Consider the following 72,089-nt stretch of genomic DNA (forward strand, 5'->3'; position numbering starts at 1 on the left):
GAGGACAGGAAGATGAGGGAAACTTTGGAACTTCTTAGAGACTAGTTAAATGACTGTGACCAAAATGCTGATGGTGACAGAGTCAGGGAAGTCCAGGCTGATGAGGTCTCAGATGAAAATGAGAAACTTATTGGGAACTGGAGCAAAGGTCACCCATGTGATACCTTAGCAAAGAACTTGACTGCATTGTATTCATGCCCTGGGGATGTGTGGAAGTTTAAGCTTAACTGTGATGACTTAAGGTATCCTAGTGGAAGAAATTTCTAAGCAGCAAAGCATTCAGGGAGTGCCCTGGCTGCTTCTAACCGCCTATGGTTAGATGGGAGAGCAAAGAAATGACTTAAAGTTGAAACCTAAATTTTTTTTTTTTTTTGAGACAGAGTCTTGCTTTGTTGCCCAAGGCTGTAGTGCAGTGGCTTGATCTTGGCTCACTGCAACTTCCACCTCCTGGGTTCAAGCAATTCTCCTGCCTTAGCCTCCTGAGTAGCTGGGACTACAGGTGCCAACCAATATGCCTGGCTAATTATTTTTTGTATTTTAGTAGAGACTGGGTCTCATCATGTTGCCCATGCTGGTCTTGAACTCCTGAGCTCAGGCAATCTGCTCGCCTCAGCCTCCCAAAGTGCTAGGATCACAGGCATGAGCCACTGTGCCTGGCCAAAACTTATGTTTAAGAGGGATGCAGAGCATATAAGTTTGGAAAATTTGCAGCCTAGCCATTTGGTAGAAAAGAGAAGCCCATTTTCAGGGGAGGAATTCAAGCAGGCTGTGAAGCATCCACTTGCTAGAGAAATTTGCATAACTAAAAAAGAGCCAAGTGCTAATAGCCAAGACAATGGGAAAAAGGCCTGGAAGACATTTCAAAGATCTCTGAGGCAGCCCCTCCCATCACAGGCCCAGGGGTCCAAAAGAACTGAATGGTTTCAGAGGACAGACCAGGGATGCCACTGCCCTGTGCTACTCCAGGAGGCTGTTGCTCACATCATGGCTGCTCTGGCTGGAGCCATGGCTCAAAGGCACCCAGGTACACCTTGGGCTACCACTACAAAGAGTGCAAACCATAATCCTTCACAGCTTCCATGTGGTTTTAAGCCTGTAGGTGCACAGAATGCAAGAGTGAAGGAAGCTTGGAGGCTTCCACCTAGATTTCAAAGGATGTATGAGAAAGCCTGGGTGCTCAGCCAGAAATCTGCTGCATAAGCCTGAGAGACATTTTCTATGACCTGTCATTTTCTATGAGAGGTCATAGGAAATTTTCTGTGACACTTTTCTCTGAGAGGTCCTCACAGTGAAGCTATACTAGGGCAGTGCAGAGGGGAAATGTGGGGTTGAAGGCTCCACATAGTGTCCCCACTCTGTAACTGCCCAGTGAGTTCACCTTGCCTGCTGCCTAGACAGAGCAAATTCATCAAGGCAAGTGAACTGCAATAGAGAAAGTGTAATTCAAGCAGAACTGGCTGTGCAGGAGTCTGGAGTTTTATTATTACTCAAATCAGTCTCCTCAAGCATTTGGGGAGCAGATTTTTTTAGGACAACTTGGTGGGTGGGTGAAAGCCAGTGAACCAGCAATGCTGATTGGTTACAGATGAAATCATATGGAGTTTAAGCTATCTTCTTGCACTGAATCAGTTCCTGGGTGGGGTCCACAAGATCAGATGAACCAGTATCAATCTGGGTGGTGCCAGCTGATCCATCAAATGCAGGGTCTGCAAAATACCTCAAGCGCGTGATCTCAGGAGCTGTTTAGCAAGGGTCAGAGTATTGTATCCTCCAGCTGCATGACTACTAAACTGTAATTTCTAATCTTGTGGCTAATGTTGGTCCTACAAAGGCAATCTAGTCCCCAGGCAGGATGGAGGTCTGCTTTGTGAAAGGACTGTTATTGTGTTTGTTTTAACCTATAAACTGTAAACTAATTTTCTCCCAAAGTTAGTTCGGGCTACACCCAAGAATGAACAAGAACAGCTTGGAGGTAGAAGCAAGATGGAGTTGATTAACTTAGATCTCTTTGACTGTCTCAGTCATAATTTTGCAAAGGCAGTTTCAATCAAAGCATTGCCTAGTAGAGCTGTGGAAAGGGGGCAACTGCACTGTAGACCCTAGAAATGTAGAGCCACCAGCAACTTACATCCTGAGCCTTGAAAAGCCACAAAACAGAGCTGCCCAAAGCCTTGGTAGCCCACCTCTACCAGCAGTGTGTCTTGCAATATGGGGCATGGAGTCAAAGGAGATTATTTCGGAACTTTAAGATTTAATGACTGCCCTGCTGGGTTTCACACTTGTGTGAGGTCTGTAGCCCCTTTTGTTTGGCCAGTTAGTCCCTTTAGGAACAGGAATGTTTCTCCAATACTTGTATCGCCGTTGTATCATGGAAGTAAATAACTTGTTTTGATTTTAAAGGCCCATAGGTGGAAGGAACTCATTTCCAGATGAGACTTTGGACTTGGACTTGTGACTTTTGAGTTAATTCTGGGATGAATTAGGACTTTGGGGGACTATTGGAAAAGCATGATTGTATTTTGCAATTTGAGAAGGACATGAGGTTTGGGGAGACAGGAGTGAAATGATGTAGTTTGGATATATGTCCCTGCCAAATCTCATGTTGAAATGTAATCCCCAGAGTTGGAGGTGGAGCCTGGTGGGAGCTGATTCGGTCATGGGGGCAGATCCTGCATGGCTTGGTGCTGTCCTCACGGTAGTGAGTGAGTTCTCATGAGATCCGGTGAAAGTGTGTGGCACTTCCCTGCCTTCTTGCTCCCACTCCTGCCATGTGATATGCCTACTCCCCATTGCCTTCTATCATGATTGTAAGCTACCTGAGTTTTCCCTAGAAGTAGATGTTGGTGTTATGCTTCCTGAACAGCCTGCAGAACTGTAAGCCAATTAAACTTCTTTTCTTATAAATTACCCAGTCCCAGGTATCTCTTTATAGCAATGCAAGAATGGCCTAACACATTATCATTTCCTTTTTATTGGGTTACATTCTATTTGCCATGAATGCAACCTTATACGTGAACTATAGTAATTAACCATTTACCATTCAGACTTTGGAAATGTGAATATTGCTATAGTAAAATAGTCATCAACAGACCTTCACCTGTTTCTGAAAGCCATAAGGATAAAAACCATATATGAACAATAGAACACAAATGATGGGTGGGGCTGAGGCAGGATTAGAATGTCACTGAGATGTGTAAATGGGCCAATTTCCCAAAGCAAATTAAAGCAAATACACCTAACTTTTGCATTCCCAGTATCTAGCAGTGCATTGACAGAGTTAAAAGTCAGCTGAATTCACAGTGAAGGCTTCTTCCTTCCTCTTACAATCAATTGTAATTAATTAATTAATTAATCTTTCTTCCCCTCAAGCCAAGATTATACATTCTTTGAGGGCAGGAATCACATTTGCCTCATGTACCCTCATGGCTCAGGACCTAGTGCACATAGCAGATGCTCAGCAAATATTGTTGATATGGAAATTAAATGATAGAAAGTCAGGAAAGAATGAAGGAATGATTGAACTCTTACTATTGAGCTGCCAGGCATTTTGATAGGTGCTTGTACATTACAGTAGCTACTTCACATTATTCTGCATGGCAACTCTGAAAAAAAGGTATTATCATAATTTTACAGTTAGGAAGACTGGGAAGGATAACTTATGTTTTTATTTACTATTTGCTCAGTCCTATGCTAGGAAATTATATATGTTATCTATATGTTGATCCTCGAAATACCATGAAATGAGTGTTTTTTTCCTTACTTTACAAATTTAAATAAAAAGCTGGCATAGAGGTAATAAGCATTGCTTCTAAGATTTAAATACATGCTTTCTGATTACATGCTGAATGCAAATAGTGAAATTTTCACTGAATGAATTCATGGATCAATGATTATTAATTCATTTATTGATACATATTTATTTTTCTATAAAACTATTACAAAAAACAACTTTGCCAGTAGCACTTATCCAAACAACTTTAACATCTTCACCTGAAAAATTAAAATTTATACTTGAAAAATGAAAAACACCCTCATTGTAGCCTCCACTTATAACTTGAATCACTTTTAAATCATCTCAGATTTAATTTTTCTTCTTCTTCTTCTTTTTTTTTTTTTTGAGACAGAATCTTGCTCCATCGCCCAGGCTGGAGTATAGCGGCGTGATCTTGGCTCACTGCAAGCTCCATCTCCTGGGGTCATGCCATTCTTCTGCCTCAACCTCCTGAGTAGCTGGGACTACAGGCACCCGCCACCACACCTGGCTAATTGTTTTTGTAGTTTTTGTAGAAACAGGGTTTAACCGTGTTAGCCAGGATGGTCTTGATCTCCTGACCTCATGATCCACCCGCCTTGGCCTTCCAAAGTGCTGGGATTACAGGCATGAGCCACTGCATCCAGCAGATTTAATTTTTCAATCACAACCTCAGAAAATTTTTCACATGATCTCTAAGTAATACATTCCAGTATTTAAGAGGCTTCATTTTCATACATATATCCTAATTAAAACCCATTTTCTCTCTTGAGAATAAATGCAATGATAATATATTTTAAAAATCTTATTCTTTATTTTGCAGAATAGAATCTTGCCTCTATGTTCAATGCCATTTTGTAAATAAAACTGGGCTTTAAAAAGCTTATTTTAATAGCAACAATACTATTTGTAAATTTTTTTTGTTTGTTTCATGTTCTAGGAAAACATTCTAATAATTCCACATTCTCATTTCCTGGTCTCAAGCTCCAAAGCCTTCTTCATTTTTTATTTGTCCTACCAGTCTGTCTCCTTCACTGACATTTCCTGACACCTCGTTCCTTTTCCTACCTCTATTAGAGGTCTTTTTTTTTTCACAGTTCTCTGTTAGAAGGTCTTCCTTTTCACGGTGTTAGAAAGTGTGGGCACAAAAATGCTTGCATGGTCCTTTGGATGAGCTAAATGAAAAGGGCAAAGTGACACATTTGAGTCAGATTGCTCTCTAATCCGTACTTTATTTTCTAAGTGAAAGAAAATGAATAATAACGTTTTTGATCACAGAATGTATTCTGTATATATGTAAACACTTGAAGCTTTTCTAATAATTATGTGTACAAGATCTAATTTAATCACAAGAATTAACGTCAGATTCAGAACAGAATTTTAAAATGTTGCTAATCCATTTTAAAGTCTGAATGAATTAGTCATTAGCAGAATGCAAATTAGAATCACAAGATGCCGCTACACATTCATTAAGAAACTTCAGTAAAATGGACAGTTCTCTAGGCAAATACAAATTATCAAAATGGAACCAGTCATTGGAAACCTGAATACATCAAAGATTAACTTTTGCTCAACCAATCAATAAAAAAGGTGAATACTCCACTTAAAAGATGAATCAGACGTAAATGGTCATTCATAAAATAAACAAAGACAGCCAATAAACATATGGAAGACCACACATTCATTAGTAAGTAAAGAAGTTAAAATAAAAAGAGCAATGAAATATCATATTTTAAATTATCAAGTGACACAAATTTTAAAAAGACAGTAATATCCACATTTGCTGAAGAAATTTAGGAGGCAAATACTGGCACATACAGTTGATAAAAAAATGAATTGTTAATACTTTCATGTTAATAAGCTGTCAAGATGAATTTAAAAACTTGAAAAAAAGTTTTTTGCTATAAGAATGTTCATCATAGAGAACATTATTTTAAGAGTAAAGAATTGAAGTGAATCTAAATTTCCTTATATAAATTTTGTTATATATATGAGTATTAAAAATGAATTTATGTTTTAATATGTTAATGAGTGTTGAACTTTAAAAGTTGTACACTACTGTAATGAGAATCAACAAAATGCCACTACACACAGCAATGTGGATGAATCTCACATACATATTTGAGTAAACAAAGCCAATCACCAATGAATATGTACTATATGATTCCACCTCTCTAAAGTGTGTAAACAGGTAAAAACAATCTCTGCCGTTAGAAGCCAAGATAACTTGACTTTAACTTGCGATTATCTCTTATAGGAGGTGATAACTGGAAGAGAGCAGAAAGGGAGCGTCTGGGATACTGGTAATGTTCTTTTCTTGAAATCAACTTTGGTTACATGGTTGTGTTTGGTTTGTGAAAATTCATCTAGCAAATGACAGAAGCCAAGGTTTGCATGTATGAAGCTCTAGGGAAAAGGTAGAAAATGATATAAACAAACTAGTATATAACAAATAATTTAAATAACTCTCCTTGGCCTGATTCTATGCCTCCATATAAGACAGCATGAATAAAATATTTCGTTCATTCTTCCATTATCTTTTCATTCATTCAACAGTTATTAACTGCACATTTATTATAGCCTGGCCTAGTTCTAGTTCATGAAGTGAGCAAAACTAACAGGTCACTGCTCTTATGGAACCCATATTCCAGTGGGAAAGATAAACAATAAACATTCTAACGTTTCATTAAAACTTAAAATATCAGTTAGCGTTAAATGCTGTACAGAGAATTTGATTTTTAAAAATATGGTGGTGACTGAGTTGTTGCTTAAGATTAGGTTGACAGAGAAGGTCTCTCTGAAGAGATAAATGAATATCTGAAAAAAGAGAGTCAGTAATTAATAATTAAGTGGAGGGAACATCAATTTCAAAGAAAAAATGACTTCTGGGTTTGAATGCAGGCACCTGGTGGATCAGTGCTGATGTTTAGGTAGGAGTATAGGAAGAGTGACTGGCTGATATAGCCGGATAGGAAAAGGCTGCATTTCTCAAGTGTGAAGTAAGTTTTTAGGTGCATTTGGATGAGTCTGACCTTGATATCTTTGAAACTGATTTGAAAGACTAATGTCCTTGACAGATATAATCGGGGTCATTGGAGGAATTGGTGCTGAAGGAACCTATTAGGCAGAAGAAAATTCATGTAAAATTTGAATTGACCTAAATAGAGGCTAAAGGCTGATTGGGAGATTAAGAGGAAATGTGAAACCAAGGTTAGTTATTGCAGTAACAATGAGGATATAGTTCAAGATACTTTTGCCTTAATTTAAGTGGAATGACCCAGCAATCCTGTCTATAGGTATAATGTTTTCTGCTTAAGCTCATACAGTAAAGTTGTTAGTGGTTCCTTTTTGTGGTTCTTTTGTCAGCTCTGTGATTGATTCATTAAAACTGATGCTTGGGAAAACAAGATTCCATTTTTTAATTTAATAAGCATTTATTGAGCTTGGTGATGGGCATTGGGGAGATGATGATGAGTAAGAGCTTGTCTCCTGTCCTCAAGCATCTCACCTTCTGGAGGGAAAAAAGGACAAGTAAATGGGCAGTTACGCGGCACAGAGAGTTAATGTGAAACTCAGGGGTGAGAATTAGGGAAAGTAAGAGGAGCTTAACCTTCTGGGGCAGGAGGTTGGAGGAATTAGGGGATGCTTCCCAGAAGGAGTGACTCCAAAGACCTGAGAATGAGCCTGAGTTATTCAGTGACTGCAGGATGTGGAAGTGGAGGGATAGTGAAGAGGGCATTTACAGAGAATGAAAAGCACCTCACAGCCTTGGAATGACAGATCCTGTAATGTATTCAAAGAAATAGAAGTGGTCCATGGTGGATGGAGCCCAGTATGTAATGTGAGACGTTGTGAGACATGAAACTGGAGAAATAAGCTGGATGTGGAAGACGAAAAGCATCATTAATCATACCACAGCGTTTGGACCTCACTGGAATCAAGCAATGGTTTCGTTGCCTGATGCTCATAGAAGCTAATGCTGTGGCACTGGCTTTTGAGAAAAGTAAAGAAAAAAGCCTTATTGATAATCAACAGGTAAGGAGACAGGAGGCAAGTTCAAATCCATCTCCCTAAGTGGGGGTCTGGGGGCAGGTTTTGTAGCCTGAGACTAACAATGGGAAGGGTAGGAAAATGGTATTTGGGTTCCACCTGTGGTTGGCTTTTTTATTCTGCTGGCTCTGGGATCTCGAATCAGACATACTTGGTTCATCTGGACCTGTTCACGTTACATGATATGCAACCTGGGGGTCCGTTGCACTGCAAAGCAAATTGTCCTTTTGTTAAACCAAAGTTTAAACCACAAAGTTTAACAAAGTTAAACCACACTGAATTTGATCTGTGGTTACATCACCTTGAGTGCAAAGGAAAGTCATTAGAAGGTTTTAAATAGGAGTGCGACAAGATCATATTTGTACTTTAGAAAGACTTCGGCTGCAAAGTGAATAGTGGTTGGAAACAGGCTTGCATTACTAGTATATATGTCTTGTGTGAATTAGAAAAACAACTTGTAAATTAGAAAAATGTGCCACCTCTGGGCAGACTAATGATCCAGTAGTGTCCCTGCAGCCCTGATTCTGGGAGCTGAGTTTGGACTATATTTCAGGCCTCACTCGCTCCTGCCCTCCATGGCTGAGTGTCTTCAGGCAAGGCTCAACCTTCACAATTGTTCACAATGGCTGTTTGGAAAAGGGTTTTGTAGGGAATATAGGTAAGAGATGCTGGGGGCATGAACTAGGGATAGAGACAGGTGGAAGGTTTTTTGAGATATTAAGAATTGACAAGACTTGGTGACTGACTGGATATAGAGAGTAAAGAAGCAAGAATAGGGATATCTCTGTATTTGTATGTGTATGTGTGTATTAGAATATTCAGCACTCCATCCTTCCTCTTCCCTCTTTTTTACTCTGTCTCCCCAGAATGTAGTCCCATTTTCCAAAGTGTTCACTGTATAATTGAGAGGGATTAGTAGTTAGGGTTCGTGTCAGATAGTAAACAAATAACTGCATTTGGGTGTCAGAATTCTGTATGAAGAATGGGACACAAATGGGGGAGTTTTCTATTCTGTCTGAGTGTGAGGGAGGGAACTAGGAGGCAGTAGAAATGGGATTTTGAGAAAGGGGAATGTGGTTAGGGGGCAGAAAGGGAGGCTGAAGAAGGTGCAAAGAATTAAAGAAGGAATGGTAAAGTATGGCATTTCTGACAAAGGCCCAGAAATATAAAACTGTGTGCACTTCTGGGGAAACTCAAAGTCTTTGACTGATTACAGCTGGGAGATCAGTGGGGATGGTGTAATAAGAGATGTGGAAGTGGAAGCTAGGGCCAAATGATCATGAGCCTTACAGTCATTCATTTGACAAATATTTGCCATCATGCAAGGTGCCTGGCAAGAAGTGCTGAATAAAGCAGGCAAAGTATCTGCCTTTGTGGCATTTATACCTTATCTTGAAAGCAGTGTGGGAACTATTGTGGTTTTGTTCAAATTAATCTGTGGGGAACATGGGTTGGGAAGGATTGACGGAAAAGAGAGACCTATTAGGGACCATCTTTTTCAGAAGAAGATGATGGAGGCTGACTGAGGCAGTCACTGAACAGGAGTGGGGAAGAGATAAGAGTTAAGCAGATTTCACAAACAAGACTCATTCACTGATTTGACATAAACGGTGAAGAAATTGGAGAGCAAGAGATGGCCTCCTGGTCTCTGGTTTGAATAACCGGATGGTGAGATACTTTTCTTTCACTGAGATAGGACATTTTGGAAGAAAGTATAGGTGAAGAGAATGAATTTAGTTTTATAGAATTATACAGTCTCCTGACACAAATTGACAAACCTATACCCAAACAGTGCTCTGAACCACCTACGCTTGGCTCAAACTCTGTGTGTGTGTGTGTGTGTGTGTGTGTGTGTGTGTGTGTGTGTGTGTGTGTGTGTGTGTGAGAGAGAGAGAGAGAGAGAGACAGAGAGAGAGAGAGAGAGAGAAGGTTCATGGTGGTGGAGCAGAAGTTGAAGGAGCAACAGATACTCAACTGTGGGCTTTCTTCCTTTCCTCAGATAGCATTATCTCCTGACACTGAGCTCTCTGGGGTCTGGAGAGTTCTGGTTTGCTCTATAAAGGAAGCCTGATTAAGGTTCTAAATACATCTGAGAGGCTGTACATAGATGCATTTTTGCAGAAAAGCAAAAAGTTTTGATTGTTTTTAGTTCCAAGCCCAGATAGAACTTCAAATGATAAAGTAAGTGATGGTTCTACTTTCACGTCACCAAAATCCTACTCTTCAATCTTTTCCATATGCCTCTAAAACAACTTCCTATTTCCTAAACATCACATGATGACAGACAGCAGGACATAAAATATGTAGCGCTTTGCTTACATTCCTCATGGGGTCAAATGCATCAGGAACTAATTTGCTGATCATCACATAGATTATTAAAGAAAACAGAGCATTGGGATGATAAATCAAATAATTAATTAGCAACAAATATGATCTGAACAGGTATATTTACTAAAATGCTATTACAGATGCTAAGGCTTTAAAATAACTTGCTGTTTCATGGAACAATATAGAATCATTTACGAAGAATACTTATTTTTTCATGTGTCAGCTCTAAGAGCAGGACTACCATATGAGGATGCAGAGACTGTGCTTTGTGAAACTCCAGGGGCACCATTCATACAAGGTATGATTTGCACGGATCCCTTTAGAGTTCTGTAATATGGTAGCCCTAGATAATATTCATGGTCACGTGAAGGGAAAAGACAGAAGTATAGGGAAATCAGGCTTATCTAAGGCACCAGTGATCAAGCAATGCTGGGCACCAGAAAAGTAGAGGGCGATGGTAAGAGGAACAGGATTGGAGAGGAAGACAAGGACTTGCCAAGAAGTTCAGCGTAGGAAATGACTAGACATTTGCTGGAAGGAGGGAGAATGAATGATGGTAAGGTGAACAAAAGTGTTCTCTATAAGAGGGAAGGAAGTGGAAAGACAAATTAGGAATTTGGTGCCTAGAGAGTAGGTCTGTATAGCAGTGGGTTTGTCACTGTTTTTTGTTTTTCAAAAACTTACGAAGTTTTTGCAGTTATGATATTGAGTATAATTGCTGTGAAAGCAGTTTATTGAACATTCTCAATTCACTAGGATATAAACATGAAAAAATAATTTTTTGAGTCGCTGTAACAAACTGTGTTCTACTGAGTTCCTCTGTTTCACTGGGTAGCAATTACTAACATCAGAGGCCAATTCCATTAGCATCGTCATTGTCAATTTGTAAAAATCACAGTATCTGTGGAAGCACAATAAAGTGAAATCCAGTAAAACATGGTATGTCTGTATACGTATACATTGTGGAATGGATAAATCAAGCTATTTAATTAATGCATTAGCTCATAAAATTTGTTTTGGTTAGATCAGTTAAACTCTATTCTTTTTGTGAGTTTCAATTATAGAGCATATTATTAACTATAATCACCATGATGTACAGTAGGTCTCTCAAACTTATTTTTTCCTCCCACCCCAGCCTCTGGTAACCACTATTCTACTCTCTGCTTCTATGTGTACAATGTTTTTAGATTTCACATATAAATGAGAACATATGGTATTTGTCTTTTTGTGTCTGGCTTATTTCACTTAATATAATAGTGGCTTTGCTGAGGCAAGTTGGATAAATTGGAACTACATCTCTCAGAAACCATATGATTCTGGGTTAGAGTTGGTCAAAAATAATTTGCATGAAATGTGGAAGGCAGAAGTAAAACAGCAGCCATAACTGCTTGCAGGAGAAGTGATAAAAGGCGGTGGGAAACAGGTGCAGATGGGCCGGCATCCTTGCTCCTCTCTACTCCATTTCTGACTCTTCTTTCTGAATGCTGACATTGCTGACTGATAGTGATCCTAGGTCCACCACAAGACTCTTGGCAACAAACCCACAAAGGTTTTTTTATGCACAGTTAACAGTCTTCCACAGATTTCTACAGTGGCCCCCTTCATAATCCCATTCCAGTTCCTGGACATGCCTGGATACCGACATTAAACACCCAACACAAACTTCAGCACTTCAGATAGGCTTGTTAGATTTTTTTTCTGATCTCCCATTTCCTTTCTTCAGTGCTTTACTTCCTCATCCTAATTCTTATAATAAATAAATTCCCTACTCTGTAATACTCATGGTGGTCTGTTTCCCTGATGGAACACTGACCAGTACAGTTATTGGTTATTTGGGTAATCTATCTAGTACTGTGGACCAAACCATCCCAAAACTTAGTGGCTCAAAACATCAATCATTTTCTTTTTTCTATGATTCTATTGGTTGTCTGGGCTTAAATGGGAGGTTCTTTTGCTGGTTAGGCTTAGAGTCTGGTGACTGCAAATGGAGTCATCTAGAGGCTGGGAAACAGCGAGAGTTAATTAGTCCTCTTTTTATTCTGCTTGTATTCCTGGAACCTCTCCAGTGGTCTCTCCATTAGCATAGCTGTATTTTAACATGGTAGATCAGGGTTCCCAAGAACACTAAAATGGAAACATCTATCATTTTTCTGTGTTATGTTAATTGAGGCACATCATTCACCCAGCTGAGATCCAATGTGAGAAAGAACTACATAAGGCTACAAATAATTGGAATTGTGGATCTTTGGAAACATTTTTGGGGATTAGCTACCATACTTTTCTGTTTGGCTGCAATAGGCCTGGATCACTTCAGTGTTGCTTTGAGTTGAACTCCTTTTAGTCCTATTTTATGCTGGTGTGAATGTTCATCAGGCACTGTGGTTTGGGTCCCCACACTTACACATGCTGTACTGGGGCACTCTGGCCTGTGACAGCAGCCATCTCAGTGGCATGAATAGAAGCATGGAAAGATAGTTCTCTCAGTCCTAGCTGAGCAGCTGTGACTATGAATGCATACCATCTCTCTGTGCTAGAGCTTGGGCAGACCTAGCTTGTGACACTGTAGACTTCCCACCCCAAGGAGTAACACTGACTTGGATAGCTAGTGATACAGGTTTTTTTCTATTCAGGAACCCTGTAGACATTCGAGTCTCTGAGGTCCGTAGAGGGTTAGTCCTCTCCCATACAGGGCTGCCTCTCTTCCTTAATGGAATATCTTAGATGTATTATCTGTTGCCAGATTCCCTGCAAGAGGCAATGAGCCTAAACTTACCTTCCTAAATGTGGTAGTTTTTTCATGATTAAATAAATCAACTACTAGACCATAAATGCTGCTGGGTGGTTGTAATGGACAACCCACACAGAGACTTCATACTGTAGGTACAATCGCTAGTTTATCCTGGACTATAGCCAGGGCTGGTTTTGTGGACATACCATCTGTGCAGTTGCTTGGAGCTCTGCTTAGAAGGGCCCTGAACTTGGTTTAATGTTTAGCTGTTGGTGTCTTGAAATTCTTACTAATTTTAAAGCAAAGGCCTCTTATTTTCATTTTTCAGTGAGCAGCATAAATTATGTAGCCTGTATTGACTACAACAATGGTAATGATTTAGTTACCTTTCTGATTCTTAAGAATTCACAAATAACTACTTGATGCAGACCTGGGAATAGAATGAAATCAGAGCTTGACCTGGGAGGAGAGAGCCCACTACTGGGACCCACCTGAGCCTAGCTGTTGCACTAGAACCTCAGAGAGGGAAGTAACCAGGCTGGGAGGCTTTGCCTCCAGAGTAATGGGGTGAAATGGGTGGAAAGGACATAAAGAAAATCTGACTGATATATGATATTTCTGGTGCCAACATAGAATTTCAGGCCTTCATTCCCCTCTTGGTAAAGGCCAGGTGCTCTACAATTAATGTTTTTCCTGCATTTTCTCTTGTACATCCCTAGCCATTAGCAACTGGCCAAACAGGTGCCAGTCTGCTAGAGGAGCTAATAGTGCCAATAGACCTATTGCCTCAACAGCTTAGTCTCCAAATGCCCTAGTGCGCAGCTCATTTTCCTCTGCACATTTTCTTCTGCATGCTTTGTGAGGAAGTCAAACCTTCCTAGAGTCAGGAGTCTCCCACTTACTTCCTCTTCCTTTGCTCCTTTACTACTTCCAACTTAAACTACAAGGCCTTTTTTGTCAGCCCTGCTAATCACACCAAATTCTTTACGCCAGGTCAAGATCTATGTTTGAAGATTGTTAAAAGTGACCCCTGGACTCAGCTTATATGGCTTTCATTTTCATTTACTTCCAAAGAGCAAAGAATTCCTGACAATGCTACCTGAGATAAGAATGCAAATGAGTGGATGCTGTTCTTCAGGTCCTCTCTAGTTCCTCAGGATGCTGAGTTATAGTAATAAAAATTCCTGTGAAACATGAGAAAACCACCCGTTGGAAGTACAAGGAAACCATATGCTTGTAAACTTGGACTCAAAGTCTACCTACTCCTATGAGGGGAAGTTCCTTCTGCACCATCTTACACCATTGTTACATGCTCTGTGTTCCATTTTGTTTACATCATTAGGGCCTCTGGCTGACCTGGCTATGGTCTGCCATATAAAACTACTCCTTTCAACCCACATTTTCTCCTTAAGTGATCTCATTAGTCAATACGGTTGTGACCCTGAGAGATGAATGAAAATATTGTTTTAAAAATAATTAGCTTTCTTTATCTGAAAACAAGGGCAATAGATAATAGTTTCAGTAATTCTTTCCTATGATAAAACAAAAAGTATGCAGATAGGTATGGCTTTTTAAATGAAAAGAGATAGATATATGTTTATATTGAAATAAAATCAGGAAAAATTATAGTTTGACAGGTGGTAATTGATTTCGATTTTTTTTCTAGTTTTCTCCATATCCATGAACTGTAGTAAACATAACCTTGGCAATTGTAGGGTACAGTTGGAGGCTTTGGATGAATATGAGATTATCAATTTATACTTAATAATACCAACACCAAATTCATTTTTTTCCAAATGTTGTTTATTTGCTCTCCTTTACTTGTATTTTGACTACTCAGATAGATGATTTTAATTTCTTGATGCAATTTGAAATATCATTTCAGAAAACTGTTGCATCAAATAATATACAACCAGGTATCAGTATGAAAAAGGATCTTTGTTCATCACTATTTCTTACAAATAAAATAACAAATAAATGAAACTACTAAATTTTAATCTTGACAGTTTTTACATATCCATGAGTGTTTTTTATTTAATCAAAGTATCCTTTTCTGACATCTTAAAATTATTTTTATGAGTTTATGATCACACATGGGATGAATTTTAAGATTCAGAAATATCCTTTACTTACATTGTTTTGTTTTTTAAAACTCTCTTCTAGGTCTACTTGAAGATTTTTTTCTTCGTTAAGGTTCAAATGGTGGTACTTAAAATAAAGTTAACAATTACAACAGACCCAATCACAGACAATACCAGCGTAGAAATATTAACTCCAGAATTATGACTTTTATCAGGAGTAGGAGTAGGAGTAGGTGTAGGAGTAGGAGTAGGAGTAGGAGTAGGAGTAGGAGTAGGTGTAGGAGTAGGAGTAGGAGTAGGAGTAGGTGTAGGAGTAGGAGTAGGAGTAGGAGTAGGTGTAGGAGTAGGAGTAGGTGTAGGAGTAGGAGTAGGAGTAGGAGTAGGAGTAGGAGTAGGTGTAGGAGTAGGAGTAGGAGTAGGAGTAGGTGTAGGATCAATGTCATCAGGATTTTCTTGAGGGATAAACAAAGTTACTTGTGCAATGTTGGATACTTTTGATGTCAAATTGCTTTTATCTATACTTTTAATGGCAATAAATATGTGCGTTGCATTTTCTTCTGAGATATTTTCTGGTTTAAATGCAAAGCTTTCCTTGGAGTTGGCCTCCTTTGGTGACAGATCAGTAGTATTTACTTGAAGAGCATCATCAAAACTGTCTCTTAGATCAAGAATACTTCCACTTATTCTTATGATATAACGTTGAACTGAGAAAAAAAAGTTACATGTAGTTTAGAGACTGGAGCATAGCATATTCATTCCTTTTTATTTATTCTCAAAAATGTCTAGTTATGCAAAGCAGATAGATGAAAAGCCTTACTCATTTTTAAATAAAAGCTGAATTCTGGTCTTAAGCTCTGCAAATTGCTACCTTCTTTGTATGAAAAGTAGGACCACGTTAAAATGTGTCATTTGATTGATTAAAAAATATCGGATTATAAAATTAACACTTTGCTAGGCTGTCAATATAAAACCATTCTCCCCTCACCCACCCTTACACCCCTGTTTTTGCAATTAGTGCCTTTTACTTAAGTCAAAATCACATGACACTTCATCCTTACCTTTTCCAACATCAAAATTATCTCCTGGTGCTGTCCATGTAAGAATAATCTTATCCTCATGAACTGTGGCATCAAGGTCTGTGATTTGACTTGGTGGGTATTGGTCAGGCAAGGGAAGGCTTGGGACTTGTGATACCACAAATGCACCTCCGGATGCTGTTCGGCTGAAATCCTCCAAGGTGGTCTGAGTATCCTCATCAATTTCAGGTCTTGGCGGGTTTGCTTCAATTTCCCCTGCATTAAACATTTCCTGGTTTATAATGGGCAAAACTACTGGTATTTATTATAATTCAGTGAATCACCTTCTTCACTTGTCTTTTCCTTTTAAAAAAATATATACAGTCACATTTTTACTAAGTTTTATGACAATCATAAGCGCCCAACTGGTGAGAGAATTCTTTCTTTGGTAGGATATTGTAGGACAGAATCAGAAAACAAATTGCTTTAGAATTAAGCCTACACTGGGTGACAGAAATATTATATAATTCAATATGTGCCTTTTTAAAAAAGGAATTGCTTTACCTCTTGAATTATCTGCACTCTGGGAATATACCTGGGGAAATCATTGCCAGTTCTCCTCCACCCACTTGCGCTAGGTCCCTCCCTCCATGCTGCAATTGCTAAGGAATAATTCTTCTGATTGTATTCCAATTGCTAGTAGAAAGCCCCTAAAAGTCACAAGGGACCAGATGAAAGAAAGCTAGCAAAGAATGCATTCTTAATTCTTACATCACTTTACTGCACACACTGTTTTTCTTTTTTACTTATTAAAATTCCAAATAAATGTTTACTCTACAGCATATGTAATCTGAAAGATAAATTCTGCACAGGCTTGTGCTTAGGTTCATAAATTGGCCTGTTTCCTTCATCTTGAGCTGAAAGTTGGGCATATTATTGTTGATATACATAAGATGTTCAAACTAACATAATAATAACTGATGTTTTTGAGTGAGATCATGTCTTTTGCAGGAACATGGATGGAGCTGGAGGCCATTATCCTCAGCAAACTAATGCAGGAACAGAAAACCAAAATACTGCGTGTTCTCACTTATAAGTGGGAGCTAAATGATGAGAATTCATGGACACAAAGAGGGTAACAATAGGCACTAGGGCCTACTTGAGGGTGGAGTTTGGGAGGAGGGAGAGGAGCAGAAAAAATAACTATTGGGTACTAGGTTTAGTACCTGCATAATGAAATAATCTGTACAACAAACCGCCATGACACGAGTTTACCTATATAACAAACCTGCACATGTACCTTCAAACCTAAACTGAAAGTTAAAAAAAATAAGAATAATTGACCTTTTTTGAGTGCTTGAGTGCTTACTAGGTGCCAGACATTGTACCAAAGCTTAGATTAATTTAGAGGCAAATCCTAGTATGACTGAGAACTTTATTCCATAAATGGGAAAAGCTATATTTTGAGTTTTAATCAACCTGTTTGAAGCCTTAATTATATCAAATCACCAATATTATTCAAACTATCACTGGATTATAAATATCACGAGTTACTCACCGTTCACTACCCAGCCTGGTATGTATGCGGCTCTATTCAGTGGAGGCTGTAATCTTAGCCTGGCAGTGTTTGCTCCTCCATGAGCCCGTACTTTTAAGCTGTATCTGCCATTTTCTGTATATGCTGTAAAATACCTGGAGTAGACTCCATCATTCTTGAAAGAATCAGCGCCTTGTTATAGAAATGAAGGAATAAAGTCTTGTAAAGAGAAATTTTGCATTTTCTAAGACAAGCAATTGGCCTCTACAAGCATATCCTCTAGATTAGGCTTAATATTTTTAGATTGACCCTTTGGAGAATATTTCCATTATATTCTGCCAAAATAATATATTGTAGAATTGACACCCTTGAGCTATTTCGATATCTATTATTTCTATATAACATACATACACACACACTTATATTTATGTATGCGTAATAAATGCCTAAATACTTCACCTTTCTGTCCTTATTAATTCATATACAGAATATTACGCATAGTACTCTTACAATTTCTCCACCACTGGGTTGCTTTCAGCTTGCTTTCTCTAAACACACTATGTCATCTCTCTGTTTAAATCAAAAGGGTCCCTACTAAGGAAAAATCCTTTCTTTGTGTAGGATTTAATTCTCACAACAGTCAACTAAAATTACTAAATTTGGAGATTTTTAGAGATACACATTTCCCAGACTTCCTAGGGAACGGTCCCAGCATTCTGTGTTCTTACTAGCCCTCGAGATGATTCCTTTGCACACTAAAGTTTGTCTGCAGACTAAAGACATTTGCAGACTAAAGAATGTCTGCTCTGTGTCATTGTTAATCACTAATACCATCTCAGGTAAAGGCATTCCAAATTAGCAAATTTCCCCAATTACCTAAATGGTCATCTAGCAAAATGTTGAGAAGGGAAACATGGTGCATATAAGTTTTAATGTAGTATAGATTTGCAGAAAGGGAAAAAAGAGGCAAGGGATAGTTGTGGAAATATTGATATATCTGAAGAAGGCATTGAGGTACACAAAAGAACAATTTCACCTTCTCAGTTTTTCTCAGGGGCAACTCTAGTTGAAGATATGATTATAAAATGATTGAATAAGTTACATTGCAAAATATACTGATAGAAAATTTTGTTAATTCGGGTGCCTATCAATATAGTTATTTCCTTGCTCATTAACCTCTTAACAGAAGCTTCTGTTCCTAGAACAATCCAGAATCTAGGGAAAGGGTCTTTAGGCATCACCCATCTGTGCAGACCAGGGAGACAGAAAATGGCCAACGTTGCATCTTGATTCCTACCAGCCAGACCTGGTATCTGATGCCCCAGTGATGAATCTTCCTCTTTTGTGGCAGTGCTAGCTGCCTCTGGGCCCCAGTTCTCAGGACTATATTTATACTTTGTTCCAGCTGTTGAGGATTACTACTGCTTTCTTTTCCTGCCAGAGACCCAAGTTCTATCACTTAATCACATTTAGTTTGCCTGTGCTTCACCCTCTCTCTAGCCAGACTTTCTTGATGCTGTCCTCAGCCTCCTGAATGAGACCTTTCTAATTGGTGACAGACATTGGTTGCCTGGATGATAAACAATAATGATGACAAAAAATTACATGTATGGCCAGGCATGGTGGCTCACTCCTGTAATTCCAGCACTTTGGGAGGCTGGGGTGGGAGGGTGGCTTAAGCCTAGGAGTTTGAGACCGGCTGGGGCAATATAGTGAGACCTTTTCTCTTTTGTTGACCTTTTCTCTACAAAAAAAAATTTAAAGATTAGCTGAGCATGGTGGCACACACCTGTATCCCAGCTACTTGGGATGCTGAGATAGGAGGACTGCTTGAGCCTGGGAGGCAGAGGCATCAGTGAGCTGAAATGGTGCTACTGAACTCCATCCAGCCCATGTGACAGAGTGAGACCTCATCTCAAAAAAACAAAAAAAACAAACAAAAAAATTCAACAACCAAAAACGTTTTTATTTTTATTTATTTATTGGGTATTTTTGTTGTCATTGAGACGGAGTCTTTCTCTGTTGCCCAGGCTGGAATGTGGTGTTATGATCTTGGCTCACTGCAACCTCCACCTCCCAGGTTCAAGTGATCCTCTGTCCTCATCCTCCCAAGTGGCTGGGATTACAAGTGTGTGCCACCACACCTGGCTAATTTTTTGTACTTTTAGTAGAAAAGGGGTTTCACCATGTTTGCCAGGCTGGTCTTAAACTCCTGACCTCAAGTGATCTGCCCACCTTGGCCTCCCGAAGTGCTAGGATTACATAAGTGAGCCACAGCGCCCAGCCCAAAAACATTGATTGAGTGCTTACCACATGCAAGACATTTGCTAAGCACTCTGTAGGTTTTACCTAGATAAAATTTCCTGCTGTTCCTGCTGTTCCTCCTTAATCTGCATCAATTCTGTTGCCTGTCTTACTGCTCCACAATGCCACAGGGACTCACAACATGCTGAATTAGGAAAATATTGGCTTATTCATAAAAACCTGTGAATTACCTGCACCATTATCCAAAAGTTCCAAAACTTCTGTATGTCCATTCTGTGATTCAATGAAAGCAGTCACATTGGCTCCAAGAACAGGTACATATCCTTGTAGAATTTCTGCGTAAACAATCATTGGGCTGGGGAAACTGTTTACGTCCTTATTCATTTTAGCATTCACTGTGATTGGAGGCACGGAAGAATTTGCTGCTCGAGAAGTTACTGTAATAGTTAATGTTTCTGGGTTTGCTTTGGCTTGAAGATTGTATGCCCAAGTGCCCACCTAAAAGTTTCAACAGAAATATAGTAAGTATCCAAAGTCAAGCTACTTTCTATATTTCCATTACGTAATTCTAAAATAAATTATATAATGGGGAGAGAATAAAGAGGTTTTAAGGATGTTGAGGATAAATGGGTAAGGGCTGAGGCAGTTCAGACAGGGCATGCCAAGTGGTACCATTCATGATGTGTACACTTTGCTACATCTCAATTGGAAAAAATAAGTTTTAGAAGGTTTGCCTTGGTTTTGGCCTTAGAGTCCACAGATTCATCAATCCTGGTAGGGTGAATAAGGAAGGACCCTGTAGCTCTCTACCCACCAATTTGCATAGACTCTTCCTACATTTCCTTCTTAAAGTTCTTCTCAAACAGTCTTGACTACCTTTTCTTCCTTCTTCTTGATATATAAGTTCTTTTTTCCTACCATCATAGTTTTAAGGACACAGGCATGGAAAGTACATACTATTTTATCTTAATTTTAAAGTTGATACAGCCTTTGGTACTGACATTTATGACATTAAACAATTTATGTTCAGTTTTTTAAAAATGTTGACAGGATGTCTAAAAGCTGATTGCTTACCTTTGCAGTTCCTGGAATACTGAGATAGGCCATTTTGGAAGTTGCATCCACTGTGAAATTTTCCATTATTGTTCCACTGGGATCCCAGAGAGAAATACTGGGAGGCAGACTGTTCCATGTGATGAGAAAGAACGTGTCCTTTCCCACTGTACTATCAATTATGACAGTGTCGTTCATCCAGGGATTACTATTCAGTGTTAATCCCTTACTTTCAAGCTGTTTAAATAGATTTCAAAATTAATGACTGCAGAAGACAATAATTTTATTCTTTTTTCAAGATGGTTTTTAATTTCTGGCCTGAGAACAAGCTTATAAATGGCAAACCACCTTAGACTTGTGATCTCTCTGCAAGGTGGTGATGATATGACAGTTATCAATTAAAAAGTGAGGAAGTAAGAGACTTAGAGCAGAAACATGTAGAGCAGAAACATGGGTTTTACAGTCATGAATATGACCTTACTGTTTTTTTCCCGGTTGTCTTGGCAAGCATTCATGGATGTTTTCCTGATGTGGAAATTTGAAATAATTTTTTCACACAGATAGAGGGAGTAGCACTGGACAGTAAATATATTCAACAAGAGGGCAAACTGATACATAAAGGTTGGGATCCTGAGAAGAGAGGAAATGTAGAAGCTTTCTTTGAGAAGAGCTTTAAAGAAAGTATCTCAACTTTTTGTTGATAGCTGTTAGTCCAGAAGGGCCAACCATTTTTGTTTAGTTACTCATTTTTTAAAGTGACAAAGAAATATGCACATATTGTGGAATGGCTAAATCAAGTGGATTAACATAGGCATTACCTCACATACTTATTTTTGTGGTGAGAATGCATAAAATCCACTTAGTGATTTTCAAATATACAATACATTGTTTTTAACTACAGTTGCTATATTGTATAGCGGGTTTCTTGGTATTCCTACCATCCATTTAAAATAAACAGAACACAAAATAGTATCTTCAGAATCAGTTCTCTCTCCTTACTTCTCAATTTCAGTCACTATAATCATCATGTTCTCAATCAACGATGATGGCAACCTCAGAAATGACCTTTATTATACTTCAGCTTATTCTCCAAACACTAGCAGGCTATATCGCACACTAATTTTTAACTTGTTTGCAGGGTATATCTGCAGACAAGATGTCCAAACAAATCTGTACATACTCTAAGCTCACATCCTATAACTTCTGTTCTTTTCATTGTTGAGAAGTAGAGGAAAATAGATTTGTTTAGGGATCATGGCAAGTTTTAATATAGGCAGTGAGCTGATGAGCTGGAAAACACCAGACAGAAATCTTGGCATAAAGTGACATGACATAGACATGTAGGAATGAAAAGAAGAGAAATATTTTTGTAAAATATATTTTGAGAGAAACTGGCTATGTTCACATGGGACATGAAGAAAGAAGAATCAAAGTTTACTCAAAGTTTTTGAATCTAAGTAACAGAAAATGGTGGTGCTATCAAGAACCAGACGAGCAAAAGTGTTAAATTCGGAAAACAGGTGAATAAAACAAAAGCCACCGAAAAAAGTGGTTGAAGAGGTGACAGAAGCCCTATGTTTGTAGATAGACAATGATTATTCACCCCGTCTTTCTCCTGCTTAATTTATTTCCAAGATACACTCCTTCCATTTCCCAGCCAGGTTCTTGAGTTCATGTTTCTAAATCTATTTCATAGAAGTTAAGCATGGGGAAAGCTTGGAAGCATGAGCTTTTAAAATGCATTCATTGAAAAATGGGTGCTTTATTTTGGAAAAGGTCCATTTTTGGTGAAAAATTTGACATTATAACATTGTAATGTCATTTCTTAACCAAACCCATGGCAATAGGAAAATAAACAGTATGTCTGCTGTTTCACCATTTATTTTACTCTTATTTCACCAATTAATTTGGCTATAGCTAAGGGTAATTTCTATTTAAGATTAAAGTTTAGATTTTAATTAAAAATTTACTTTGAGAAAAATATGGAACTCAAAACTTATAACCACCAAATGGTTTTTTCTTGTTATGGCAAAAGTGAACATGAAAACCCAAGGAATGAGAACTCTGACCTGAAGGGACTTCTGGGAGAGATCAGTATTTCCTGATGTAAGAGCCCCAAAAGCATCAATGAGGCCATTGTTCTGGGCTTCATCTGAAACATAAAAATGACTTCCTCCTAAAATGTAAATGCATTAATTAGACTGCTTTCTAGAAAATAAGTACATATATTTTAGTGATTATTAAGCTAATAGTTAAAACAAAATCATAGTTTCAGTATGTGTTATTAAAATAGACCAAAAGCACATAGTTGTACAGGTTAATTCTGAAATGCTCATTTTAAAATGTCATAACTAGGGAATGAAAGCTACCATAATACCTCATTATCAAAATCTTAGCTAGCTAAAATGCATGATAATTATAGAATATGAAAGATGTTACAATTCCATGTATTAAAGCTCACAAACTTTACACAGCCCTTTTAGAGAAACTTTTATTTCTAACAAAATTGACTTTCAGATATTTCAGCCAGTGTAGATTTGTGAAATCTTTTGTTAAAAGATTGTTAATCTTTTATTTTAGTTCTAACAAAGTTGACTTTCAGATATTTCAGCTAGCATAGACCAAAATCAGAAAATTAGAAAGATGAAAGAGCTGCTATATTTAGGTATTCTCACAATAACTGGCAATGAGCAGATAGAAAATTGGAAAGCAAGAGAGATAAATCCAAAAAAGTACTACTTTTAAGGAGCTACTTGGAATAGAAATAAATTTTACAATGGCCATGAAAGGAATTTGAAATGATGTGATTTTGTATAACAAAGCATTAAAAAGAAAGCATATATTTAGTACCATTAGAAGCCAATTCAACATAATTTATACTCATGTCATAAATTATATATTCTCTACTATGTTTAAGAAGGTATTGGAAACACGTAATCCATTTTCATCACATCTGTGTGTCTGAAATAACAGCTACCATAGTTAATGTTTATATAAAAACTTCATTGTTATTTAGATCTTTTCAGTCTGAGCTTCTGTTAATCACATACACCCACCCCACAACTTATGCTCTGGTCTCATGGAGTTTTCACCATTCCCTCCATGCGCCTTGCATTGTCACCCCAACATGATGTTTTTTGCTCATGACTTGATCATCTTTTCTTACCCCCTTTTTCTTCCCAGAGAAATTCACCATCTGTTCAAAGCCCAGCTCAGAATTCAGCTAGTTTCGCATGCTTCCTTTCCCTGGCTCTATACAACTCTAGTAAAACTAATGGCTTCCTCTGCTCATATAGAACTTTATTTTTCTATATTCCTCCTGTTATGTAGGAATGCTATCTGATTATGTTATTTCATCAACAGTTTTGTTTGTCTCTCCAGCCAACTGGACTCCAAGTGCCACGAGAACAGAGATTGGGTCTGGTCCCCAGCTTCAGTGCCTCCAAGGCAGAAACTCAAGAGACGTTGTTGAACTGTCAGCCTTTACATTTATGCATTACTATTGAAGGCCTGGAATAAATGGATCGTGTTTTACCTGTTATCTTGCTCATCTCTATTACTGCTTCATCAGCAGCTGTTCCCAAAGCAATAAAATGAACAATGGCCCCACTTTGTTTCACTTCATCAATACAAGAACTTGCAGTGTTATCCTCCCCATCAGTCAGCAGCAGTACTTCAGATCCATCGAGTTGGGAATGTAGCTCTCCAATCACCTGCAAACATAATTCAGAGCACAGTTACCAACAGACGTTCCTAGATCAAATAGACAAATGGGAAATGAGAAAAAATTTACAGAGAAAATAAACAAAGTTATGCAGAATAGAAGAGATAACCTCTATTTTAAAATAAAGAATTTTCAATCAACAATCCTTGGGGAAAGTTAAACATGAATTTTTTTAACTCCCAGCTGCAGGGAGTATTTATTTAAAGGAATTCGGTGGGACCAGGCTTTGGAAAATCCTGTCTAGACTAAATGACAATAACATCTCAACCTGGGAAACTCAGGTCAACCAGATACCAAAGGTATAATCACAGTATGTGACATTAAATAGTGTTATGTTTTCTTTGACTGGACTACCTTCTGACAGACAAGCCTTCAGTTTATAAAGTCTCTTGCATTTAAAGCTAGATGCATTAAGAATCCACTTCAACATTTGAAAAAGTCAGTGATTACAAATTAGTAAACCCTCAGTATGCTTATAAAGAAAAAACATGGAAAGTTCTAAGCATGTGGTTAGGGACTTTGTTATGCAACTTTCGTTTACTTCTAATAATAACTGGCACAGAAGTAAGCATATTGGTGATGCTTAAAGAATATATTAAAATTATACTTATTAAGTTCAATTTGTAGCTTGTATCCTTTTCCTAAATGCCAAACAGTTTGAAACTCAAAGTTTTGAAACTAGGTGCCTGTAAAAGAGGATAGAGAGAACTTAGCCCAGGATGACAACATATTTCATTTTCTTTGACAGTTTTAATTGGTGGTGGCATCTTGGAGCACCATTTTGATACCTTGATTCCAGGCCAAGAGGTGAAAAATGACAGATTGTCAGTGACTTTCTTTGGCATGGAGTGAAGGTGTGTGTGTAGATTTGCAGAAGAGGGTTTGGAATGTAGAAATCCCTAAGAAAGCTGGTATCAGGGAACAAATTGACCACGCTTATTACAATTTTTGCATGTTTTGAAGCAAAGAGTGACTAATATATATATTGCAATATATGGGAAATATTCTCTGACATGCCTTGAAACCGAACGGAAAGAGAGGAAAATGCTTTTATACATTTATGGCATTTGTAGCATCTCCATCACACTTCTCCCACGCATTTAAGTACAAAATGAAGATCCAAAGATGAAGCAGAGTTCTCTCTTTCACCTCTCCTTTTCTTGCATGAGTTTATTTACCAAACATTTACAATGTGCCAGTCACCGTGCTGGGGATTCAGTAGGAACTACATTCCTACATTCATATATTAATAAATAATTGGGTTCAATTTTACAATGTTTATGGAGCTTTGTGTCAGAGACTGAGGAGATCTAGAGATGAACAAGGAAGACAAAACTAATATGTATTTACTACAGAATATTCTATAGTTCAAGAGAAATAACAGTGTAGTGTTACAGTTTACTGAACATTCACTATGTATTAACTGTGTTTTATACATTGTATAATTTAATCCATCTCCAAGCTCCCAAAATGTCTTCCTATTACCACTTTTACTGCCTACAATTTATTTTATTCAGGGCAATTGGAATCATCTTCCTGGAACATAAATTGATTATCAAACTCCGATACTTTAAACCCTTCAAGAGCTTTTTGTTGTGCTTGAAACAAAATACAAGCCTCATATTTTTTGAAGTTTTTTAAGATCTAGTCATTGTCTACCTCTCCAACCACATTTCATATCCCCTCATTTGCCAAACTCCACTGCTACTAGCTTCTATAATTTCGTAGAATAATCTAGTTTTTTCTCACCTTTTTCCTTAAGGAACTTTTGCATTTCTTTTCTATCTGAACCACTGGCTTCTTCTCATCCTTCAAATCAGAGCTTAAATGTTACTTTTTAGAGAAGGCTCATTGGCCTCTCTACCCAAAGTAATTCTCCTTTCCCTGTTACTCTGTCGCATCACCCTGTTTCGTTTATTCACAACACTATCTACATAATCTGCAATTCTTGTATTTATCTATCTATTTATTATCTGTTCCCCACTTATATACATGTACCATAAGAGTGAAAAAGCTTTGCTTGGTGAATAGATTAAAGCATGTTCATATTTTGAATAAATTAAAACATGAGCAACCCTATGTGCTAGCTTTAATTATCCTATTTTACTGATGAGGTAATTGAGGACTAGAGAGGATAAGAATCATGTTTAGGGTCACAAAGCTGATAAGTGACAATCGCAATTTGAATGCAGGACTTCATGTTACAAACCTAAACTAAAATGTCATGCAATCCATGGAAGAGATAGATGCAATTGGGTTGGGAGTAAATGGGAAGCTACATGAAGGAGAAAGGATTTTGAAGGGTTGGTAGAATTTTAACATGCAGAGATGGGAGAAAAGGAAGCATTTTAAGTAGAGGAACTTGCATGTGCAAAGGTTTGGAGGCTGTTAGTACACAGTGGACTTGGAGAACAATGTGTGTAGTAAGTTGTTTGGAGGACAGAGCATCAAGAGGGAAGAATGGAGTAAACAAGGCAGGAAAGATAAGTGAGGGCAATTTTACTGAGCGGGGGAGACTTTTTAGTAATATCAGACTGAGAAATTGAGACAATTTTGTAGACTGTGAAGAGACAGTAAAGATTTCTAAACAGTAAAATGACATAATTTATATTAATTGTGGGCTCAAGATGACCATTTGGCTAAAAATAATGTTCATAATAATTATACATATATTTACTAATTATTATAAATATACACTTAAATTATTATATACTTAGTATATATAGTATATGAAGTAGATATTTACTATATAATATAGTAAATATTGTTCTAAGTATGTAAATGTATCATTTCATGTAATCCTCATAATTACTCTATGAGGTAGGCATTCCTATTTCCTATATTGTATAGGTAAGTCACTAAGACTCCAAAGAGACTGAAAGGTTAGCCTAAGATTACATGGTTAGTAAGTAGCACATACAGTATTCTGATGTCAAAGTTCATGCTCTAACTCGTATGGCTTACCCTAAATATGACTCACAGTCTTGCTACATCTGCTTTAAGAGGTATAATAAATAGTTTGCCCTAGCTGAATGTTACAGAAACTCAAATGAGAACTAGCTTAAAGTAGAATCATACTATATCACCTGTGTCATTGCCCCAAATGTTGATGGCTTTTGCATCCAAGCACACTTATTTAACTAACATTTATCGAGCACTGACTACTGCGTGGTAACAAGACAGCAAAGTCCATGACTTCCTTGGGCTTGTAAGTGAGTGGCAAATTGATAGTCATTTATTCACCCATGGGTTGTTCATTGATTCACTGATCCGTTAAAACATCAAGAGAACTTTTTTTTATATGCTTAGTCCTGTGCTTCTTAGGATTAATTATGTTAAAATTAGCCAGCAAGTATGTGCAGTACTACTTAACATGAAAATGTCCTGAAAACAAACAAAAACCAAAATATATTTGCAGTACGATTTTCACCTGAAATGCATGTTTAATTCCAGAGCAGATGGAAGTTCCTCCCAGAGGATATGTAGGTAATCCTGCCATGAGCGTGTTTCTTTCATCACTGCTTTTTATTTGGATTAGCTTATTTACAATAGTGGCAGTACTATCAAACTGAACCATCCCCACCCAGGATCCATTTTCAACAGTCTGCAGCAGGAAATGTTTTGCTGCTTGATTCATTCGATTTAGGCGGTCATTACCCTAGATTAAAAAGACAAGAAAAACAAACAAGTGATTTTGACTGGAAAATGATAGAAGATCACATAAAATGAATGGACAGAATTTATTGGTAACATTTTCTATGAACGGTAATTGATGTTGTTAAAGGAAGCAATTATCAAATTTTTAATTGATAAAATTAAAAAAATGGTGGTGTGTATTATGGGACATGTATAGTAAGGAGCGCAGGTTTTTATTTACAATTGATTCTTGACTGCTGAGTATCCAAGTAAGAGGTGGAAGGTAGGGTGGGGATTGCATTGAAATTGGGGTGAGGAGACACATCTTAGAGACTGTCTAATTACTCTTGGGAGCTCCTGTGCTTGTTGTCTTCAGATAAAACCATACCCCCAAGCCTATAAATCAAACCAGACTGTTGCAGACTCCAACCAGAGACTGGAATCACTCCATCCACTGGAAACTAGACTGCCCAAAAGGTAATACTTACCCAAGCTTCATTTTAAGTTTGGAGAGGCCAAGGCCCTATCTTCCCACTTTCTCCTTCTGTTCCTAACCTCTCGCTGCCCCCTTTCCACTAACGGGTTAATTGAATTGGCTCTTTGGTAACCCTCAGGACCCAGCCCTCTTTCGGAGGGAATTGTCTAAGGTGTAAGCTTCTTCATGCATTTGTCTTCTCCAGTCCTTATCACCATACTGATCTGTGTTACTCCCCGCCAATTTATGCCCAAATTTCCTTCTGAACTCCCTGAACCAAATCACAATGAGAAACTTCTACATCTTCATTTTACATGTTGTCTCCACTACCTGCATTGTTGTGGCTCAATTCCTTCAGTTCTATCATTCTCTGCCCTTTTTAATACCTCCCTCATTTGCTGAAGACCTTATTCCTGTTCTTCAGCATGCTTCGCTATGCCTTAAATGTGCCATCCTTCTGGTTTCTTATCACATTGCACCCACTTGTTTGCTGTGCATTCATTTCAACAATTATTTATTGATTACTCCTATGTGATTAACTTTATTCTAGGAAATGGGGATAAAGATGAATAAGACATGATTCCAAGTCCTAGAGGATCTCCTAGGCTAGCGGAAGAGAAATGTGTAACATAAATATAATATACAGTAACAGAGGTATGCGCAGGACATTGTTGGGAAACAGTAGAAGGGCTTTAACCAGCCTAGAAGCCCAGTCCATTTTCTGGAGGAATCCAAGGAGGAAGTGACCCTTGGATTAGGTATTTTTAATTATACTGGCATCTTTCTTTTACTATGGTATTTTGCTGCAGTATCTTGAAGTCATGATCATGGGCAGTGATGGTACTTTATGCCACCATGAAATTTAGAACAATCTAGGTGCAGACAGAGTTCAGTGTGTTCTTGGATCTTCAAATATCCTACATCCCTATATCCAGAAAAAGTGAACCTACCCCCATGCTTCCAGACTTATCAAGAACTAAGCACACAATTCTTTGACTGATCTTCAGCAATGAGAAGACAGGTGGAGGAGGTGGTGTCACCATGGGTATGGTGTTTTTAAAATCCTCAGAATTGCTAATCACCTCCCATGTACTTCTAAAATTGCACTTTATGTTTTGTAGGCTTGGAGCTTCTTGATTATGGGTTTTTTCGTTACAAAATTCAACAACCTAAAACGTTAATAAAATAAAAAATAATTTTAATATACCATGCATTTAAAAATCAAACTACAAACCTGAAAAATTTAAAAGTCTTCTGCAGATATGTTGTTTGTTAAATGGAATATCATTTACTGAGCATCAATATTACAATAAGGTAGATTTACCATAATAAGAATAATGGTAACATTAATAATAGATAACACTAGATAGCACTAGTTCAGCATATACTATGTGTTAGCCAGTGTTCAAAGAACTCTATATCAATATATGTAATCCTCAGGTCACCTGAACAGATACTTTAAAAACATGACAATATGTCATTTGATTATAAATTCTGGAAGCAATTATCAGCATACTTACAGAATCAATACTTTGCATAAACATTATGGATGCTTTTTCTGTTTGTACTTTATCAGGAAAGAATTGACAATCTTTTTCATACAGTTTTGTTGTAGAATCAATTCTGCATGCTCTACTAAGACAGCTGCCTCCTTGACACTTATAAACTCTATTTCTACCAGAGATACCTGCGGAACACCTGAAAATATATGACAGTTAATATTTGAGGCAACTGAATCATTAGCACTTACAGAAATCTTAAGTGGTTCTATTCATGATGAACTTTATATCAAGATGTTTATTCTTCTATGGTACCATGTACTTCCTATCCTGGCTATAGAGTTTAAGGGTTCCAATCAAAATAATTATCTATTTTTTAAGAAATTCTAGAGGGAAATTTTAAGTGGGGCCTCCAGATAAACACAATGGTTGAGTTCTCTCCTCTGATGAGTTCTCTCCTTGTATTAAAGCTTAGACATCTCTCCCACTGGACTTTTGGTGGTAAATATGCTATAGGGACCTGGATAAGAGAATTTTTGAGACAATTTACTCTGAGTACCACTTTAGCTTGAAGTTCTTTGTAGATTTCCTCCCAAAGAAGATATTCCCAAAAAGTAGTACATGGGATAGACACAAATGTTCTTATTACTCGAAGAGCATTTTTATCCAAAGGGAAATGTGATTGGAAGCGAAGATGAGGTGCTGCCAAGAATCCCATGGTAGAATAAAAAATGATGGAGACATTTTAGACATATGTTTTATGGCATGTAATTGACCACAGGTGGCAGTGATTACAACAAATACACTGAGATGTGAACATATTTTGTCTTTTCAATAGACTTTCAGTTCAAATTCAGGAAATGATGACTAGTTTCTATTCAGCTATTTAGAGAGTCTTATAAATATGTCGATGCTTCTATTGCTCCCAAACTAGGTGGACATGATGAAACTATCTATGTGGAAAATCATGCTGAATATTCTGCAGCAGCAGTTATACATCTAAGGGGAATATGATATAAACAAATGCAATAAATGTAACACTCTCTAAAAGATGTGCCTGCAAATTGGTGCAATGGGGCAGAGGAAGGACCTTGATTGAATTCGTATACCTTTCAGTTCTCACATTAGTGTCAAGTCCCAAACCCCAGCAGGACATCTACATTGATGAGGTGATAGCACCAATTTTAATTTTAAATTGATTCTTCCCAACTATTTTGCTCTTTTGATCACAGAATCAAAAGGAGAGTCTATTATTAACTGTGATGCTAGATGGCATTATAAAATAACCTTTATAAATCTCCAAGAAGTTCCTGCTTGGCTCCTTGAAGCTGCTTGATTTCTTACTCAGTCCACATTTAGCACTACTTAACCATGTTTGTGCATTCTTGTGTAATGTAAATAACTTTGATCTTATCCCAGCATATTGTATATCCATTTACATGCCCAACTTCAATGCAAGTGAGTTCTGGAGGCTATGGTAGAGAGGTATAAAATATGTTAAATTGTCAACTGAATGCTTGCCATTGAAATTATGTATGTTTTAAATAGCAATCAACTACTTAAAGATACACTTTCTAAAAAAAAATAAAAGCATTGTTTTGTGACATATTGTCTGCATTAAGAATGATTTTGGAAGAAATCAAAGTAGGAAAATAAGAATGGATAAAAGCCTGAAGTCAGTTTAGAAAATTTAAGTAGCCATGCCTTGTTGCTTCGATTTTTTTTGACTTAGCAGGGTAGAAAGGCTGATCTTCATTGTACTCATCAAACACTCCCCACCGGAGGTGAGCCCACTCATGGACAAACAGTTTGCCTGTGGGAAAGCATTTCAAATACATGATCATAATCCAAGTGACACATTTTGTATCATATTTTAAGAAGCTTCTCTTTCAATTATAAAATATATTTAGATTTCGGTTTTCAACAACTATCAACATTTATATTTCAGTGTATAAAAAAGCCTATTGCATTAAATTACATTATATTATGCTATATTATGTAATATATTATCTTCTTATTCCACAACATGTTAAATCAATGAAACAATAAGGGAGGATATGCTATGGGCCGAGTGGACTGGGATTTGTGTTTTGGTTCTTGGTGGTAAAAAGTCTTAGTACAATGGTTTATGGTTCTCCAAATTATAACCATGGGGATGTTAAAATGAAGGAATTCATTTATGGTACTTAAGACACATAAGCATTAATTATATGAAACAATTTTTAATTATATATATATATATTCAATGCAATACTAGGTAATAAAAAATATAAAGATGTGTGAGATTTAGTCCTTCACTTGGGGAAGTTTTGAGAGAGGGAGTTCAAATAAAAAAATTTTTTAATAAGAATTTCACAATAAATGGAGGAATAAAAGTAAATCCACAGCTTGAGATGCTGAAAGAAGGAAAGTAGAACTTTCATTTTAGCAATGTTGGGAAAAACTTCAGAGGAAACAGATGGAGAAGGAAAGATTGGAAATAAAGTCTCTTCTGCTACAATGTGTGTTTCTGTAGCTCAAACGACCTCATATGAATCTGAAAATGGGAGGAAAATACACCACAGTATGAAGAAGTCATGTTTCTTTTCTTTTTCTTTCTTCTTCTTTTTTTTTTTTTTAAGATGGAGTCTCGCACTGTCGCCTGGGCTGGAGTGCAATGGCGCGATCTCAGCTCACTGCAACCTCCGCATCCTGGGTTCAAGCGATTCTCTTGCCTCGGCCTCCCGAGTAGCTGAGATTACAGGCACCTGCCACTATGCTCGGCTAACTTTTTGTATTTTTAGTAGAGATGGGGTTTCACCACGTTGGCCAGGCTAGTGTCGAACTCCTGACCTCGTGATCTGCCCGCCTCAGCGTCCCAAAGTGCTGGGATTACAGGCATCAGCCACCTTGCCCAGCCGTCATGTTTCTTTTTTAAGTCTTTGCTATTCAAACTGTGGTCCTGGACAACATCCATCAGCATCACCTGGGAGCTAGTTACAAATGCAGAATCTTCAGGCCACCCTTTGCTTACAGAGTCAGAAGCTGCATATTAACAAGGTCCCTAAGTTACTCTTCTACATAATGCACTTTAAAAACACTGGTTTCAGGTTTCCTAAGCAAATGGAACCAGGTTTGTGGGAGCAGGATTAGTATGTTCAGTAGGAAAGGAAAAAGCCCTGCAGTAGGAATTTGGTGCGTGTTAAGAAAAATTTAAGAGTCTACTCAGACTTGATTCGTTCTCAGGTTTCCCTGCCTCCCATGCCCACCTTAAAAGCAGCCCTTTTGACTTAGAATTCCATTCCTGTCTACATCATTGTCTCATTTCCAGCTATCTCTGTTCCTATTTCTAGTAACATTTCTCTCTCCCCCTCCTCGCACCGTGTGTGTGTGTGTCGTGTGTGTGTGTGTACTTTTAATATGTGCTATGGCAGCCTCTGGCCATACTGCATTGCTTGCCTAGGTGATCTAAATGATCTATTGTGATTGTTGGTGGTGTTATCATGATTATTACAAAATTGTATAAGATTCTTACTAATCTTATTTATCCAAAAACCTTACTGTTTCTTAGGACCTTGAGGAATGTGAGTTTTTTACACAAATGCATACATCACATTATGCATTTGTGAAAAGGAAGAAAGATCTGTCTAAGAAGAAGGGGTGACCTGTCAGTAATAGAATAGGGTTGAGGTGTGGGATACGGGAAAAATCAATAACTGATATGGGGACATTGAGCTTACAAATTGGAGATGCCTTTCTGTTCTAAGAAAGGTGCAGGTAGAGAAGGTGTAGGTGGTAATAAGTTTGGAAATAGAGAGGAAGAATGTAGAGACCTCTGTTTTATCAATCAGGACATTAATTGATGGGATTGAGAAGAGTGCCTGGAGATCTTGAGAAAAATCGTAGACATTTTAGAACAGCTGCTATAGGAATTGAGAAAGAGAGTTGAGAAGAGCTGAGTAAAAATATTGTTGAGTAGCTTTGAGTGCTTCACTGAGCTTGGAAAGTGTGTTGTTATAATCATGTCACTTAGTTTTATAATTTTCTTCAACATTCTTCAAAACATAACAGGAGCCAAGAATAAAGAAGATGGAAAATTCAGAAGATTTAGTAAATTGAATGAAACATAAGGATAAGAGTGGTGAGAGAATTGAGCTATTTATACTTGTAGTTGAAATGACTGACTTTGCTGGACATGCCAGGTGAAAAGAAAGTATAACTAAAAGGGCACAAAGGATTAGAGGTGCCAAGGAAAACAAACGTGGTCAGGATAATTACAGGGAAGAGGTAAGATTGGGACATGAGGAGATGATGGAACTTTCAAGACTGGAGAGGGGAACTGGTCCAGGTAATGAATAGGACCAGATCTAGCTGAATGTTTGGCAGAGACAAGAGACTTAACGAGTGTTCAATGAACAGGAATAGAAGAGGGTGATTCTGGGGTATGCAGATTCAGGAAGGTTCCCATTTAATAGCAACACATGTGTAGAGCCCTCCTTTAACAATGACTTGCATTTTTGTCTGTAAAGTGCACTTTTGTTGTTTTGACAAATTATTTTAGCATTTATATTGAACTAGATGACATTGCCATTTTTATAGGTCAAAATGATCAATTACTGACAATGTCATCTGTTTCAGTGAAATAGATTGATATTATCAGCAACTGATTGCCTAGGAGTGTTTTCTCTTGACCAGTAACTGGCAACATGACTCTTTCCAGCTTACTATACATCTGGCTTTCTTGTAGCTTACTGGTGATTTGTTAATATCCAGCTATGGAGAAGTGGAAAAATTAAAATCTAAAAAGCATGCCTTAAGAAAAACATTTAGTATTGCTTTTCTCTGTTTATATTTTTGTAGACACTGTACTGAGTATATTTATCTGGATTCTCTAGTTTAATGTAGAACAAATATTTTACAAGGTAGAAACTCCTCTCTTTGCCATTTTGTAGGGAATAACCACAGAGACAGTAGGTCACTTGTTTAAGGTCACATACAGCTAGTAAGTAGGGGAGCCAGGATTTGATTCTAGGGACTTTGGCCCCATGGCCTGCACACTTAACCTGCATAAAAAGTTGTATGCTGAAATCACTGCAAACTTATTTTTTAACCAAAATTTCTACCTGGTGGTCCATATTCATTTTGTTTTTTTCCAAGTAGAAGGTCAGGGGTGAAGTGAATGTATTCGCCTTTCTCTCCACATTCTGTGAACTGCTTGGTGTATGGTTCATCTCTACCTGGGAGCGTAGGTGGTGCAACTATAACATCAGCCTGAGAATGTTGAAAAAGATTGTCAAACATCAAAAATAAAAAAGATAATATTCAGTTAGAAAGACTCAAATAATTTGTGGCAAAAATGGGTAATATCAGAAAATATAATTTTTTAAGAGAATATTTCGACACTTACATGTTTATAGTTTTCATGTTTTGGCCTTTTGTACTGAGGATTTTCCTTCCAATTCTCAGGAATTAATATAGATACATTTTTGAAAAAAAATCTTTTTTCTGTGGCTTCAAACAGGTACGTAGAAGCTGTAGTCACCATATCCTGTCATTAAAGGAAAAATTATGTGAGGATGGTGAAGTTAGAGTGAACTAAATTAGCAGGGTTTTGTGACAGGCATTTCCCAACTTAAGAGTGGACAGAAAAGCAACAGACTGATGAGTAGGGTCTCTGCCTCATTATTCTAACTCTGCCACCTGTCAACCCCAAACCATCACTTAATCCTGCACGTTGAAAGCCTCCTCAGTCTTCTATAATCCTGCCTTAAAAGGCAAATGCTTGTATTTGGCATTAAGAGGAATTGATTAATAGGAATATGTACATGACTTTGGAGTCATTTACGTGATTCTAATACTAATGTTAGTATCTTCTGGATGACAGATCTTGGTTGATTTATGCAATGCTCCGAATCTCAGTTTCCTCATCCTTCAATGGACTATTACTATCTATCAGTATGGTTGGCATAGAGATGGAATCAGATATAAAGTCCTCTACAAACAGGCAATCTTAAAACTGTTTGATATCATTACTATTTATAAGAAATCTTAGTAGAAAACAGGCTTAGTTGATGCAAACTGAGGAGGACACTCTATAGAAATGGGTCATTGAAGAGGTTTCTCATCCCAACCTTAGGAGAAGCAGCTAGGTTGGGAGACTGTGTGGGTGGGAGGTGTGATGAAAAAAAAACCCATAGTAGAGACAAAACTTTGATTACAGAACTGTTGCTGTACCACCTATATGAAAATAATATCACCTTATATTCAGAACTATAAACTCACATACAGGGACAAATAAGAAAAATAGTTCCTCCCAGAAGAAAGCAAACTACTTGGAAAACATATTTCAGCATATCATCCATGAAAACTTCCCCAAACCTGCTAGAAGGCCAACAGTCAAATTTAGGAAATACAGAGAACTCCTGCAAGACTTTACACAAAAAGATCATCCCCAAGACACAATCATCAGATTTCCCAAGGTTGAAATGAAAAAAAAAAAAAAAAGAGTGTTAAAGGCAGCTAGAGAGGAAAGGGCAGATCACCTACAAAGGGAACCCCATCAGGCTAACAGTGGACCTCTCAGCTGAAACCTTACAAGCCAGAAGAGATTGGAAGCTGATATGGTTTCGCTGTGTCCCCATCCAAATCTCATCTTGAATTGTAGTTCCCATAATCCCCACGTGTTGTGGAAGAGACCAGGTGGAGATAATTGAATCATGGGGGTGGTTTTCCCCATCCTGTTCTCATGATGTAAGTTCTCATGCAATCTGATGGTTTCATAAGGGGCTTCCCCCTTAGCTCGGCTCTCATACTTCTCCTTCCTGCTGCCATGTGAAGAAGGGCATGTTTGCTTCCTCTTCTGCCATGATTGTAAGTTTCCTGAGGCCTCCCTGCCATGCTGAACTGTGAGTTAATGAAATCTTTTCCTTTATAAATTATCCAGTCTCAGGCATGTCTTTATTAACAGCATAAGAATGGACTAATACTGGGGCCTTTATTCAGTATTCTTAAATACAATAATCTTCAACCAAGTATTTCATATCCAGCCAAACTAAGTTTCCTTGTCAAAGGAAATTCATTACCACCAGACCTGCCTGACAAGAGATCTTGAAAGAAGCACTAAATATAGAAAGACTGCTACCAGCTAATACAAAAACAGACTTAGACACACAGACCAGTGTCACTATAAAGCCAGACACACAGACCAGTGTCACTCAAACAAGTCAACATAATATCTAGCCAACAAAACAATGACAAGATCAAATCCACACATATCTATATTAACTTTCAATGTAAATGGGCCAAATACCCCATTAAAAGGCACAGAGTGGCAAGCACAATAAAAAAGCAAGACCCAATGGTATGTTATCTTCAAGAGAATCATCTTATAAAGGCATAATGACACCCATAGGCTCAAAATAAAAAGATGGAGAAAACCTACCAAGCAAATGCAAAGCAGAAAAAAGCAGGGGTTGTAATCCTAATTTCAGATAAAACAGACTTCAAACCAACAAAGATAAAAAAAAAAAAAGACAAAGAAGGGCATTACATAATGGTAAAGGGTTCATTTTAACAAGAAGCTCTAACTATTCTAAATATATATATGCCCAACAAAGGAGCACCCAAATTCATAAAGCAAGTTCTTAGAGACATAAAAAGAGACATAGACTCCCACTCAATAATAGTGGGAAACTTCATTGAGGCAGAAAATTAACAAAGATATTCAGGACCTGAACTCAACATTGGACCAAATGGATCCAATAGACCTATACAGAACTCTCCACCCCATAACAACAGAATATACATTCTTCTCATCACCACATGGCACATACTCTAAACTCAACCACATAATTGGACATAGAACAATTCTCAGCAAATGCAAAAGAACCGAAATCATACTAAACACATTCACAAACCACAGCACAATAAAAATAGAATTCAAGAGTAAGAACATCACTAAAAACCATGCAATTACATGGAAATTAAACAACATGCTCCCGATTGACTTTTGTTTTGGTAAATAATAAAATTAAAGCAGAAATCAAGATGTTCTTCGAAACTAATAAGAACAAATATACAACATACCAGAATCCCTGGGACACAGCTAAGACAGTTTTAAGAGGGAAATTTATAGCATTAAATACCCACATCAAAAAGTTAGAAAGATCTGAAATTAACAACCTAACATTACAACTGAAGGAATTAGAGGAGCAAGAACAAATCAACCCCAAAGCTAGCAGAAGACCAGAAATAATCAAAATCAGAGCTGAACTGAAGGAAATTGAGACACAAAAAACCACTCAAAAGATCAACAAATCCAGGATCTAATTTTTGAAAAAATTTATAAGCTATATATGCCACTAGCTACCAGCTAGACTAATAAATAAGAAAAGAGAGAAAGTCCAAATAAACAGGATTGGAAATAATGAAGGGAATGTTAATGCTGACCCCTCAGAAATAAAAATAACCATCAGAAACTACTATGAACACCTCTAAAGACACAAACTAGAAAACCTAGAAGAGATGGATAAATTCCTGGACCCATACATCTCCCAAGACTGAACCAGGAAGAAATTGATTCCCTGAACAGACCAATAACAAGTTCCTAAACTGAATTAGTAATAAAGAGCCTACAAACAACAAACAAACAAACAAAGCCCAGGATCTTATGGATTCACAGCCAAATTCTACCAGATGTACAAAGAAGAGCTTGTACCATTCCTACTGAAACTATTCCAAAAATTTGAGGAGGAGGGATCCTCTCCAACTCACTCTATGAGGCCAGTATCAACCTGATATGAAAACCTGACAGAGACCCAACAAAAAAGGAAAACTTCAGGCCAATATCCTTTATGAACATTGATGCAAAAATTCTCAACAAAATACTGGCAAACCGAATTCAGCAGCTCACCAAAAAGCAAATCCACCGTGATCAAGTAAGCATCATCTCCAGGACGCAAGATTGATTCAACATACACAAATCAATAAAAGTGATTCATCGCATAAACAGGACTAAAGACAAAAACCACATGATTATCTCAGGAGATGGAGAAAAGGTTTTCAATATAATTCAACACCACAATAAAGTAGGTATTGAAGGAAAATACCTCAAAATAATGAGAGCCATCTATGACAAACCCATAGCCAACATTATACTGAATGGGCAAAAGCTGGAAGCACTCTCTTTGAAAACTGGCACAAGACAAGGATGCTGTCTCTCACCACTCCTATTCAACTTAATATTGGAAGCCCTGGCCAGAGCAATCAGGCAAGAGAAATAAATAAAGGGCATCCAAATAGGAAGAGAGGGAGTCAAACTATCCCTCTTTGATTATGACATAATTCTATATCTAGAAAACCCCATAGTCTCAGCCCAAAAGCTCCCTCAGCTGATGAATAGCTTCAGCAAAGTTTCAGGGTACAAAATCAATGTACAAAAATCACTAGCCTTCCTATACACCAATGACAGCTAAGTCCAGAGCTGAATCTAATAGGCAATACCATTCAAAATTGCCACAAAAAGAATAAAATACCTAGAAATACAGCTAACCAGGGAGGTGAAACATTCCTACAATGAGAATTACAAAACACTGCTCAAAGAAATTGTGTCAGAGAAGACACAAACTAATGGAAAACATCCCATGCTCATCGATAGGAAGAATCAATATCACTAAAATGGTTATATTGCCCAGAGCAATTTATAGATTCATTGCTATTCCTATCAAACTAGCAACAACATTTTTCACAGCACTAGAAAAAAACTATTTTAAAATTCATATGGAATAAAAAAGAGCCTAAACAGCCAAGGCAATCTTAAGCAAAAAGAACAAAATGGAGGCATCATGTTACCTGATTTCAAACTACACTACAGGGATGCACTAACCCAAAGAGAAAAGAGAATGGTACTGGTATAAAAACAGGCCTAGACCAACAGAACACAACAGAGAGCCCAGAAATAAGGCTGCACATCCACCACCATCTAATCTTCAACAAAGCTGACAAAAACAAGCAATGGGGAAAAGATTCCCTATTAAATCAATGGTGCTGGGATAACTGGCTAGCCATATGCAGAAGATTGAAGCTGGATCCCTTCCTTACACCATGTATAAAAATCAACTCAAGATTAAGATTAAAGACTTAAATGTAAAACTGAAAACTATAAAAACCCTAGAAGACAGCCTAGGCAATACATCCTGGACATAGGCAAAGATTTTATAACAAAGATGCCTAAAACAATTGCAACAAAAGCAAAAATTGACAAGTGGAATCTAATTAAACTTAAGAGCTTGTGCACAGCAAAAGAAACTATCAACAGAGTAAACAGACAACCTACAGAATAGAAGAAAATATTTGCAAATTATACGTCCAACACAGATCTAATATCCAGCATTTAAAAGGAATGTAAACAAATTTACAAGAGAAAAACAAACAACTGCATTAAAAAGTGGGCAAAGGAGATGAACAGATGCATTTCAAAAAAAGATAGACATGTGGCCAACAAGCAAGTGAAAAAAAGCTCAGTATCACTGATCATTAAAGAAACACACACACAAAAAAACCCACCATGAGATATCATCTCATACCAGTTAGAATGGCTATTATTAAAAAGTAAAAAAAAAAAACAAAAAACAAAAAACAGATGCTTGCGAGGTTGAGGAGAAAAGGGAACACTTATACGTTGTTGATGGGAGTGTAAACTAGTTCAACCACTGTGGAAAGCAATATGGTGATTCCTCAAAGAGCTGAAAGCAGAACTACCATTTAACCCAGCAACCCCATTACTGGATATACACTCAGAGGAATATAAATCATTCTACCAGAAAGACACACATGCACTTGAATGTTTGTAGCAGCACTGTTCACAATAGCAAAGACATGGAATCAACCTAAATGCCCATCGATAACAGATTGGATTAAAAATTGTGGTACAGGCCCGGGCATGGTGGCTCACACCTGTAATCCCAGCACCTTGGGAGGCCGAGGTGGGCAGATCACTTTGGGTCAGGAGTTCGAGACCAGCCTGTGCAACATGGTGAAACCCCATCTCTACTAAAAATACAAAAATTAGCTGGGCATGGTGACAGAGGGAGACTCTGTCTCAAAACAAACAAACAAACAAAAACAAAAACTGTGGTACATATACACCATGGAATACTACACAGCCATAAAAAAGAATGAGATCATGTCTTTTGCGGGAACATGGGTGGAGCTGTAGGCTATTATCCTTAGCAAACTAATACAGGAATAGAAACCCAAATACTACATGTTCTCACTTATAATGGGAGGTAAATGATGAGAACTCATGAACACAAAGAAGAGAACAAGAGACACTGGGGTCTACTTGAGAGTGGGGGTGGAGGTTGGGAGGAAGGAGAGGAACAGAAAGATAATATTGGGTACTAGGTTTAATACCTGGTGATGAAGTAATCTGTACAACAAATCCCCATGGCATGAGTTTACCTATGCAACAAACCTTCACATGTACCCCTGAACCCAAAATAAAAGTTAAAAAATAAAAGAAAAGAAGACACTATGGGTCATACATTGACACACAAACTTTTTTTTTTGGACAGAGTCTTGCTCTGTCTCCCAGGCTGGAGTTCAATGGCTCAATCTCGGCTCACTGCAACCTCCGCCTCCCGGGTTCAAGCGATTCTCCTGCCTCGACCTCTCGAGTAGCTGGAATTACAGGCGCCTGCCACTGGGCCCAGCTAATTTTTGTATTTTTTAGCAGAGAGGGGGTTTCGCAATGTTGGCCAGGCTGGTCTCGAACTCCTGACCTCAGGTGATCCACCCGCCTCAGCCTCCCAAAGTGCTGGGATTACAGACGTGAGTCACCACGCCCGGGCCGACACATAAACTTTTTATGGGAAGTAAAACTATGGCTAGTTTCCTAAGCAGAGTTGATTGTTTTAAAAGGGTAAAGGCCCCGCGCTGGCGGGCGCTCCTCCCTCAGCGGCGGGAAGCAGGCGGCAGCGGCGGTGGCGTCGGCTGAGCAGAGGACCCAGCGGGCAGCCCCGCGGGTCAGACAGGATCGTCGTGACAAAGGCTTCGACAGCTTGCTAGAATAGAGGATCTCTGCTGCCTCGCCTCTTCTGTGGCCTTCGTGTGGGATGCACGAGCCGGCAGGACCCAGATAACCGTTCTCTCAAAGACACAATGTTTGCACGAGGACTGAAGGGGAAACGTGTTGGCCACCAGGAAGACGTGGAGGGAGCCCTGGCCGGCTTGGAGACCGTGTCCTCGTACAGCTTGCAGCGGCAGTCCCTCCTGGACATGTCCCTGGTGAAGCTGCAGCTTTGCCACATGCTTGTGGAGCCCAACCTGTGCCGCTCAATCCTCATTGCCACATGGTCCGGCAGATCCAAGAGGAGATGACGCAGGATGGGATACGGCGCACACCCCAGGCTGCAGGGCGGGCGCCGCTGGACCGCTTGGTCTTCATGGAGATTCTGTGACGCGCGGCGTGGGAGCAGGAGGGGGCACGTCCTGCCTCAGGCTTGGGAGACGGCCACGCACAGGGCCCAGTTTCTGACCTTTGCCCGGTCACCTCAGCACAGACGCCGAGGCACCCGCAGAGGGAGGAGCGTCTGGGAGATGGATGGCCCTCAAGAAAACAGAGGAAGCTTTCGCAAATCACTCGATCAGATATATGAAACGCTGGAGACTAAAATCCCCCGCTACGTGGAAGAGCTGTTTTCAGGCGTGGACAGCCCCTACTACAACCTGGACACAGTACTGACAGGCATGATGGGGATGCCGGGCCGGGCCCCTGTGAAGGGCTCGAGGGCTTGGCTCCGGTCACCCCGTGCCCCAGCTCCATCTGCAAGTCCGATCTGGGCGAGCTGGACCACATGGTGGAGATCCTGGTGGAGACCTGAACCAGAGCCCTGAGCGCTCGCAGCTGTGTCTGACGCGTGGACACGTGAGCACTGGCTCCCGTAGAGGGTGCGCCTGCCGCCAGCGGCCCAGCCTTGCTGCCCTGTCTGCTGATTCTGAGAAATCCCAGAACAGACCATCATCAGCAGGGTCTGCAACCCCAGGCCCGTCCCACTCACTTTCCCCGCTGTGGAGGGCCAGGCAGAGATGGCTGTTCTCCTGGAAGACTTCTCGTCTCTGGACCGGTCCTGACGTCCTTACAGCCCTGGGCCCTTCGTCTCTCTTTGTGTCCCCCATTGTAGAGGACGGCGAACCACAGCTGCATCAACCTCCTTTACATTCAGACAGGTGATTTTTTTACAATTCAGTTTTAAGTGTTTTGGGCAATATTTTGTCTTAAGATACATATTTTTAAACTTTTTATACCTTATGTCTTTAGATTTTTTCAGCTATTTTCTTAAAAGTATATTTTTTCTATAAATATCCTTTGCTGCGACATTAGAACTTTTATAGCCTGAACAATTGTAGTTGGTGTGTTTCATTTTTTTCAGGTTTAAATAAGGGATTTTTTTTTTTGCAGTGGGCATCACTACGGTCCTTGTCAACAGTGTGAGTGTATCATGTTTTACTTTAAATGTGCGTGCAATACTTCTCCATTATGTTCTGTGCTACCGTGAGACCTGGGTGAAACTCAAAAACCGCACACAGCTACTACACTTTTTTTTGTCATTAGAAAATCTACTGTGGGAGCCACATCTTCCTAGACTTGAGCATAAATTATGGAGGATTTTATTTATGTCTATTTATGTGTAAATGTCATTGAAGGCAAAGGTCAAATATTTGTCTGTTTGGAGATCACGGGCACCAGCTGGTCTTCAGGACCTCAGAGACCCTCCGTGGTGCCTTCTGACAGGCGGTGTTCCTGAAGGCCTCCCGTCAGCCCAGGCACCTGCCCTGGCTGAGGAAATAGCACTGCTACTGGATTAGAAATGCCTGTGCTGCTCTGTTAGATTGGTGCTGGAACAAAAGGTTAAGGCTGAAGTCTAGAATGAAAGAAATCCGAATCCCTGTCATTCATGGCCCCTTGATCTGCAGGGTCATAGGTGCTGCCGCAGGGAGTGAGCTGGAGGTGCCTGCAACCTTCCTCTCCTGCCCCGCCTCACCCCTCTTGTGTTTCCTGTTTCTCATGCTTTTTCTAACTTCCTCACCCCTTAGCCAAAAAGGTTTGTTTTCTTTTGTGGATACAGCCATTCTTAAATATCAGTGATGTAAACCTCACTTTATTAAAAAATTATCCAGCAAAACAAAACAAAACAAAGGTAAAGAAAATAGACAAGGCATAAGGATTTTTAAAGTTTTGGGTTTTTTAAAAGCAAGAATTGAAATAAAAATAACATAATGAACGAATATAACAATGATTAGCTAAACTATTAATATTTGGTACACAAACTCATTTTGGATAAAAACTGCATTTTCTTAAACATTAAAAAAAGAGGCTGGGTGCGGTGGCTCACGACTGTAATCCCAGCACTTTGGGAGGCAGAGGCGGGCGGATCACGAGGTCAGGAGATTGAGACCATCCTGGCTAACACGGTGAAACCCCGTCTCTACTAAAAATACAAAAAATTAGTGGGGCGGGGTGGCAGGCGCCTGTAATCCCAGCCACTCGGGAGGCTGAGACAGGAGAATGGCGTGAACGTGGGAGGCGGAGCTTGCAGTGAGCCAAGATCGCACCACTGCACTCCAGCCTGGGGGACAGATCGAGATTCTGTCTCAAAAAAAAAAAAAAAAAAAGAAAGAAATAATCCCTCCCTAGACCTTATTATCTCATGAGGAAATATAAGGATGAAAGGCACTTTTTTTAAATTTTATTTTTATTTTTATTTTTTTAAGACAGAGTCTTGCTCTGTCACCCAGGCTGGAATGCAGTGGCATGATCTCAGCTCACTGCAACCTCTGCCTCCTTGGTTGAAGCGATTCTTACCTCTGACTGTGATACTTACTATGATCTTAGAAAAATCATTTTTTTTTCGGACCCCTAGTTTTTTCTTCTGTAAAATGTGGATTATAGTATTTCATAGGGTTTCTTGAAGATATTAAACGCGAAGATTTTGTGAAGGGCTGGGAGAAATGTCAGGAAACATTGTAAAATCTGGGCATGCCTGTAAACAATTGAATTTCTGCTTGTACTTATAGAGGACCATGTTTACAAAATTTTTGCCCATCCAAGTAATTCTTTCAAATACTGATGTCTGAGTAAAGAAAAGTTTGATACTGATTTACTGTCTTCTGGACACTAAAAACCTATCATTCAGAATTAGCTGCATTAACTGCTCTTTAAACATCTTTAGTAAAATGAATTTTTATCTTCTCATGAAATTTAAAAGGTACCTATAAGCAAATATCTTTGTGATGTAACAGAGTTTATAGAGAGTGAATGACAAATGGCAGCCACAAAATCACTTGATTACAACTTAGTTCATGCCTATCACCTTCTGCTGGGTAATTAAAACATGCAGAAGGGTCCAACCATAAGCAGCAGAACACAGTAGTGGAGAAATTAAATATAAAGAATTAGTATATGTTGATATGAGGGAGAGGGAAAAATAATTTACGTGGCTACACCACCAAACTCTATATTACATAGAATGTTATATTTGAAAAAAACAGAAATCAGTGTCCTTGGTTTAGTCCTGGAGACTTTCTCTTCTCCATCTGTACTTGCCTAGTTATCTACACCCAAATTTTCATTCTTCATCATGAATTCAGATTCCTGCCTCCATCTACATGGATGTTTTCAGAAGTAACATAAATTCCAAAAGCCCCAACCAACTAGCTCTTGATTTTCCAAATGCCAAATTTTCTCCACTTACAGTCTTCCCCTTCTCAATCCAAGTGTTCAAGCAAAACTCTTGAATTCTTCCTTGACTCTTATTATATTTCCTTCCTACCCTCACCTATCCCCTATACATCTTAACCACCATATCACTTTAACAATCTTTACCACAACCTCCCTGTTCCTAGTCACCGTCACTGCCCACCTGCAAGAGTTTCCTACCTGGGGTCCTTCTACACCAGTAAGCTGCCACAGAGTTTATAGAGGATGGGTGACAAGTGGAAATTCTTTACAGTCCTCAATATTGCAGTCAGAGTGATTCTTGAACATGCATGAGAACACACCCTTCTCTGCTCAGAATCCTCCTATGGATTTTCATCACAGAGTCAAAGTCAAAGTCTTTCCAGTGGTCTAGGCCCTGCCACCTCTCTAACTTCAGCTCACCCTATGCTTCCTCCTGCTCATTCATAGCTGTTTCCTTGGCTACATCAAACGAATTCTCACCTCCATGCTGTTTTTCTCCCCTAATTTTCAATGGGCTCTTCTCTCGCTCATCTCAGGTCTGTGCTGACACATTATCAGTGAGGCCTTCCCTGACTTCCGTACATGAAATAGCAACCCACATTCTCCCCCAATCCAGCCCCACCTAACACTCCATATCCCCCTTCCTGATTTGTTTTACTCCACAGCAACCTACTACCACCATCTGACCTGTGATGCATTTACTTATTAACTATATCTCTGAAAAGAAGATACACTGCATGGTGCCAGAGGCTTTAAAAAAATTTTACTGCTCTTTAGCATGTCATAAACATTCAATAAAGAATTCTTTAAAGAACAAATGAGTCCAACTGCTAACTTACAGATCAAGAAACTCAGTGTCAGGGAGCCCTGTGCCTTGTCTTCTGTCTTGTGGTGACACAGTGTAGAACCCTGTCTAAAACCTTCATCTCCCTCTGCCCATTACCATATTGTCCTCACTGCACCACACTGCTTTTAACTTCCTGAAGGACTCAGAAGTTTCCATAATAATTATTAACTATTAACTTTGTTTTCTTCTCCATAATTCAAACAGAAGACATCCCAATTCTTTTTTTTTTTCTTTTTTTTTCAGAGAGGGAGTCTTGCTCTGTTGCCCAGGCTGGAGTGCAATGGCGTGATCTCGGCTCACTGCAACCTCTGCCTCCTGGGTTCAAGCAATTCTCCTGCCTCAGCCTCCTGAGTAGCTGGGATTACAGGCATGTGCCACCACGCCCAGCTAATTTTTTGTATTTTTAGTAAAGACGGAGTTTCAACATGTTGGCCAGCCTGGTCTCGAAATCCTGACCTCATGATCTGCCCTCCTCGGCCTCCCAAAGTGTTCGGATTACAGGCATGAGAGCCACCGTGCCTGGCTGACATCCCAATTCTTGGGAAAAATATTTGCAAACTATTCATCCAACAATGGATTATTATCCAGAATATACAAGAAACTCAAAAACCTCAAAGACAAAGTAATAATAATAATAATATTTTAAAATGGGCAAATGATCTGAATAGACATTTCTCAAAAGAAGACAAACAAATGTCCAACAAGTATATGAAAAAGTGGTCAACATCACTAATCATCAGGGAAATGCAAATCAAAACCAGAATGAGACACCATCTCAGCCCAGTTGGAATGGTTATTACCAAAAAGACAAAAAAAGTGCTGGCAAGGATGTGGAGAAAGAGACCTATTATATACCACTGGTGGAAATGTAAATTGATACAGCCATTATGGAAAACAGTATGGAGGTTCTTCAAAAATCTAAAAATAGAATGACCACATGATTCAGCAATTCCACTAGTGGGTATATATCCAAGGGAAAAGACATCAGTCTGCACTTCCATGTTTATTGTAGCACTATTCATGATGGCCAAGATGTGAAGTCAACCTAAGTGTCCATCAAGAGATGAATGGATAAAGTGTGGTATATAAACACAAATGAATATTATTTAGTCACTGAAAAAAATGAAATTGCTTCATTTGTGGCAGCATGGATGAGCATGGAGGACATTATGTTAAATGAAATAAGCCAGGCACAGAGAGATAAATACCACATATTCTTATGCATATGTAGGAACTAAACCAGGGTATCTTATGGAGATAGAGAGTAGAATGATACTTATTAGAGGCTGCAAAGGATAGGGGAGAGAAAGGAAATGAAGAGAAGTTTGTCAATGTGTACAAAAGCACAGTCATGTAGACAGAATAAGTTCTAGTATTTGATAGTACAATAGGAAAATTAAAGTTACTGATAATCTGTTGTGTATTTCAAAGTAGCTAGAAGAGAATAATTATAATGTTCCCAACACAATGCAAAGATAAATGTTTGAGTTGCTGAATATGCTAATTACCCTGATTTGATCTTTACAAATTGTATACATGTATAGAAATATTACTTTGTATGCCATAAATATGTACAATTATATGTCAGTTAAAAATAATAGTAAAAAACTAAAAATTAATGAAAGATATTCCATTTTGTTCTTACCTCTATTTGTTCAATTATTTTTTCATCTTCTGGCACACTAGGATCTATAACAATGACAATATCTTCAAAGCCATTATTATTCAGCTTAATGAAGGAAGTATTTGACTGGTGCAGCAGGCACAGAACTAAGAGGAAAACAAAACCTCTGAATAACCCCATTGTTCCTCTCTAGTTATTCCTGGCTCAAATGTTGGTTTGTTCAAGAGGCTTTTCTTTTCTTTCTCTTTATATACGTTCCTAAAACTTACCAGTATTGGCTGGTTATGGGATGTTGACTGTATAAAGGTACATTACATGAGAAAATACATGACTAATTCACCTGATTGCTTAATTATATGTTACATAAAAGTGACTAAGAGTCAGAATAAATCAGATCATTTTATAAAATGCATTGCACATTTTCCTGTTGGAACACGTTTTCTTTATTGTTGTCATTCTTGATATTCTAAGGGCTCCTTGACAACAGGGATTTTTTTTTTCAATAGGTTTTTGGGTAACAGGTGGGGTTTGGTTACATGAATAAGTTCTTTAATTATAATTTCTGAGATTTTGGTGCACCTAACCACCCGAGCAGTGTACACTGTACCCGATGTGTAGTCTTTTATCCCTCACCTCCCCCTCCTATCCTTTCCCCCGAGTCCCCAAAGTCCATTGTGTCGTTCTTATGCCTTTGCATCCTCATAGCTTAGCTCCCACTCATGAGTGAGAACATATGACGTTTGGTTTTCCATTTCTGAAATTGGCTGCTGCAAATGCCATTATTTCATTTCTTTTTATGGCTAAGTAATATTCCATGGTGTGTGTGTATGTATGTAGGTATATGTGTATATATCTATATATCACATTTTCTTTATCCACTGGTTGATTGATGAGCATTTGGGCTAGTTTCATATTTTGCAATTGCAAATTGTGCTGCTATAAACGTGTGTGCAAGTATCTTTTTCATATATGACTTCTTTTCCTCTGGATAGATACCCAGGAGTGGTATTGCTAGGATTGCTGGATCAAATGGTAGCTCCACCTTTAGTTCTTTTTTTTTTCTTTTTTTTTTTGAGATGGACTCTCACTCTGTTGTCCAGGCTGGAGTGCAGTGGCGCGATCTCGGCTCACTGCAACCTCCGCCTCCAGGGTTCAGGGGATTCTTCTGCCTCAGCCTCCTCAGTAGCTGGGATTACAGGCGTGTGCCACCATGCCCGGCTAATTTTTGTATATTTGTTTGTTTGTTTGTTTGTTTTTTAGTAGAGATAGGGTTTCACCATGTTGGTCAGGCTGCTCTTGAACTCCTGACCTCGTGATCCATCAACCTTGGCCTCCCAAAGTGCTGAGATTACAGGTGTGAGCCACCACACCCAGCCCACTTTTAGTTCTTTAAGGAATCTCCGTACTGTTTTCCATAGTGGTTGTACTAGTTTACATTCCCAGCAGCAGTGTAAAAGTGTTCCCTTTTCACCACATCCATGCCAACATCTATTATTTTTTGATTTTTTGATTATGGCCATTCTTGCAAGAGTAGGGAGGAATTGCATTGTAGTTTTGATTTGCATTTTTCTGATCATTAGTGATGTTGAGCATTTTTTCATATGTTTGTTGGCTGTTTGTATACCTTCTTTTGAGAATTGTCTATTCATTTCCTTAGCCCACTTTTTGATTGGACTGTTTGTTTTTTCCTTGCTGATTTGTTTGAGTTTGTTGTATATTCTGGATATTAGTCCTTCGTCAGCTGTATAGATTGCAAAGATTTTCTCCCATTCTGTGGGTTGTCTGTTTACTCTGCTGATTATTTCTTTAGCTGCACAGAAGGATTTTAGTTTAACTAAGTCCCAACAATTTATCTTTGTATTTGTTGCATTTGCTTTTGGGTTTTTGGTCATGAAGTCTTTGCCTAAGCCAATGTCTAGGAGGGTTCTTCTGAAGTTATCTTCTAGAATTTTTATGGTTTCAGGTTTTAGATTTAAGTCTTTGATCTATCTTGAATTGATTTTTGTATAAGGTAAAAGATGAGAACCCAGTTTCATTCTTCACCATGTGGCTTGCCAATTATGCCAGCACCATTTGTTGAATAGGGTATCCTTTCCCCACTTTGTTTTTGTTTGCTTTGTTGATGATCAGTTGACTTTAAGTATTTTGGTTTATTTCTAGGTTCTATATTCTGTTCCATTGGTCTATATGCCTGCTTTTACACTAGTACCATGCTGTGGTGGTAACTATGGCCTTATAGTAGAGTCTGAAGTCAGGTAATGTAATGCCTCCAGGTTTTTTCTTTTTGCCTAGTCTTGCTTTGGCTATGCAGGCTTCTTTTGGGTTCCATATGAATTTTAGGATTGTTTTCCTAGTTCTGTGAAGAATGATGGTGGTTTCTGATAGGAATTGCATTGGATTTGTAGATTGTGTTTGGCAGTATGATCATTTTCATAATATTGATTCTATCCATCCATGAGCATGGGATGTGTTTTCATTTGTTTGTGTCATGTATGATTTATTCAGCAGTGTTTTGTAGTTTTCCTTGCAGAAGTCTGTCACCTCCTGGGTTAAGTATATTCCTAAGTATTTTAATTTTTTTGCACTATTGTAAAATGGGTTGACTTCTTGATTTGATTCTCAGCTTGGTCACTGTTGGTATACAGGAGAGCTACTGATTTGTGTACGTTAATTTTGTATCCCAAAACTCTGATGAATTCATTGACCAGTTCTAGGAGCTTTTTAGGTGAGTCTTTAGGGTTTTCTAGATATATGATCATGTCATCAGCAAACAGTGACAGTTTGACTTCCTCTTTACCGATTTGGATGCCCTTTATTTTTCTTGTCTTGTTGCTCTGGCTGACTTCCAGTATTATGTTGAATAGAAGTGGTGAAAGTGGGCATCCTTGTCTTGTTCTAGTTCTCAAGGGGAATGTTTTCAACTTTTCCCTGTTCAGTATAATGTTGGCTGTGGGTTTGTCATAGATGGCTTTTATTACCTTAAGTATGTTGGGGACACATTTTCTATACTTTCTAATTTTGATGAATTTCCTAAACATAGACATATACTTTATATTTTCTGTAGAGTAGAATGTGAAAATTAATAAAAATCCATAATAAAATGAACAGATACAGTAATACTAATGTCTTCTATTTTTACAAAGCAATTTGTCAGCATTACAATGGTATAAATAATGGAAGAGATAAGATAGTTAAATGTAAATAACAGCAAATTAGTTAAGATGGGTTTGAGGTCCAAATTAAAGATTTTAAAGACTTTGATAAATTTAGCAATCAAATTATTTACCTAAAAAATACTGTCCAGTAAAGAAATAATAAAATTTATTTCCATACAAGCACATCAAAAACTTTATCTGGTAGTTTGCTGGTTACTATTGAGGCAGAGTGAATCACATTAATAGTTTACATTTATTCAGTTCTTACCAGAGCACAGATTGTCTCACTTAACCCTCACTGCAGCTCTGTAAGGCAAGTATGCATATTACCTTCATTTTATGTATGGAGGAACTGAGGCACACAGATTTAGGTAACTTGCCAATATCACATGGCTAGTAACTGGTAAAGTCAGGATCTGAACCCAGCATTCTTATCCCAGAGCCCATGGATTTAATCTCTCCATCACAAGGCAATGCTGTTTTGCTAGGCAAGTAATGTAGTAAGTTTTTATAAAAAGGAGCAGCTCTGGGAAACTGTGATTATCTGGAGTGAATAGACTGGGTATTAACAAATACATCCTACGCAGTCTTGCCCTCACTGACCCTCCCTTCCTGCTGCTCCCTGCTTCTCCCTGAACTCCAGCTTTGGTGGCTCCAAGAAAACCAAGCATGATCCCATCCCATAGAACTTGTGTTCAGGAAATCCCTTCTGACTCGTTGACTAAATGAATAAATGAATGATTATCATTTTAACCAAAATAACAGCTTATCACAATGCCTAAACAGAAGCTTGTCCAAGGCCTTTGAAATGTTGAAGAAGCCTGATGGACTTAGATCCCCTCTATTGTTTGCGGGAGTATTTATTTTGAGGAGGTGCTATTATAACCTTAAAAAACTCAGGAAACTCTGAGTTGTACATTTGGGAGAGAATTCCTCTTTGCCAAAGCAGTTAGAAGAAGCTCCCCTCAGGCAATGAGCACATGCAGCCTGGTGAAAAAAAGGTGACTATTTATAACAGTCTCTCCCTACTTTTTCCTGGTGTCACAGGAACCTCGACATTGGAGACAAATGTATATCCTTGTCTTGTTTTCCATCTATCCCCCTGGTTGAGTTTCTAATACTCTTCTAAAAGAGGAAAGTGGGAAGCTGCTCTGGTGGCCTCAGAGACACCCCCTTCCATTACTAGTCTACATAATACAGTTTCCAGGTCAGCTGGTCCAGCTATAAGGGCCACTGCCTCCATCAACCCAACCTCAGGTAGACATTCAAGCACAAGCTGGCTTGTCAGAAATCAGAAAAGATTGTGCTAAGTGAGTCAAACCTAGATTCAATTCAACTCAGGCAAACAGGCTCACTTGAGTCACTCAAAAAGTATGAGTTTCCTTGTCTGTCACTGGGTCAAAGAAGAGTTATAAAAAAGTCAGTTGTTATGTATTTGTTTAGTGTGTAATAGAAAAATGTATCCAACATAACAAGCTTGTGTTTTCACAGATACTACTATCAGAATAACACCATATTTGTTTTCCCTCTTTTTTATTGAAAAATAGTAGTTGTACATATTTATGAGCTTCATGTGATATTCTGGTACATGCATAACGATGATCAAATCAGGGTAATTAGAATATCCATCACCTCAGATATTTATCTTTTTTTGTGTGTGTTGGAAACATTTTAAAGCTTTTTTTTCCCTAGCCTCAGCCTCCCAAGTAGCTGGGATTATAGGTGTGCACCATGCCGGCTAATTTTGTATATTTAGTAAAGACAAGGTTTCACCATGTTGGCCATACTGGTCTCAAACTCCTGACCTCAGGTGATCCATCTGCCTTGGCCTCCCAAAGTGCTGGGATTACAAGTGTGAGCCACTGCACCAGGCCTCTAGCTCTTTTGAAATATACAATAAATTATCGTTAACTGTAGTACCCCTACTATGCTGCCATTGAACATTAGAACTTATTCCTTCTACCCAACTGTATGTTTGTACCCATTAACTGACCTCTCTTCATCCTCCCATGTTCCCACCCTCTGGTAATCATCATTCTACTCTCTAGCTGCATTAACAATGAATTCTCCAGAGAGAGTCAGGACTTCTGATTTCCATGGCAACAGAGAGGTCTCCTGTCACTGGACTTTTAAATCATGAGTCAATTACATGCTAAGAGAGTAATAGTCATTTTCTTTATGAGAAAATGTGGATTCTTACTGAGGTAGATGTGTGGTCGATGATTTCATTTTTATTTCTGGAAGAAATAATATGTGTAAACTTTTTATTTAAAAAAATGAAAAGAGCCTCTTTTTGAACTGAAAAACTGAGTTACTTATCCTTATACAATTTTCTGAAGGCAACATTGGATTTTAATTATTATAAGCTATACACTATCAACACAGAACCTGAGATATAAATAAGTTGGAATTTATTATGTGAGGCTTAGTTTCTTCCTCTTTCCTTTTGGATCTCTCTATCTGTAGTGTGTGTATTCCTTGTGCTCTGGATTCCTTGTGCTAAGCACACGTGGTTCAGGGTCATGTCTTGCCTTCTAGAGGCAGATCCAGAAACCAGTCTCTCTTTCCTATTCCCAGTGCCAACTTACGTGAGGTTGGGATTCCCTTTGCACCTAGTCAGATGCAGGTATCTGTGAAAGAGGGAGTGTCTCTATGAGCTCTACGCTTGGAGAGAAGCATTAGAAATTCCAATTGTGACTTGAGGTCAAGCCATACTTATTAATTTAGCTTCAGCATATATGGAGCTAATATTTTTATAATCTGTCTGACTCCTATGTCAATTTCCAAATCAGTTCCAAACTCTGAAAAGGAAAATGGCAGGGTTTGCTGTGTTTCATTTTTGTTTTTGCCATTTTATTTATTTATTTTGAGACAGAGTCTTGCTCTGTTGCCCAGGCTGGAGTACAGTGGCACGATCTCGGCTCACAGCAACCTCTGCCTCCTGGGTTCAAGCGATCCTCCTACCTCAGTCTCCCAAGTAGCTGGGATTACAAGCATCTGCCACCACACCTGGCTAATTTTTGTATTTTTACTAGAGATATGGTTTCACCATGTTGGCCAGGCTGGTCTCGAACTCCTGACCTCAAGTGATCCGCCTGCCTCGGCCTTCCAAAGTGCTGGGATTACAGGGATGAGCCACCAAGCCTGGCCCTGTTTTTACTATTTCAGTATACTAAATACACTAAACAGGAAACAATGTGAAGTCACCTATCTTTGTACATTCTTGGGAATCCCACCATTAAGGATTTCTCATTGGCCTGCCTTTCTTCCTACTTAGTGTCCAGTTTTCCCCTCGCCTTCCCTCATTCTCTGAATTTTACCCCTTCCTTCTAGGATTGTTAAATTTCTGGAACTCCAAATACTTTCTCTCTGTTCTACAAAGTAGTGCTTCAGCTCTTTCCTGCTCCTACTCCCAAACTTGCACATTCAAACCCATCAAGGGGAGGTGATAATATGTATAAAGAGCAATATAGTCTTACATGAACAAAGGGAAATTTACAGGTTCTTTATGTATAGATAAACTGTTGGAGATTATTCCATTCCACAGTTAGAGGACTGTGCTCTGTTTAACCTCTCTGCAGATTAACAAAATGGTATAAAACCCTCATTTCATCTCATAACTGGACAATCTGGCAGCCTTCTTAAAGATTTCTTAGCAATATCTTCCAGTCCAATCTTGCACAACATCAAATTATCTAATGTATAATACTAACTTTTCTTTCTCAAGTTCTTCAGGAGTTCATCGTTACCTTTAGGTTGGCACAATCCTTTACTTGCTATTCAGAATTCATCATCATGTAGTTCCAAATTATAATTTCCAGTTTTATCTCCCAATATTATCTATGATAAATCTTTTTCTCTAGTCAAAATTTGTGGAAAATTGTTTTTACTTTCCACTATTATCCCCTTGACCATACTCATTTTTCTAATTCTATCCAGCTTAACTTCTACTTCTTTATGAAGACTCCCCTGAGCAATTCAGCCAGTCATTTCACTTCTCTGAACTTTTGTACCCTTTTTACCACAACAGGAAATCTTCTAGATCCAGGATTTAGGAGTTGAGATTTTGAATATCCATATGAGAGAATTTTCTTGCTGGAAAATACCTTAGAGACCATCTAATTCAACCACTGATGTTACAGATGAGAACACTGATGTCCAAGGAAGGTAACTGACTTAATGGCAAAACTTAAACTGGAGACATTTGACTTTTAGCCCCATGTGATCTCTTCTCATGGCTTCCTGCTCACCAGCGCTGCACCAACCTCTCCTTACTCTCTCTAGCTGCTGCTTCTGCTGCTGCTATTTGTACACCAGCTGTACCCTGAGCTTAAGGCATCCCTTTCTTCTTAGAAGCTGTAAGCTTAGCGGATGCTACAGAAATATTCTAACATATGGCTCTTACATTTAAATATTTCTCTTTGTATAATCAGAAGAATTGAAAAAGCCACAAGGAGAAATAGCCTTTGAACAAAATTGCTTTGAAGAGAGTTTGTCCAAAGAATGTTATGCCAGGAGAAAGTACTTATAGATTTATCAATTCATAGTCTACAATCCATTCTTTTTTATATATAAGAAATCCTACAAAGATTGGGGAGAATTAATATTTACAGAGCATACTGAGTATGTCTGATAACTATATAACTATGTCTGATATTCTTATAACTATATTCTGAGAGTTACCTGGTAACTCTCAGATATTTTGATAGTTACTTTACATGAACTTATTTAATTTTCATAATCAGTCTTTGAGATAGGTATTATCATCCCCTTTCTATAAATGGTGAAATAGATACTCAGAGATATTAAGTAAATTGTCAAAGTTTGTATAGCCAGGAAAAGGGAGGAGATGGGATTTGAACCTATGTGTATTTGTCTTTATGCCATGCAATGGGTAGTTATGTTTTGCCTGGTTGGTTATACCTTGGAGTATGGTGCACTGCCCAAATCCCCTCATATCTCTTTGAGTGTTCCTGTGTGCTTCTTCTTTCTGCATAACATGCATTTGCTTGTAAAGGCCCATACCTGCAACTTTTCTTTGGAGGACAGCCTTCAGACTATGAGAGCTATTTTACTCACTTACATAGAGAGCCAGAAGGTACTTTACATCCTCTGAAGTGGTACATAGCCAATGACTGACAGTTCAGCGATATGAAATCTGAATGCCTTCACTTTGGGTTGGGACCAGTTCTGAGGTGTAACGTACACACTAGAGATCCCTGTGGACAAGCTTGATGCTGCCCCCGTGGGACTTTGCCTGTACTCATATCCCTGCTTGGATTCTTCTCTTGTCCACTTCCTCCCGTACCCTTTTTTTTTTCTTTCTTGAGAACTTATTTGGTGAATTACTTGTACATAAATCCTTGTCTCAGGACCTACTTCAGGAAAACCTGCCTAAGATAGGGTGTCATGTCTTACAAATAATATTTATTAAGCACTTATTGTATGTATGCTAAGCACTATGTTACATTATTTATATGTATTAACTTATTTAATCCTCACAACAACCTCAAGAGCAGACACTATTTCTCATTTTACAAATGAGAAAACTCAGCTTTAATAGCTTGCTGAAAGTCACACAGCCATTGGGTGTTAAAACTAAACCGAAACACTGGTCCGTCTCCAAGTCACACTTATAACCCCTATGCTGCATTCCTTGAAGATACGCCATTTTCCCTGGTAAGGAGACCAACTTATGGTCAGTCAGCCCCTCTATTTGAGGAAGAATATTAAAATAAATGATTAAAATGCCAGTGCAAAAACCAGATTCTGACAAATTTTACAATTTTCTTTTTTCTAATGCAGAAGCTTTTAACTTTTGTTACTGGGGAGCAATAGAAATCTTGTCTGGGAAAAACAAATTTAGCAGGTCATATAGTGATTATACTAATTCCTTACATGTTTATGGTGTATTTCCTTTGTGATAAGCTGAGAAAATAAAAAGTTGTTGCCCTTAAGGAATCCATAATCTCGTGAAGGCAATGTCCCAGTGAAGACCTATGATATAATCTCATAAGTGCCATAATAAAATTATATGATAGCAAGGAGGAAAGAACAAGGAATCATGACCCTAGGGATTCCCTGGGTGGGTCAGGGCTAGTGATGGAGTTAGAAAATGATGATATTTCAGCTAGGTCTTAAAGAATTGGTAGAATTTTAATATTTTATTTTACTCTGTTATTTTTATTTTATTTTACTATTGTATTCTATATTTTATGAAGGAAGAACACATACCAGAATTGTGTTCAAAAGCAAGGTCAAAATCACAGAGGTAGAAAATGGCCTATATTTCTACTTCTAATTAAACTTCCAACATGAAGAATTAAAAAATATGTATTTATATATATATATATATATATATATATATATATATATATATATATACATGAGACACTTAGAACACTGCCTGACACATAGTAAGTGTTCAACAAATAGAGGCTGTTATTATTATGTATGTGAATTGGGGAAGTAGATTCCTGACATTCTTTTAACATTAAAAAAATACTACATTATTTATGAAAAAGCTGGGGATCAACTTCTCATTTCCCACTTCACAGGTAAGGAGCTTTGAAGTTTCTACTCCATTCTAACAAGTAAAATGTTGAACACACTGAAAAATCAACAGCTCTTCTTGGATATCTAAGAGAGGTGAGGACACAGGGCACAGGGCAAACTGCTGCCCCCAAAATAGGAGCAGACAGGTGAATACAGGGTCTTAGCTTACTGGTGTATAGACTTAGGAGTGGAAACCACCATGAGAACCAGTGCCAAGGCAGGAAATCTGAACTGTAATTGACTACTTGCTGGAAGCTCAGTGTGGACAAGTCTGAGAGTTAAAAACTCCAGGGTGAGCCAGCCGTGGGCACAGGGCAGGGCAGGTGCAACATTTATGTAAGTTTTACCTCCAGAAGCCTGACCAGGTTCTCATAGTAAATACTAGAAACAAACAAACAAACAAACAAAAACTTTATGCTTCCAGTAGCAGGAGGGGGAAAAACTATTTAAAAATATGTCAGAGCACTCTGTTCTTAACAAGGCCTGCTCTCAGGAAAAGCTATTTAACCAGAGCCTAACCTGCTGGGGTTTCTTCAGAGCCTAACTGACTTGAAGGAAGGGAAATACCCTGCTCCAGCCAACTGTAGCCATCCTGTTCCATCTAAGGAGGGAGAAAAGCCTGAGACACATTTGTAACATTTTCCAGTCCAGAGGTATAGACTCACCGAAAGACTAATCATAGGACGATAGGACATTTTCGCTCTGCCCCCACCCCCGACCTTACCACCACATTTTTACAGGTCTACTTGTGGCAGTTCCTTTTACTCAGTACATCATGTTCAGCTACCAAGAAAAAATTACAAGGCATACTAAAAAGCAAAACAACTACAATTTGAAGAAAGAGAGGAAGGATCAGAACCAGATACGGCAGGGATATTGGAATCATACCAGAAATTTTAAACAAAAATGATTAATATACTAATGGACAAAGGAAATAGCATGCAAAACCAGATGGGCAATGTAAGCAGAGAGGTGGAAATCCTAAGAAAGAATGAAAAAAATGCTAGAGATTAAAAAACATTGTAATAGAAATGAAGAATACTCTGGTGTGCCTACTAGTAGATTGGACACAATTTATGAAACAATCACTAAGGTTGTGGCTGTATCAGTACAAACCTCCAAAACTGAAAAGCAAAGAGAACAAACAATGAAAAAAAATAGAAAAGAATGTCCAAGGATTGCAAGACAACTACAATAGGTGTAACATAGGCATGATGGGAATACCAGGAGAAGAAAGAGAGAAAGGAATAGAAGTCATATTTGACACAATAAAGACTGAGAATTTTCCCAAATTAATGTATGGATCCAGGAAGCTCAGAGAGCACCAAGTGGGATAAATGTTAAAAAAATTACACCTAGGCTTATCATTTTTAAACTACAAAAATTAAAGATTAAAAAAATTCTCAGTGAGGATTTCACCTATAGAGAAACAAAAAATTACATTTGACTTTCCTCAGAAGCCATGTAATCAAGAAGAGAGTGAAATAAAATAAAGTGTTGAGACAAAAAAACCCCCATAAACTCAGAGTTCTGTACCCTGTGAAATTATTCTTCAAAAATGAGGGAGTAATAAAGAGTTTCTCAAACAAAAATTAAGGAAATTTATTGCCAGCAGTCCTGCCTTGCAAAAAATGTTTTAAAAAGTTCTTTAGAGAAGAGGAAATAATATAGGTCAGAAACTCAGATCTTTATAAAGAAAAGAAGAGCACTAAAGGAGGAATAAGTGAAGATAAAAACTTTTATTTATCTTATTTTCAGTTGTTCAAAAGTAATAGTAACAATAGATTAGATTATGTATGCTTATGGGTATATATTATATATTATTTATATAGATAGATGTACGCTATATCTATCTACATATGTAGATATAACATATATCTTTTTACATATCATATATATGTGCTTATATGTGCTTATATTTCAATGAAATGAATGACAGCAATGACACAAAAAATGGGGCAGAGGAATTATAATTATTTTGTATTATAAGGTACTCACACTACCTGCGAAGTGATGTAGTGTTATTTGAAAATGGAGTTGGGTTAGTTGTAAGTGTATATTAAAATTCTAGAGCAACCACTAAAAAAAAAAAAGAATCATAATGTATAATGCTAAGAAAGAAGAGAAAATAGATCATATAAAATCCTCAGTTAAAACCGTGAAAGGCAGGAAAAGAGAGGAAGACAAAAATAGCAACAAAAGAAAACAAATAGAAAATAGCAAGGAAAACAAACAGAAAAATAGTAACAAATATGGTAGACAGTAATCCAACTACATCAGTAATCACTTTGAACATCAATGGTCTAAATGTACCAATTAAAAGACAGAGATTGTCAGAGTGAATCAAAAAACAAGATCCATCTAGATATTGTTTACAAGAAACTCCCTTTAAATATAAAGACACGTAAGTTTAAAAGTAAAAGGATAGAAAAAACTTAGGAAACTAGAAAAAAAGGGAAAATTTAATCTAAACTGTGCAGAATAAAAGAAATAAGTAGAACAAAAAACAATAACATTTAAAACAGGACATTAATAGAGAAAATCAATGAAACCAAAATCTGGTTCTTTGAAAAGAACAATAAAACTGATAAGTCTGTAGCCAGGCTAAGAAAAAAGAGAGAGGACATAAATTGCTAACATCAGAAATTAAATAAAGGATATTACTACAGATCCCATGGACATTAGAAGGATAATAAGGAAATACTATGAACAGCTTTATGCCCACAATTTGATAACTAGATGAAATGGACCAATTCCTTGAAAGTCACAGTCAGCCAAGACTCACACAGGCACAAATGGACCATTGGAATAGGCCTGTATCTGTTAAGGAAATTGAATCAATAATTAATAACTTCCTACAGAAAGCAACAAGTACAGATGGGTTCACTGGTGATTTATACCCAACATTTAAGAAAGAAATTAAACCAATTCTTGACAATCTCTTTCAGAGGATAGAAGCAGAGGGGTCCAACTCATTCTATGAGGCGAATGTTATTCTAAAACCAACACCAGACAAAGACATTATAAGAAAAAGACAATTACAGACCAATATCTCTCATGCAAAAGTCCTCAACAAAATATTAGTAAAGTGGATCAAAAAATGTATAAAAAGAATTACACACCATGACCAAATAAGATTTACCCTAGGTTTTTATCCCTTTATACAAGGTTGATTCAACACTGGAAAATGAATTAATCTAATCATCACATCAATAGGATAAAATGGGAAAATCACATGATCATATCAATAGATGCAAAAAAAGCATTTGACAAACCAAACATCCATTCATGATAAAAATTCTCAGTAAACCAGGGATAGAGGAGCATTTCCTGAACTTGACAAAGAATATCTACAAAAGCTCTCCCTCTCCCTCTCCCTCTCCGTCTCCCTCTCCGCTTTCCACGGGCTCCCTCTCCCTCTCCCCTTTCCACGGTCTCCCTCTCATGCCGACCCAAAGCTGGACTGTGCTGCTGCCATCTCAGCTCACTGCAACCTCCCTGCCTGATTCTCCTGCCTCAGCCTGCCCAGTGCCTGCGATTGCAGGCACGCGCTGCCACGCCTGACTGGTTTTCGAATTTTTTTGGTGGAGACGGGGTTTCGCTGTGTTGGCCAGGCTGGTCTCCAGCTCCTAACCGCGAGTGATCCGCCATCCTCGGCCTCCCAAGGTGCCGGGATTGCAGACGGAGTCTCGTTAACTCAGTGCTCAATGGCGCCCAGGCTGGAGTGCAGTGGCGTGATCTCGGCTCGCTACAACCTCCACCTCCCAGCCGCCTGCCTTGGCCCCCCAAAGTGCGGAGATTGCAGCCTCTGCCTGGCTGTCACCCCGTCTGGGAAGTGAGGAGCGTCTCTGCCTGGCCGCCCATCGTCTGGGATGTGAGGAGCCCCTCTGCCTGGCTGCCCAGTCTGGAAAGTGAGGAGCGGCCGCCATCCCACCTGGGAAGTGAGGAGTACCTCTTCCCGGCGGCCATCCCATCTAGGAAGTGAGGAGCGTCTCTGCCCGGCCGCCCATCGTCTGAGATGTGGGGAGCGCCTCTGCCCCGCCGCCCATCGTCTGAGATGTGGGGAGTGCCTCTGCTCGGCCAACCCGTCTGAGAAGTGAGGAGACCCTCCGCCTGGCAACCGCCCGTCTGAGAAGTGAGGAGCCCCTCTGCCCGGCTGCCACCCCGTCTGGGAAGTGAGGAGTGTCTCTGCCCGGCAGCCACCCTGTCTGGGAGGGAGATGGGGGTCAGCCCCCCGTCCGGCCAGCCGCCCCGTCCGGGAGGGAGGTGGGGGTGTCAGCCCCCCGCCCAGCCAGCTGCCCAGTCCGGGAGGGAGGTGGGGGGTCAGTCCCCCGCCCGGCCAGCCGCCCCGTCCCGGAGGGAGGTGGGGGGGCCAGCCGCCCCGTCCGGGAGGTGAGGGGCGCCTCTGCCCGGCCGCCCCTACTGGGAAGTGAGGAGCCCCTCTGCCCGGCCACCACCCCGTCTAGGAGGTGTACCCAACAGCTCATTGAGAACGGGCCATGATGACAACGGCGGTTTTGTGGAATAGAAAAGGGGGCAAGGTGGGGAAAAGATTGAGAAATCGGAAGGTTGCTGTGTCTGTGTAGAAAGAAGTAGATATGGGAGACTTTTCATTTTGTTCTGTACTAAGAAAAATTCTTCTGCCTTGGGATCCTGTTGATCTATGACCTTACCCCCAACCCTGTGCTCTCTGAAACATGTGCTGTGTCCACTCAGGGTTAAATGGATTAAGGGCGGTGCAAGATGTGCTTTGTTAAACAGACGCTTGAAGGCAGCATGCTCCTTAAGAGTCATCACCACTCCCTAATCTCAAGTACCCAGGGACACAAACACTCTGCCTAGGAAAACCAGAGACCTTTGTTCACTTGTTTGTCTGCTGACCTTCCCTCCACTACTGTCTTATGACCCTGCCAAATCCCCCTCTGCAAGAAACACCCAAGAATGATCAATAAAAAAAATAAAATAAAATAAATAAGTAAATAAATAAATAAATGTTGAATATTTCTGGACTCAAAAAAAAAAAAAAAGAATATCTACAAAAAAACCCACAGCTAACATTTTCCTTAATAGTGAGAAATCAGAGTTTTTCCTCCAAGATCAGAAACAAGGCAAAAGTGTCCCTCTCACCACTCCTCAACAACATACTGGTAATTCTAGTTAATGCAATAAGAAAAAAAGTGGGTGGGGGGAGGGTGCGGGAGGGAGAAATAAAAGATATACAGATTGGGAAGGAAGAAATAAAATTGCCATTGTTCACAGATGACTTGAGTGTCTATGTAGAAAATTTGAAAAAGTTGACAAAAAATTCCAGGAACTAATAAATAATTATAGTAAAGCTGCAGGATCCAAAGTTAATATACAAAGGTTAATCACTTTCCTATACACCAGCAATGACCAAAAGGAATTTGAAATTAAAAACACAATATCATTTACATTAGAACTGAAAAAAAGAAATAGATATAGTCTACCAAAATATTTATATGATCTATATATGGAAAGCTACAAAACTCTGATGAAAGAAATCGAAGAAGAACTATAATGGGAAGATATTTCATGTTCATGGATAAGAAGATTCAATATTGTCAAGATGTCAGTTCTTCCCAACTTGATGTATAGATTCAATGCAACCCCAATCTAAATCCAAGCAAGTTATTCTGTGGATATCGACAAACTCGTTTTAATGTTTATACGGAGAGCCAATACCCTGAATAGTCAATATAATATTGAAGGAGAAGAACAAAATTGGATTATTGACACTACCTGACTTCAGGACTTACTACAAAGCTCTAGTAATTCAGACAGTGTGATACTGGCAAAAGAATAGGTAAATAGATCAAGGACACAGAATAGATAGCCCAGAAATAGACCAACAAATATGCTTAACTGATCATAACTGATGACAAGGGAGCAAAGGAAATACAATTAAGTAAAGATAGTTTGGTGCTAGAACAACTGGACACCCACATGCAAAACAAAAGAGAATTTAGTCGCAAACCTGACACCCTTCACAAAAAAGTTAACCCAAAATGGATCATAGACCTAAATGTGAAATGCAAAACTATAAAACTCCTTGAAGATAACATAGGAGAAAACTTAAATGGTGATGACTTATTAAATACAGTACAAAGGCACAATTCATGAAATAAATCATTGATAGGCTGGATTTCATCAGCATTTAAAACTTCTGCTCTGCAAAAGACAATGTCTAGTGAATAAGAAGATAAGCCAGAGATTGGGAGAAAATATTTGCAAAAGACACATCTGAGAAAGGACAGTTATTCAAAATGTATGAAGGATTCTGAAATTCAACAATAAGAAAACCAACCTAATTAAAAAATGGGCTAAGGACCTTAACAGACAACTCACCAAAGAAGATATGCAGACAGAAAATAAGCATATGAAAAGATGCTCCACATCATAGGTCATCAGGGAAATGCAAATTAAAACCACAGTGAAATACCACTGCACACCTATTTGGCCAAAATCCAGAATACTGACAAGATCAAATGATAGCAATACTGGAGCAACAAGAACTCTCACTGGCAGGAATACAAAATGGCATAGCCACTTTGGGAGACAGTTTCTTACAAAGCTAAACGTACTCTTACTATATGATTCAGCAATTATATTCCTTGGTATCTATTCAAAAGAGTTGAAGACACGTCTACACAAAAACCTGCACATGGATGATTATAGCAGCTTTATTCATAATTGCCAAAACTTGGAAGCAGTCAAGATATCCTTCAGTAGATGAGTGGATAATTAAACTGTGGTACATCCAGACAATGAAATATTATTTAACACTAAAAAGAAATGTTACCAAGCCGCGAAAAGACATGGAGGAATCTTAAATAAATATTACTAAATGAAAGAAACCAATTTGAAAAGGCTGCAAACTGTAGAATTCCAACTATTTGACATTGTGGCATTCTGGAAAAGACAAAACTTTGGAGACAGTAAAAAGGTGAGTGATTGCTAGAGATTGAGTAGGGGAGGGTGAGGATAAAAAGTCAAAGCACAAATTTTTACTTTGTATGATACTATAATGGTGGACACGTCATTATACATTTGTCAAAACACATAGAATGTACAACACCAAGAGTGAACCCTAATGTAAACTATATGTAGTGTCAATGTAGGTTTATCAATTATAACAAATATATCACTATATTTGGTAGGGATGTTGATAACGGGGAAGGCTATGCACGTGTAGGAAACTGGGATATATGAGAAATCTCTGTACCTTTTTCTCAATTTTGCTGTGAACCTAAAATTGCTTCAAAAAAATGAAGTCTATAAAAAACTGGGGGTTTCTTGCTTATTCACAGAAGCTTATCTCAGTTTGGATTACCCAGGTCTTTTTTTTTTTTTTTGAGACGGAGTCTCGCTCTGTTACCCAGGCTGGAGTGCAGTGGCACGATCTCAGCTCACTGCAACCTCCGCCTCCTGGGTTCAAGCGATTCCCCTGCCTCAGCCTCATGAGTAGCTGGGACTACAGGCATGTGCCACCACACCTGAATAATTCTTGTATTTTTAGTAGAGACGGGAGTTTCACCATGTTGGCCAGGATGGTCTTGGTATCTTGACCTCATGATCCGCCTGCCTTGGCCTCCCAAAGTGCTGAGATTACAGGCATGAGCCACCGCGCCCGGCCAGATTACCCAGGTCTTTTACTCCTCCTCTCTCTCCCTGTCCTGCTAGCTTGTTTGTCCACGCTTGACACATTAGTACTTATAGCCTATATCTATTTATTAGGAGTGTTTCCAGTTGTAACACCTGATTAATAGTGGCTGAACAAAATATGGATTTATTTTCTTTATAAGGCAGCCTAGGGCTGGTATAGTAGCTTAATGATGGCAATAAGGGCACAGGTTCTTTCTATATTTCTTCTTCACCAACCTTGGATTGGTGGCTTTTTACTCATCATAAGATGGCTGCTGCAGCTACAGAGGATTGTGGTGGCCCCAACAATGTCTGCTTTTTTATCAGAATAGCAAAATTTTTTTTTTTTTTTTTGAGATGGAGTCTTGCTCTGTCGCCCAGGCTGGAGGACTGGAGTACAGTGGCATGATCTCCGCTCACTGCAACCTCCGCCTCCCGGGTTCAAGCGATTCTCCTACCTCAGCCTCCTGAGTAGCTGGGATTACAGGCACATGCCACAAAGAGCCTCAGAAAATTTCAATTTCCACTGATTCGCTATATCTTCTGATTCTGTACATCATGCTATTCAAAGTGTGGTCTATGGTCTGGGCACAGTGGCTCACACCTGTAATCCCAGCACTTTGGGAGGCTGAGGTGGGTGGATCACTTGAAGTCAGGAGTTCGAGACCAGCCTGGTCAACATGGTGAAACCCTGTTTCTACTAAAATTACAGAAATTAGCCTAGTGTGGTTGGCGCGTGCCTGTAATCCCAGCTACTTGAGAGGCTAAGGCAAGAGAATAGCTTGAGCCTGGGAGAAAGAGGTTGCAGTGAGCCAAGATATTGCACCACTGCACTTCAGCCTGGGAGACAGAACAAGACTTTGTCTCAAAAAAAAAAAAAAAAAAAAATGTGTGGTCTATGGGCCAGCTACGTTGCTGCGTTGTCATCAGTGGGAGCTTGTCAGAGATGCAGAGTTTCAGGCATTATCCCAGACCTACTGAATCAGAATCTGCATTTTAACAGAATCTCAGATGATTCATATGCACATTAAATTTTGAGAAGCACTGATGTTCACCATATTGACTATAATGGCCAGACTATGCCTTTATTTGTTTGACTTGGATGTAAATGCGTTATCATAAATCATTTCTCTGCTACGGTCAAATAGGCTTATGGTGGCAGCACTGCCACGCACATAATCCTTCATGCTTGATCTACTTTCTTTACTAGGCATTCACATCTTTCCATTTCTCTACCAGGCATGGCCTTCATTCTTGGTACAGAGTCAGCTGTGACATTCATATCTTATTTCAGCTTTTGAATTATTCTTGTAAAACCTGCTCAGACAATTCTCTTGACACCTGGGGGAGGGATGGTTGGAAGGAAAGGTCCCTCTTTCAGTGAAATACTTGCCCAACTAATTATTGCTTGGGCTGCTTGTTTTTCTTCTTTCTACATATGTGTGCTTCAAAGTAAGCAAGTTGAAAGTTATTATTGAGCTCCTTATTTAGTGAAATACAGTGTTTTTGTAATGGGTTTTCCCTCTAGATAGAAATTTAATGTTTCTGTAAACTTTGAGATATTTTATTCAGAAAATTGTCACAGAGCAAATCAATTTTAATTTTCTTTTAGACAAAGTACCTGCCACACAAGTCAATAAAAAGTTTGCTCTTTTTTTTTGTAAGTAAATTCTTTTGATGGTTATTTAAGACAATATGTTTTTAAGGGAGAAAACTTCATAAGGTAATAATATACTTCATAAAGTAATATAAAATATATAAATATACAATGTTTAAATAAATAATATATATAATATAAAGAGCATACAATGTTTTAAAATGTGCCCCTAGATTTTAGAAAATGCAGTTAATAAATAACATGCTTCTTCATTCACTTGTTGATGACTGTTACCTGAAGAACTGGATAAAAGGTTTGAATGACTGAAAATTGGAAAGCTGATATAAACAGAATAAAGGTCAATTGGGTCTAAATGAACTGCTCAGCTAAAGACAGGACAAAGACTAACATAGGGTTAACTAGGAAAAAAGTGTGAATTTTGTAATATTAAGCACAAAATATAGAGTATTTCAGCACCTCCATACCAGTATGCATAAAATCGAATGAATACTATCCTTTGGGAAGTGTTCTTATTTCTATGATTTCAAAGAAGTTTTCTTTCAGTGTAGGATTCAAGAGTAGTATGAAATTTAGAATACGCAGAGTTGCCAGAAAGATAAACACTGGTCAAAAATGTTAGGAACTTCACAATGAGACACTGCTTCACACTTGCTAGGAAGCTATTATCATCAAACGAACAAAACAAAAAACATAAAATAACAAGTGTTGGCAAGGATGTGGAGAAATTGGGACACTCCTGCATTGCTGGTGGGAATGTAAAATGATGCAGCAATCTTGAAAAATAGTATGATGATTCTTCAAAAATTTAAACACAGAATTACCATATAATTCAGCGATTTCACTTCTAGGTATGTACCCAAAAGAATTGAAAATAGGAACTTGAACATATATTTGTACACCCATGTTCATAGCAGCATTATTTACAGTTAACAACCAAAGTGTTCATTGATGGATGAATGAATAAGAAAAGTGATATATATATATGCAATTGAATATTATTCAGCCTTAAAGAGGAAGGAAATTTTCACACATGCTACAACGTGGATGAACCTTGAAGACATTACACTATGTGGAACAAGCCAGTCACAAAAGGACACAAATATTGTATGGGTCAATTTTTATGAGGTACCCATAGGAGTCAGATTCATAGAAACAGAAAGTAGAATGGTGGTTGCCAGGAACTGAGGAGAGGTGAGAATGGGAAGTTATTTTTAATGGGTAGAGTTTCAGTTTGGGAAGACGAAAATGTTCTAGAGATGGATGGGGGTGATGTTTGCACAAAAGTGTGAATGTATTTAGTGCCACTGAATTGTGTACTTAAAAGTGGTTAAAAAGGTAAATTTTATTTTATATATATTTTGCCATAAGGAAAAATTTAGAAACTTAAGAGGATGAAGGTTTAACATTTTTTATTATCTCACATGTTTAAGTTAATGAGTTAAACACTTACCACAGTGTTATTGCCTTTATTAGGTAGCTTTATTAGGTATGTTGGTGTCAGGTACTGGTAACCTCAGTTTTCCCGGGTTACCAATAGTCCAACAAGCATTTGCTGAGTGCCCTATTGACTATTAACCAGGTGCTGTAGTAGGCCTTAAAGATACAAAAAGAAGTTAAATATAGCCCTTGACTTTAGTGAGGTCACAGATTAGCATGGAAGACAGACATGGAGATAAATGACTGCAACTTAGTGCAATGCAACGTATAACAGAAATATATATGACATTCTGGTTGAAAGAGCAGGTTCTGGTACACACTGCCTGAATCTGAATCCAGGCTTGATTACTTTTACCAGTAGTGTGATCTTAAGCAAATTACTAAATCTGTTCTTTAGTTTCTGTAAAATCAGAGTAGTAATGATTCTTACCTCACAGGATTGTTGTGAGGATTAAATGGGTTCTTATTGTGAAATGCTTAGATTAGTGCTTAACCTGTGGTAAATACTTATTAGATCCCAATAAAGACTGAAAGTGTGGGAAGGTCAAGGTACAGCTAATTTCAAGAGCGGTCAAAACCAGGAACTTACACATTCTCTCCCTCCTCCTTTGTTTCTACTTCCTTTAGTCACTTCCATTCTCTATTATGAAGGCTGACCTTTGTCCATATGACAAGAAACAGAGCCAAGAACAGAAACTGAGTTTTACGTTTTAAAGCTTCTCTCACCGGAAAGGAATGGATTCATTCAGTTTCTTAGGCGAATACTATGATTGGCCTGGCTTGGATTAGATACCCATCCCTTGGTCAATTACCAGAGTGGGAGGGGGATGAGATACTATAATTGGCCCATCATGGGTCACATGCCAATCTCTAAACCAATCACCTGTGGCCAGAATATGGGGGTCATATGGGAAAAAAGTTCTAAAGTCCTGGAGATCTGGATGCAGGAGGCAGTTCTCATCCAGAAAGACAATAACCTAAAATTACCTACTATCGTCTTTATATAGTGTACTCGTCTTATTTCTCTAACAAAATTGTAAGCTTCTTTGAAGCGTCAGTCATGCCTTATATTTTGCCTTCTTTCATAATTAAGGATTTTTAGCAGGTATTTACTGATTGATTTATTGTCATGTAGAACACACTGGGTGTCATAAGAGACAGAAGAAGAACCACTGTATTAGAAATCTGGAGAAATGGTTTCTGGGTCTAACTTTGCCACCTCTCTGACCTTCTATAATATGATGTGGCAAATTAAGATATTAAAATAGATAATTCCTAAGATTCTTTTCAACTTTAAAATTCTATTAATTTTATCAGGATTACATTCACTAATTTTTAAAAAATAATTTTGACTTATTTTAGATTCACGGGTACATGTGCATGTTTGCTACATGGGTATATTGCATGATGCTGAGTTTTGGGGTACAAATGATCCCATCACCCAGGTAGTGGGCATAGTACACAACAGGTATTTTTTAACTCATGCACCCCTCTCTTCCTCCCTAGTGTCTATTTTTCCCATGTTTATATCCACGTGTGCTCAATGTTTAGCTCACACTTAAATGTGAGAACATATAGTGTTTGGTTTTCTGTTCCTGCATTAATTTGCTTAAGGTTATGGCCTCCAGACCCATCCATATTTCTGCAAAGGGCATGATTTTGTACCTTTTTATGGCTTCATTGTATTCCATGGTGTATATATTCCACATTTTCTTTATTTGATCTACCACTGACGGTCACCTACGTTGATTCCATGTCTTTTCTATTGTAAATAGAGTGGTGATGAACTTATGAGTGCATGTGTCCTTTTGGTAGAATCATTTCTTTCCTTTTGCTATATACCCACTAATGGGGTTGCTGGATTGAATGATAATTCTATTTTTACTTCCTTGAGGAATCTCCAAATTGCTTTCTGCAGTGGCTGAACAAATTTACGTTTTACTGACAATATATGTGTTCCCTTTTCTCTGCAGCCTTGCCAACATCTGTTGTTTTTTGACTTTTGACTGGTGTGAGATGGTATCTCATTATGGTTTTGATTTGCAGTTTTCTGATTACTGGTGATGCTGAGCATTTTTTTTCATATGTTTGTTGGCCGCTTATATGTCTTCTTTTGAGAAGTATCTGTTCATGTCTTTTGCCCACTTTTTTTTTGAGACGGAGTCTCACTCTGTTGACTCCAGGCTGGAGTGAGGTGACATGATATTGGCTCACTGCAAACTCCACCTCCCAGGTTCAAGCGATTCTCCTGCCTCAGCCTCCTGAGTAGCTGGGATTACAGGTGTGCATCACCACGCCCTGCTAATTTTTGTATTTTTAGTAGAGAGAAGTTTCACCATGTTGGTCAGGCTGGTCTCGAACTCCTGACTTCGTGATCCACCTGCCTCGTCCTCCCAAAGTGCTGGGATTCCAGGCGTGATTGCTCACTTCTTAATGGGGTTGTTTTTGGCTTGTTGAATTAAGTTTCTTATACATTCTGGATATTAGACCTTTGTCAGATGCATAGTTTGTGCATTTGTCAGATGCATAGTTTGTGCATAGTTTGTGCATTTAGTGATTTGGCATTCACTAAATCTTAACTCTTTTCAATTATTGATTAGCTGGTATTTTTGACCCTGTTGTTTAAACAAACTTATTTTTTAAAATCCTGAATTTTTAAATGGCAGTCAGACTTCTTATATTGAACAGAATTCCACTCACATCTGTTTCTTTAGGCTGCCAGTACCTTTCTCCTAGGTTGTTCACATACATGGCTTCCTCCTTTTCACCTTTGCTTTTCTTCTCATAAGGAGAAAAACTGGGAAAAAATAAAAACTAAAACAAAGGTAATAATCATAGACTGAGAGTTTGAAATACCCTAGGTCACTTTCACGACCCAAAAAGCTTTGAAATGGACTGTTTGGAAAGGGTTTTTGGAAGTTTGGAAGAGGGCTATTATGGGTTGAATCTTGTTACCCCAAAAATTCATATGTTGAAGTCTGGACCTCTACTACTGCAGAATATAACTTTATTTGAAAATAAGGCCATAAAAGATGTTAATTAATAAAGAGATTATACTGGTGAAGCTCCTATTTCAGTATAACTAGTGTACTTATAAAATGGTGAAATTTAGACATAGACCCTCAAATAGAGACAACACCACATACACATGAAGGCAAGGGATCAGGTGATGTGTCTAGAAACCAAAGAATGCCAAAGATTGCAGCAAACTACCAAAAGCTCGGGGGGAAAAGGAATGGAACGAATTCTGTCTCACAGCCCTCAAAAACTCGGAAGGAATCAACCTGCCAACACCTTAATCTTGGACTCCTATTTTCCAGAACTATGACA

General features: G+C 38.5%; 1 protein-coding gene, 1 long non-coding RNA gene and 1 pseudogene across 2 annotated transcripts; 2 read left to right on the forward strand and 1 right to left on the reverse strand.

Annotated features, from left to right (window-relative positions):
• Positions 1-9,361: 9,361 nt before the first annotated feature.
• LOC134756972 (uncharacterized) lies at positions 9,362-24,350 on the forward strand. The gene is made up of 3 exons (XR_010130543.1): positions 9,362-9,469; positions 10,353-10,427; positions 24,191-24,350. It is a non-coding gene; the product is annotated as an uncharacterized lncRNA (long non-coding RNA).
• On the reverse strand, positions 14,650-48,548 carry CLCA4 (chloride channel accessory 4). Its single transcript, XM_055371663.2, has 14 exons — positions 48,354-48,548; positions 35,530-35,670; positions 35,246-35,393; positions 31,848-31,956; positions 30,165-30,342; positions 29,595-29,813; positions 27,964-28,191; positions 24,345-24,522; positions 22,879-22,985; positions 20,831-21,046; positions 19,987-20,254; positions 17,513-17,683; positions 15,997-16,230; positions 14,650-15,642 (listed from the first exon to the last, which is right to left on the reverse strand). Exons 1-14 carry the CDS (start codon positions 48,510-48,512, stop codon positions 15,053-15,055), a joined length of 2,946 nt encoding a protein of 981 aa, XP_055227638.2. The 5' UTR covers positions 48,513-48,548; the 3' UTR covers positions 14,650-15,052.
• On the forward strand, positions 42,282-43,003 carry LOC101151481 (cell division cycle-associated protein 4-like; annotated as a pseudogene).
• Positions 48,549-72,089: the final 23,541 nt, after the last annotated feature.

Source organism: Gorilla gorilla, chromosome 1 (assembly GCF_029281585.2).
Source record: "Gorilla gorilla gorilla isolate KB3781 chromosome 1, NHGRI_mGorGor1-v2.1_pri, whole genome shotgun sequence".
NCBI lineage: Eukaryota > Metazoa > Chordata > Mammalia > Primates > Hominidae > Gorilla > Gorilla gorilla.

Excerpts from the sequence above, each read along its gene's own strand:
- CLCA4 (XM_055371663.2), bottom strand. The coding sequence starts at position 48,512 with ATGGGGTTATTCAGAGGTTTTGTTTTCCTCTTAGTTCTGTGCCTGCTG. Across the intron at positions 17,684-19,986 it reads ACTTTTGGATAATGGTGCAG|GCGCTGATTCTTTCAAGAAT; the intron begins GTAATTCACAGG and ends TTCTATAACAAG. Across the intron at positions 15,643-15,996 it reads TAATTTTGATGTTGGAAAAG|TTCAACGTTATATCATAAGA; the intron begins GTAAGGATGAAG and ends TTTTTTTCTCAG.